This window comes from Dermacentor albipictus, unplaced genomic scaffold, assembly GCF_038994185.2.
Source record: "Dermacentor albipictus isolate Rhodes 1998 colony unplaced genomic scaffold, USDA_Dalb.pri_finalv2 scaffold_22, whole genome shotgun sequence".
Lineage (NCBI taxonomy): Eukaryota > Metazoa > Arthropoda > Arachnida > Ixodida > Ixodidae > Dermacentor > Dermacentor albipictus.
The window spans coordinates 3,573,995-3,646,083 of NW_027225576.1; the positions used below are offsets into that span (position 1 = coordinate 3,573,995).

General features: G+C 48.1%; 1 protein-coding gene across 1 annotated transcript; it reads left to right on the forward strand.

Moving 5' to 3' along the window:
* The first annotated feature begins 6,170 nt into the window (after nt 1-6,170).
* LOC135915771 (uncharacterized) lies at nt 6,171-50,497 on the forward strand. The gene is made up of 6 exons (XM_065448882.1): nt 6,171-6,242; nt 13,518-13,604; nt 18,271-18,357; nt 48,641-48,727; nt 49,083-49,186; nt 50,341-50,497. The coding sequence occupies exons 1-5, from the start codon at nt 6,188-6,190 to the stop codon at nt 49,178-49,180; spliced, it is 414 nt and encodes a 137-aa protein (XP_065304954.1). The 5' UTR covers nt 6,171-6,187; the 3' UTR covers nt 49,181-49,186; nt 50,341-50,497.
* The last annotated feature ends 21,592 nt before the right edge of the window (nt 50,498-72,089 follow it).

Below are 72,089 nucleotides of genomic sequence, written 5' to 3' on the forward strand. Positions count from 1 at the left end.
GCGAGAGTCAGCCTTCAATTACTTTATTTAAGGAAGAGATTAAGTGCCTTAACAGTTATTTCTCACGCAGACCGGCACATGTACCCGACTGACACGTGGTGATAACATTCCCGAGCTTGCGCAGATGAGTTTTGTGTCTTCTTTTTTTTTTTGCCGCCTCAATGCTCCCTTCAGTTGATAGTCGGCATTAGTGTTGTCCTCCTCTCTACTCTTGTGTCCTGTCTGCTCGCCTCACCTATTTTTTGCATAATGAATTCTTACCAACTAGCTCAGCTTTCTGCCGTTCTAGTCACATAAATAGGGACCTTGTTCGTGAAGGCATCGCATCAGTGCAAGAGGTGAAAAAAATACGTGAGTTATTATGTGGACAATTTCCTTTTTGCAGGAAGGCAGCCTCCTAATAGTATTGGTCGTGCATTTCATCCCACACACAGAGGCATAGAAAGCACATTCAGCTTGCGCAGAAAGGTGCAGTGATCCTGATCAGGAAAAGCCATTCATCTGGTTTAATAGCTTCAAAGCAAAATCCAGACGCTCATTTCTTTGTGCGCCCATAAAAAGAAGACTGTAGCTCACCTTGCAGTAAGAGTGAAACTGTTGAAAAATGGTTTTCATAGCAGTGCAAGAGCACATTCCTATTCTGTTTTCAGTCGAAATTTATGAGTGAGCTTTTACAGAAATATAGAAACACTGTAGTGTGTACTGTCGCTGCAAACGAGGCTACTGACCATGCACTGCCACTTTTTTCTTGTAGTGAGGACGCCTATGTCGTTTATGTCAGCCAAAGCATGTGTAGTCTAATTTGAAACAAATGCTTGCATCAGAGAAGCACTTGAAATATTTAAGGCAGGAAATAATATGGCACCCCAGCATTTTATGACAGACTACTGCCAAGCAGATATAGGTGCTATCATGTCACTTTGCCGACGGCAAAATTCAGTTTTGCGATTTTCATCGCGAGCAGCCACGGGAGCGATGGGTGCGTCGCAAGGATCTTGAACGCACAAGATGTCCAGTTAAGATACCAACCTGTGGCCATACATGATCACTACTATGACACTGGTGACACTACCGAAGCTGCCTTGGCTAAGCCTCTTTAGCATTCAGTGGGAATTCAAGCACTGCAAACTGCTGAGTTAGACTACCTTGAATATGATCTTCGCTTTCCAACACAAATTTGTTACAGCAGTGTTCGCATCCTGAAATGTTTATCTGCCAATGTGCCTGCTTGTCCTTAGCAAGAAAAGGCAGTCACTCGCAATAAGGACTATTGCAAACGTACTTTATACAAACTGAGACATTAGTCATGTGAAAGTTGCCCCACTCAGGCAAGTCGAGCCTTTTCTACAGGCTTCGATACTTCTGTGCAGCTTACTGGCATGCTGTTCTTGTGTCTGCTAGAGGAATACAAGGCAAGTTATTTTCGCTTATTTTATAGCGCTCAAATGCTATGAGGCACTGCAACTTTGCTCATTTATTAGCTCTATTAAATGCCCTATTACCACAGATACCCCGTATATGTTGACACAGTGGCGGTAGCGTCCTCAAGGACTAAGTTTTTTTATCCTCTGATACCAAAGATGACCTGATCAAACACGCGAACGCCATAGAACCAAGTGCTGTGATCTGGGCCCTGACTAGCAGAGTTTTGCATAAAAAATCAACGGGCTCTGCAGCAACCGTACTGCTGCCAATCGCCATCGTTTGCAATGGGCGCACGTAGCGAAAGCAAAAAAAAAAGAAGAGAGAATAATGCAAGCAAGTGTCAACGCGGTGCATAACGCCACTGGCTGGTTCTATCATAGCTGCAGCACAAAACAACAGATACACGAATGCGAAATAACAGCTGACGCCAACGCAAGAAAAAGCTGTAAACACAATGACAATAATATGGCTGACGCGCAGAAAGCGTCAGTGGCGTTTCTCTAAAATTCGCCACTGGTGCCATTCATATTGAATCGTGCGGGTAACTCAAAGAAGTCGCTTACTTTAGAAAGTTTGTAGTTATCTTAACGATAATCGTGCTTTTTTTGGAGTCTTGGCGGCTTTAGTGACGTAATTAGTAAGTAAGTTGCCCTGGTAAAATTTTCAGGAGATATTGGCTAAAGTTCCATGCATTGTCTCCATTTTACTCTACGAAAGACATATCCGTCACCATTTGTCAATATTACATAAGAAACTGGCCTCTGTGAACTGTTGTGAACTGTTAGGATTCATCAAACATGCTCATCTAGACACAGCACCATCTGAGATATGATGTCGTTTTAAGCATTGCTGGTTTTCCGTTTCACGTCCTGATCGTTGACTCACTACACCAGGAAGTTATTTGACACTTGAATTTCAAGAAGGATAGTGGTAATCAAGAATAATCGCAGGAACCATTACTTTCCTCTGTCTGCAGGCATAATTATGTTCCCGTTTTGAATGCAGTACTGACGTTTCAACCATAAGTGTACACGCGAATATATTCATGTTAACCCTTCGCTTAGCCACTTTCCACACAGGCTACGGTCTCATTCGCACGTGCCCTATCTTGTTATTCCTGTTTTCAGTTGAGGCCTTGCTCGGCTCAAAACAGCTGCTAGTCAGCCTGGCTCGAAGGTAACAACAGAAAAATAAAACTGAAGTTAATTTTTCGCTCGGTGCACCTCATAACACATAGGCGAGGCCAGAAGCCGTACATAGTTACTGCGGTCGAAAAATAAACGACGCCGAAGCGCTTGACCTTCTGCTAGCATAAACTGATTTTATACCTGTCTCCTATTTTTATTATTCACATTATTATATCCTCACATGCAATTCATTTTGAAGCTCTAATTTCAAAATAGGTTGTCTGTCTTAAACCAGCAATAAGAAACCACGAAGTTTTATTTAACAAGTATTATACCATCAAAGTGTTAATATCAACGTCAAAAGCTGCTTTCAGAATTATTCCCGAGACCCCCATTACGGCGTGCCTTCTAATAATATAGTGGTTTTGGCATGTAAAACACCCAAACTTGTTTTTAATAAATTGCGTTTCATTTAAATCGTCACTCGATGTTTCTAATAAGCATCAAGTCTACTAACATACAGCAGCATCGAGACAACCAAACTCCCATGACCTCACGCAGGCAGTCGTGCCAAACGTGTCACTTCGTGTCGAGATTGAAGATCTAAACCTTGCGATTCCGAGGCTTTTATTGCGATAGCAACTTTACGGACACCCCAGGCACATTTCTGCTGTCGGCTTCGCCGTGAGGTTCCGTATCAAGTCCAACGGCAAAAAATTTGAGGACGCTTAAGCTTCGCCTTCAAGAGTGGAACGCGACAGCATTCCCGTCGACCCGCCAAGGGGTGTAAGACAATGCGCGACGGCGCAGCGATCACTTACGAGGCGCCTCGCACCGGACACGGTGAGCGTCGAGCAACGCAGTGTTCGGCGCGGCAACGAAATGTGCGCCTGAGCAAACGGAACGAACCAAAGAACTCGGTGTCTCGGAGGAGGAAACGATCTACGCCAGCCGAACGTCGTGATCGGCACGGGCAGAGAGATAGATAGATAGTAATCTAAAGAAAGGAACGGCGCTTGAGTCTGCAACCCGTGTGGGAGAACGGCGAAGCGTCGTCAGGGGAGAGGGAGTCGGGGCATGCGACGCGCCTTGCACCGGTCCGCGCACAGCCGTGGCGCGCCACCTGTCGGGGCAGCGCCGTACATTGAGAGGAGGGGGTCTTCTGTGTTTGCCGCAAGATGGCTCTGCGTGTGCGGTAAGCACAGAAGAAATGTTGCGGAAACGTACTGCGCTACTCATGTAAATGCGACTTCTGTAAGTTGCACGCTCATAATTACCGATATACACCGCAGTATAACTTTCTACGGCGCGTTTCTAAGGCAACACCGCATTCACTAGAAGCGCTTTTGTACTTCTTTCACGCATCGAACTCGTGGCTGAGTGGTAGCGTCTCCGTCTCACACTCCGGAGACCCTGGTTCGATTCCCACACAGCCCATCTTCGAAGTTGCTTTTTATTTATGAAGTGCCTGCAGTGATTTATCGCTCACGGTCAACGCCGCGGACGCCGACGACACTGGCTTTTCTGCAACACAAGCTCCTTAACGCTATCGCGTTAATAAAATCGTCGCCGCGCGCCATATGCTGTATGTGCGAGTGAAAGCGTACGAGGGTGAGCCAGCGAACGCAGCTCAATCGCATGCGCCAGCAAGGAAGGCCGGGTGGAAGCGAGCTCTCTCCTGTCGCGTGCGAGGCATGGGGTGAAAGGAGGGAGGGGGCGTTCTGCTCCGGCGGCTGCTGCTTACGGCGCGGATGCGCGGGCGCCGTATCTTGAAAGCGATCTGCGATGTTTCCGTAGTGCGCGTAGTGCCGGTATAGCTTTGTATGCGCTGTGCTTTCGACGTTTCGTTCGCGTTGAAGTGAGATGCACGAAGGCCAATTCGCTCGCTGCTGCTGCCGCGATTCCTCAATCGAGCGTTTTAATTGCGAGTTTCCGCGGTCATAGGGAGAGATGTGTCCATGTTGACTTATGCGCACATGATATCGTGCTTGTTAATTTGGTTAGTGAGCGAATGCTTACAGGTTTATACGGCCGATAAACTTATTATCACCCGCCGTGGTTGCTCAGTGGCTATGGTGTTGGGCTGCTGAGCACGAGGTCGCGGGATCGAATCCCGGCCACGGCGGCCGCATTTCGATGGGGACGAAATGTGAAAACACCCGTGTGCTTAGATTTAGGTGCACGTTAAAGAACCCCAGGTGGTCAAAATTTCCGGAGTCCTCCACTACGGCGTGCCTCATAATCAGAAAGTGGTTTTGGCACGTAAAACCCCAAATATTATTAAACTTATTATCTTTACTTCGCATAGCTATGTACTAATTTGCTATCGCAACCGTGCTTTTTCTTTCGGGCAAAACTGCGACTTTTTTGGCCAAGAGCTCATCATCGCTGGCATGGTCTCGGTTGTGTTGGTACGGAAGACGTTTATCTGTTTGTTGTGCTAAGGTTACACCATCACCTGCACTGCTTAAACGAACGTTGCATACATCGTAAGCGGCCGAACGCAAGTTGCGTTTTTGTGGTTTGTGCCGCGTCAAAATTTGCTATAGCCAGCACGAGGTCGTTACTTCATTTGTCCGGCGCGATGTCTTTTTATTTTTACTGTCTCTATTTTTTAGACATACCAGGAAAGGGTACAGATTTCAGTACATACAAAAGAAATGACACTAGAAAAGAACAAATCAACAGGTGATATGATTAGGCGATTGCTCAACAAACTCTTCAAAGGCCAATGCACAAATCGAACCATCCGAACTGTTCCAGATTTCATTTGTAAGTGGAAAGAAAGAAAATTTAAAGCAGTCGATATCTGGCCTAAGAGGAACGATGTTTAGCGGACGGCATTGTCTGATTGAATGTGCGCTCGAACATACAAAAGAGAAGGATGCCTAAATGCAGTGGATAATCTTATGCAGCAAGATCATACGTTCATGTGTGCTTCTATTTGTGCGTCTATCTAGTAGCTCGGGAGTTGTACTCAACAAGAGGAGACTGGTACGTCTGAAGACAGCTGCGGCTACATTCCGATGGAGGCGGAAGGCTACAACACTACTGAGTCACGCTCTGAGAACAGGTGAAAGAGCCCCCCGACGCCCCCCCCCCTCCCCCCAGTGTTCAAATTCCACCAGAACAACGGCGTCACTCACAGCCACTGTGCAACTCTGGGACCCTAGAATATGCAAGCCATTCAATCATTGACTGAAGTTTTGGTTGTTCATGCCAAGTGACCTGACTGCCCAATACACACACACAGTTAGCGCACTAACATATTTACAGTAGACACCTCTATTGTGAAACACTGGGTACTGCCGCTATATCAGTGTGACTGCGCCTCGTGTTGAGTAAAAACTGCATTGTGGAAGCCACGTGTAGTCAACCATCTGGCGCCAGCTGTTACTCATGGTTCTGCAACGAGTTCCACCAAGCGGCGTTGTTTGTACCGACGGCGTCGCATGCCCAGGGACAAACTGCACTGGCTATATAAAACGCAGGCTTCACGATGCGACACAGTCAGCTTTGCCACTTTGCAGTCGGGCGCGTGCTTGGACAAGTGGCAAAGTTTTCGCCCCCCCCCCCCCCCCCATTCGCAATTTTCTTGCCAGGTGGAATCGAGGGAAAAGTCAGCAAAACTATCAATGGATAGCTTCGTTTTGGTGTTGGTGATCCTTGCCCTAGCGGCGGGTGAAGATGGTGAGCATGGCAATCTCCTATTTTAAGTAGAGTATTCTAAGCATTCTATCGAGTAGCCAAAATATTTCAGCGACTATAATATAACAATGATATGTAAAAATAAAACCCGTGAAGTATGAAAAAGAAAGTCTGAGGACATCTAAGTACTTGGTGTCATAAAAGGGGATGCTGAGGCCTGCTTGGTCTAGCCCAGTGGGTAAGACACTCGGCTTCTGAGTCTTAGGCTCTCAGCTCGGTACCGTATACGTTTTCCGTTTCGAATTTATTTCGTTTAGTTACACATTGACATCCTTATAACGATAACCGAGGCGAAGTTAGCACGCAGGCGACAGCTTGCGCGGACAAGGAACGCGTGGGTTATAGGGCAAACTAAAGTGCACTTTGAGCAAATACACTTCGGCGCACTACTCGACTAAGGAAAGTGTTCTTTCTGATTGATGGCGATCTGGAGTCAGAAGGCACAGCCTATATTAACTTGAAAATGCGTGCACAAAGACAGTTTGTTACTATTAGAAACAAGCGACGGCAGCGACGGCGCCTCGACCAGTACCAGTACTGACGACGCGTTCAGCCAAACAACTGCGAGGCCATTTCCCGGCGTGGCCCTAAACAACCTGAGAGCGAGAGTAGCTTTTGCTGTTTAAGTTTTTTTCTAGTGTGGCACATTTCATTACCTTGTAGCCTTAGCAAATTTAGAAAACAAACAGGTATTAAATGTTACTCCTGACTCTATACATTCAATATTACTGCACTTATATTTTACACATTGCTAACCAGGCTACACATCGCACCGCTGCGAAGTGTGTTCGCCGAACACACTCACAGACGAGTGCGCTCTGCAGTGTCACTAAGCGTTCCCGCGTGGGAGTCTGCGAATGAAGCTAGCGGCAGAGGGCGCTCGCTCAAAGCGCACTGAAGTGCGCCTGTGTGGCAGGGGTATAAAAGAGGGAGAACACGGGGAAGGCGGGACATGGAAATTCAAGACGATGAGCAAAACGAGAACAAGGTGAAGGCAGGAGCCAACGTTTGGACAAGTGGACTGGTCTTCATCAAGGCCGCACAGGCTTTCCTCGCCGCAGTATATATAGGTGGGGTTCTTCTAAAGGGGAGAGGACCTAAGGTGGGTGGGTGCGGCTACAAGCGAAGGTGTAGAATTGAGAATAAAGGATGGCTGTACACAAGGCCAGTGACACGGCCGGCTGTCAAGCACGTGTGGCAGCCGGCGCATCAAGGGCGTGCACAGCACCCCTCTATTTTCTCGCTGGTGGTCGTGGGCTGTCGTGTCTCTGAATGAGATAATAGAAGAAGCGGCAAAAACCGGTTCTCGTGGGGAAAAAAATAAATATATTAAATGAAATACTAGGAAAAAATGAAAAGACGTAAAGAGAAAGAACACTAAGCAACCGAACTAAGTGTTGTTGCCTATAGCTTGAAATTTAGCATAGCGAATAGATTTTAAAGCTCCCCTACTAACGCTTATGCCGATTGGTTGCAATGCCTTGAACTTATGGATAAGGTACGTTCCTCTGTAAATTGTTTGTCGTTCAGAACGGAAATTTGACGGTAAGATGTCAGAGTTTAAGTTCGTCAAACTTGTAACCTTGATGGATGAAATGCTCGGCGACGGCTTTAGGAAGGTTTTCAGTTGTGTCCGCGCTATGTCTGTTTGATGTGGCTTTCATTGATGGTCCGGATCCACAGATATATTGTTTCTTACAAAACACTGAAGCAAATAAATCACATCCAAACTTGTACAAGGGAAGCTAAATTTGAGTTCGTCTGCATAATTATTTGCGGTGCTTTTAATTTTAATGTCACATTGAACGTACTTGCAGGTTTCGCACCCATGGGGACAACATGCTTTTATTACGGGAGAACGATGTTGGCTGACTTTTGCGTGTACTAACACGTCTTTTACTGTTGCGACGATAGCTAACCTTTTGTACGTCCGGGAACGCTTTTCTCAGGCGCTCCTTACTTGATTATATGAAACAGGTATCAATGGGTATACAAATATGCAGATCCCACGCGATGTGGGAATCTATGTAAGCGAAGCTTTCCGCGCTGGATGCTTTGATTGACTTTAATTAGCGGTTATGCCGACGTCAAAAGCTTAAGTTCTTCAAAGTTTAGTCTGACACGAGGGTGGTGATTTGATGTAAAACGTTACCTTGCACGCACCACTGGTGTATGTCTGCGCAGTACCCAGTACACACAGAGAGAGGTGTTTGCTTGAGGCAATGTTGTGCGCCATATTTTATAACATCTGAGAGGGTTGAGCGTTGCCATTTCCTCACAAGCCACATCGCCTTGTGGCAGAAGTAATAAACTTGGATAATGGCGCTTCACATGCCTAAACCACACTCGGATTATGAGGCAAGTCGTAGTGGCAGACTCCGGATTAATTTTGACACCGTGACGCTCTTTAACGTGTCCCAAAATTTAGGTGCACGTGCGTCTACTATTTCGCCCCCATCGAAATGCGGCTGCCGCTATCGGGATCACATCCACGACCGCTAGCAATGCATAGCGGCAAAGCTAACGCGGCGGGCGCAAAGTTGTTCATTTGACGCTCGACCACTTCAGTAGTGTGTCATTGACCCTGCGGTGCACTTTAATTAATGCGGCTCTGCTTCTGCACGCCCTGCGTATTTTGTCTATTTGACATATTTGTATGGCGCTTATTTTTCAGAAATAGCAGCAACGAACTGTACCGTACATTGAACTTTAGCCTATCCTGTTTCCCCGCAACCGCTGTCGTAGAGTAGTGGGGTTTCCTTGCTTTCTGACGCCACGTCCCCACCCTCTGTTACATGGCAACTGCCTCTTCTCCTCCCTCTCCTTCTTTTCCTCTTCTCCTCCATACAGTTCTACGGGCGTCCCCTCTGCCCTCGCACATTAGTAGAAAGGGAAGCGTTGCAATTACCAATTACGAGCAGTAAAACAGCGCTGAACAACAGGACGAGAAGACGGACAAATTCACCAGAGCTGACTATCAACCAAGTGTCAGCATATATATACTCCGCCGCTATCTCAAAGCACAGAATCAACAGAATTCAGGATGCGCAGGGGAGAAAAAATGCAATTAACGCGATAGGAAGGCAATCTCCTTAGGAAGGAGAGAAATAGAAGGAAGGCTTACACATTCTTGGCTGCTAACATGAATGTGGAAATCCTCAGAAACAGACAGATGCACCAGAGAAGCTGTTGACTTCCTTCCCCAGCAGGTTAAAAAAGGCAACACAGTTCGGCTCGGCACAGCAGTGACCGTCCTTCGAGATGCGGGGCTCAAGCTGCTCCTATCCGACAAAGAAGGAGGTTTTGTCGTGATGCCTGGTGGCCTGTACAAGAGCAAAGCAGATTCGGCCATTCTCGGCAACGTCAAGGAAGCGCATGGAGTGGCTCCTGCGAAGGTGAAAACAGGGGCTGTTCAATTTTGCGAAAGAGCTGGACTCTCCAAGCTGGCCTCCTCCATAAAGGTCTGCAGAGGAACCAGTCTTTCTGTGTTTTTCAGAGCCAAGACGCACAAGGAAATGTGCCCGTTTCGGGCCATGGTTGCTGAGCGCGGAACCTGGCAACGACAAGTGGGATTGTTCATGCAAAGGTTTTTGTGCCTCCTCGACATCGATGACCCTTTCCTCATAAAGACGCGAGGTACTGTCTCCACCTTTCTCTGTGAGGAATGTCCAAAGGCTGTCCGAGCTTTTTCCGTGGACATCAAGGACTTATATTACTCTTTGCCTCAAGAAGATGTATGCATTGAAGTCGGCCATTGCGCTGACAAATATGGTGTTCTTAGGCTTCAGAATGAATTTGGTATCAATGTCGACAAGTTCTTAGAGCTCTTAAGGTTTTAAATGCTTTCTATTTTCATTTCCTTGGTGGATAAGCTTTTCATAGAAAAGAAAGGTGTGTGCACCGGCTCATGTATAGCCCCTGTTTTTAGCGACATTTTATTAGCCAGCTATGACCGCAATCTTGCAACTAAGCTCAGCCAGACGAGCACTGTAAAAGTTATGTGATACGTCGATGACTTATTTATTTTTTTACAATACTAACACTACTGACGCGCAGCCTGCTTTTGCTATATTTGACGCCTTCCACATAGTTTTAGATTCCTTTAATTTGACCACGGAGCATCCGTCAGACAACAAGCTCAGGTTCTTACTTGGAGCTGTTGTTCTCAAGCAATCATGTATGTTGGGGATACGTTCCTCGGTCTCATAAGAGCCTTCTTCCCTTTCTCTCCGCGCACTCAAAGGTAGTAAAGCGCGGTATTGCAAGGTCTTGCATGAAGGCGGCCCTCATCAGGGCTTGTGACCACTAAGTGGAAGCAAGCTTCGACAAGGAAGCAGCCAGGCTGAAGCTCATCGGTTTCCCGGTACCGCTTTTAACCAGCATCGCGCAAAGCCTCGCAACAAGCGTTAAAAGAAACCAATCGGCAGATACTCAACCTGAGAATCGCTCACGGCAAATGGTTGCGGTCATCCCATATGTGCACCAGCTTGCGCATTCTCTCAAAAATGCTGTCAGCAGAGCAAGCGTTAGATTGCCCCCCTGTTCACTGCCAGAAATAAGTTACGTAGCCTGTGCCATCAAGTCAATCGGGTGATCGAGAACAACAAAAAAAGTTGAAAAAAGCAGCACAGACACATTTTTGTTGGTCACTGTTGTGACTGTGTGGCTTATAAGATTCCTCTTTCATGCAAGCGTTCTTATATCGGTCAAACGGGGCAGTGCATCAATGACCGCATGCGCGAACACTCAAGCAAAGTTCAAAAACGAGCTAGAGATAGTAAGCTATCACTGCGTTGCAATGAATGTGACCTGCCTGTGAAAATATTGCGATGACCGCGCACGTCTTATTTCCGAAACTTTCCACATTCACGTTAGCGGCGAAGCATGTGTAAGCCTTCCCTCTATTTCTCTCCTTCCGAAGGGGATTTCTTTCCTATCGCATTAATTGCATTTTTCTCCCCTGCGCATGCTGAATTTTGTTGATTCTGTGCTTTGAGATTGCGGTGGAGTATATACATGCTGACTGAAAAAATAAAGATACTTGGTTGTTAGTCAGCGCTGTTGCCTTTGTCCCTCTCCTCGTCCTGCTGTTTAGCTCTGTTTCACTGCTCGTAATCATAAACCAACCAGCCCAAATGCGTACTCTTCTGAAGCGCTGCAGTTTCTGCAATGCTTCTGAGGAGAGTCACGGATAACTGCAGCTGTCAAGCTGTAATTATAAGCTAAAGGTGGCGACGGCCAGGGAGCTCCAGATGGCATTGTGCCATTCGACGCGGTTGGGTGAAAACGAGTCCCTCCCGTCCCCTTTCCTCTCTTAGTCGCGCCTGTGATGTATATGCTCGCTCTGAACAACCCCTCGACGCGCTGTGTGCGACAGTAGCCCACAGCAGCAGCAGCAGCAGCAGCAGCAGTGGGAATTTCAAAGGAAGTGGCAAAGAAAGCTTCGATTTTAAAGTATCCTTGCGAGAGCGAGGGTGACATGGGGTCGCTGCGATGGCCGCTCTCCTCACGTAACACCTGGCGCGCCAGCCTGGCAGCAGGCGTCCCCCTTCCGCCCACTCGGCTCCGTCGAGTTGCGCCCCTTGCGTGGCGTCAGAGCGCGTGGAAGGTTAGGTGGCATTTCTCTGCTACAGACGCCGGCTTTTTCGCTCAATCGTCCACTTGATGCTTTCGAATAAAAAAAAAAAAGCTACGGTACTCGGGAGATAGAAAAATGTTGCCAGACACTTTAGCATACGCTAAAGAGGATGAAGGCGAAAGCCTGCGCGCCCACGAGACTTTAATTAATTACTTTGACATTGTCATTCCAATGCGTCCTTGATACTTATGGTTTGTTTTCTCTTTACTTGTTCCTTATTCTTTTCTCACATACACCGCCACTGCTTAAGTTACATTATTGGGTTTTACGTATAATAACACGATCTAATTATAAGGCACCCGGTAGTGAGGGGCTCCAAACTAATTTTGATCAGCTGGAGCTCTTTAACGTGGACCAGCGTTTTCGCATTTCGCCCACATCGAAATGCGACGCTGTGGCCGGGATTTGTTCCCACGACCTCATGCTTAGCAGCCCAACACCAAAGCCACTAAGGAACCACGGCAGATAGCGCTACTGGTTGTGCGTGGCTTATGACACTTTTGAACGGTCGTGGAAATTCTACGAAGACCATTAGGGCACATGCGCAGGTTCACTCAATTCCACTTTTATTTTCACAATTTCATCCATGACGGTGGCGACATACGATTGTATATATAGTGCCTTCTACTTGTAACGCAGGCAGAACGAGAGAGACACGCAAAGGTAAATTAGACAAACACACAGCGCTAACCTTCAACAACATGTTAATAATAACATGTCCAAAGCAGCAATATACAAAACTTCGGAGCGGGCAGGGTCTCTAAGCCAGCCCTTGCTCGCCTCTTGGCCCATCCTTTTGATCATGCTGTAGCATTAGTCTGGACTCCCGCGCATGCGGGCCTTGCCGGAAACCAGGCGGCTCATGCCAGTGCCCGAGGATTTACAGTCCAGGCTCAGGCATCACATGTGTCGGACCTCGACACGGAGGAGACGACGCTTACAACGTGGGATCGGCTTATTACCTACCACGACATCTGCACATATTACTGACTAGTCCGTGTAACCTTTCCGCCAGTCATGGGCAAATCCCCGCGCAGGTGTGAAGCTCCCTGGCGATAGCTGCAAACTCGCACCTTTCCCTCCGCTTACCTCCTCCACCGCATTCATCCCTCCATTTACCTTTCTCCGCCTTGCAAATTCTGCATCTCTCTCAAACCAGACCTAAAACACATCATGTGGGGGTGCCCTAAGCACCCCCTTTTCCATTTCCTCAAGCAATTACTAACTAGTGAGGAGCAGTGGGAGGCTGCCTTGCGCCGCTCCAGGCCCGACCTTCAGGAGGCCATCCTGGAGTGGGCTGAGAGAATAGGGGAGGCCTACTTCAAGTAATTCCTCCTCCACCCTCTATTCCGTTGCCCCCTTCCCTCTTATGAGGGATAAATAAAGTTTTTTCATCATCATCAACAACATGTTCATTTCCACTTCACGCAGGCGTATCTATATTCCTCAGAACATTATAATACCTGTGTAAGATTGCTTGGCAAGGAACAAAACCACCAAAACCACACGCAGGCCATGATTTTGTTTCCGTTCAGATGGGCACTCATACGGAGTCTAGTCGAGAAGTATGCAAGCAACAATTCACCGGAGTTTTTATATAACCTTTTTTCATCTTCCAGACCCATGCGCCACTGTACGCTGTGGTGAATGCAAAAATGGAACAGTGCTCAGCCCTACACCAGACGAGTGCTGTCGGTGCGTGAACGGTACGTACGGAACCTTGGAGCTCTTAGAACCTGTGCTCTTGGAACTCACGGCGCCGCCAGCTAATGTCAGCTTTCAATTAGGTATTCTTGCGCGCGAGACTGTCGTGATCCCGCCAAGAGTGAGGCGGACAAGACAGGGACGCTGCAGATGAAAGGAAAACTTTGAGTTTCAGCATAGCCACCTGCCGATAGCAGCACGTGAAAGACCTCGTAGAGAATTGTTCCCCGCGAGAGCACAAACACATCATCATCAGCCTGGTTACGCCCACTGCAGCGCAAAGGCCTCTCCCATACTTCTGCAACTGCCCCAGTCATGTACTAATTCTGGCCATGTTGTCATTGCAAACTCCTTAATCTCATCCACCCACCTAACTTTCTGCCGCCCCCTGCTACGCTTCCTTTACCTTGGAATCCAGTACGTAACCCTTAATGACCATCGGTTATCTTCCCTCCTGATTGCACGTCCTGCCCATGCCCATTTCTTTTTCTTGATTTCAACTAAGATGTCATTCACCCGCGTTTGTTCCCTCACCCAATCTGCTCTTTTCTTATCTCTTAACGTTACACCCTTCATTCTTCTCTCCATAGCTCATTGCGTCGTCCTCAATTTAAGCAGAACCCTTTTCGTAAGCCTCCAGGTTTCCGCCCCGTACGTGAGTACCGGTAAGACACAGCAGTTATACACTTTTCTCTTGAGGGATAGTGGCAACATGCTGTTCATGATTTGAGAATGCCTGCCCAACGCAATCCTGCCCATTCCCATTCTTCTGATTATTTCAGTCTCATCATCCGGATCCGTGGTCACTACCTGCCCTAAGTAGTATATTCCCTTACCACTTCCAGTGCCTCGCTACTTATCGTCAACTGCTGTCCTCTTCTGAGACTGTTAAACATTACTTTAGTTTTCTGCAGAATAATTTTCAGACCCACCCTTCTGCTTTGCCTCTGCACGTCAGTGAGAATGCATTGCAATGGTCTCCTGAGTTACTAAGCAAGGCACTATCATCAGCGAATCGCAAGTTGCTAAGGTATTCTCCATCAATTTTCTTCCCCAATTCTTGCCACTCCAGGTCTCTGAATACCACCTGTAAACACTCTGTGAATAGGATTGGAGAGATCGCATCTCCCTGTCTGACGCCTTTCTATATTGGGACTTTTTTTTTTATGGAGGACTACCGTGGCTCTGGAGCTGCTATGGATATCTTTCAGTATTTTTACATATGGCTCATCTACACCCTGATTCCGTAATTCCTCCATGACTGCTGAGGTTTCGACTGAATCAAACGTTTTTTCGTAATAAATGAAAGCTATATATAAAGGTTGGTTATATTCCGCACATTTCTCTATCACCTGATTGAGAGCGTGAATATGGTATATTGTTAAGTAGCCTTTACGGAATCCTGCCTGGTCCTTTGGGTGACAGAAGTCTAAGGTGTTCCTGATTCTATTTGCGATTACCTTAGTAAATACTTTGTAGGCAACGGACAGCAAGCTGATCGGTCTATAATTTTTCAAGTCTTTGGCGTCTCCTTTCTTATGGATTGGGTTTATGTTAGCGTTCTTCCAAGATTCCGCTACGCACGAGGTCATGAGGCATTGTGACTTCTGCAACATGGAACACTTCTGCAAAATGATTGTGGGCACAACTCAACCAGCCTCAATACAATTCGAAGTTTTTGCGCCACTTTACTCAAGTGACCACTACGACTTGCCCTTTACGATGCTCGAATTAGAGGCTGCTCTTGCGTCGTGTCGGCATTCATCTGCTCCGTGCCCTGACGGGATCTCGTACTCGTCTGTCTCTCACCTTGCCAGGGGTGGTCGCAGTGCGCTGCTCAAGTATTAATACGACGACACATGGGTCTCCGGTATTGTTCCGCAGCAGCGAAAGATCAGCCGCCTGTTTGCTCTTTTGAAGCCTGGAAAGACTCCTTATGAGCTTACCTCATACCGGCCAGTTGCATTAGTCAGCTGTGTTGGAAAAGTTATGGAACGAATGGGGTCCTGGCGAGGCTCGAATGGTTTCTGGAGAGAAATGATGTTTATCCGAACATGATGACCGATTTTCGGCGGGGTCGTTCTTCGATTGACAGCGTCATTGAGCTCGCTACGACAATGGAACATGAAAAACGTAGACGCCGACTCGTTGCCGCTGTTTTCTTAGACATCAAAGGGGCCTACAACATCCTTCATGAAGCCATTCTCGATGCCCTAGATGACTTGTGTATTGGCGGCCGGCTCTACCTATGGACTGTGAGCTACCTCAGCGGCCGTGTCATTCACATGTCCACGCTTGAGGGAGAGACTAATCATCATGAGGTATGCCATGGAGTTCCTCAGGGAGGAGTTCTAAGCCCAACATTATTTAATGTGGCTCTGATTGGCCTGGTGAGCGAACTTCCAGCTCACATCCACATCAGTGCATATGCAGATGAAATCTGCATCTGGGCTTCTGGTACCATACGCCCACAACTATGTGCGAAATTACAACGGGCTGTGTCATCTACTTCACGGTACATATGGCGTCAGGGTCTGCTCTTAGCTGCTGAAAAATGTGCTGTGGTTGCATTCACGTGCAAATCCCTCAGCAGCTACCCGATCTCCATTAATGGTGTTATAATACCTTATGTCTCCCACCACATATTCTTGGGCATTATCATTCACCGCGGTTTGTCATGGTCGAGGCATGTTAATAATATTAAGCAAAAACTTAATCTGTTTTGCCATTTTCTTTGCTTCACAGCAGGCATGAAATGGGGCCCCACGGAAGGCTCATTACTACGACTTTCTCAGTCTATATTCGTGGGCTACATTCTATACAGCCTCTCTATAACCTAACACTTGAGCATTTTCTGCTTACGGACATTAGAGAGCGTTCAAGCGCAGGCACTTAAAATATGCCTTGGCTTGCCACGGCGTGCCTCTAACAAAGGCACAATTGAGAAAGCCCGCATATACCCATTATCAGTATACCTGTCCCACGAACCACTTCGTGTATATTTACGCTTACTGACATCACACCATTGCCATCCATTGACGTCTGTTCTACATGAGCGGCCGGACAGCAGTTTCACAAGTGCACTCCGCTGCCATCTACCCCACATAACATCAGGCTATGCCCTTCCATATCACCCCGTCAAACCAACGTGGGTGATTGTTCAACCTTCCGTATGCGTACATGTCCCCGGCATACTAAATAAATCATTGGTTCCCGCCAGTGGACTACAACAACTTGCTCGCGCATACAGCTGGTCAGAATACCAGACATATGTTCATGTTTAACAGACGGCTCCGTGTCACCAAAGGCATCGACAGCAGCTGTGGTGATACCAGCCCAACAAAAAACTCTAGGTTTCATACTAGATGATAATTCTACATCAACCGCTGCAGAGCTTGTGGCTATTCGGGAAGCGATTCGCCACATCTGCGGGGAAATACCTCAAGAGTTGTGCATTTTCAGGGACTCAAAACTCGCGCTGCAAATTTTCGGATGCTTCCTGCGCCACACCGCATATCAGGTTCTGGCACTACAGATCACCGAGCTACTTTCATGCGCTCAAGAAAATCACCACCGCATAGTGTTCCAATGGATTTCGGGACACTGTGGTCTCAACGGTAATGAGATGGCCGATGCTGCAGCGAGGCGCGCCCTCAGCAATGGCCTGCGAACTGTAGTGTTATTCTCCAGACCGGACATCACATGCCTCCTGTCGGAATTAATGAGGAGATCGACGAGAAGATACTGGGCCCACCAGGCACTCGTCACGTCCGCCTTAAAGGCTGGATCCCGATATGAAATTTCCTATTCTGCGTGGAATTCCTCGCCCTCATACATGCCTGATACACAGACTGCGATTAGGCGTCGCCTTCACCGGCAAATATTTACACATTATTGGACGGACACACTCCCCGGACTGTTCAGTGTGTGGCGCTGTAGAGACTATACACCATGTGCTCGTGGTGTGCCCTGAGTATGCGCGCGAAATACTGACAATGGCAGATACCTTGAGACATTTACACAATGGACCACTGTCGGAGGACCTCTTGCTAGGCGTATGGCCACAGAGTTGGCAGAGGACAGAGACAATGCGTGCTCTTTCACGTTTCCTAGGTGACACGGGCCTGGCCTGAAACCAGTTGTGTAATGTGTTATTCACCTCATTCCTCCCACAATCATCCCCCATTGTGACCCTTTTTCATCCCCTCTTCCCCTTCCCTTACGTAGCGTAGCAGGCCAGATGCCCCATTATCCGGCCGTCCTCTCTACATTTTCCAGTCATTAAAAAAATATTTCTTGCTGTTACCTGATCCTCCCCAGCTGCGCCTTCCCCCTTTGCATAGCTCGCAACGTGTTCTTTACTTCTTCCGGCGTTACTTGTGGGATTTCAAATTCCTCTAGACTATTCTCTCTCACATTATCGTCGTGGGTGCTACTGGTGCAGCATAAATCTCTATAGAACTCCTCAGCTACTTGAACTATCTCATCCATATTAGTAATGATATTGCCGGCTTTGTCTCTTAACGCATACATCTGATTCTTGCCTATTCCTAGTTTCTTCTTCACTGCTTTTAGGCTTCCTCCGTTCCTGAGAGCATATTCGATTCTATACATATTAGTATTACTTACTGTAAATAAAAAGTGGCTTTCTGCATTTGGTTCTTTCAGAGCTGTTTGCTACTGTGCTCTGTGCGACCTGCAAAAGAGGAACAGTGTTCAGCCCTCTTCCCGATGACTGCTGCCGATGCATAAAAGGTAACTCAGAGTCACTTTGGATTAACCTTTCTCGTTCTCTCTCTCTCTCTCTCTTTCGTGTGTGTCTGTTTGGAGGGTGGGGGAGGGCAGCTGAGTTGATGCAATTTGTCTGAATGTTGCCGTGATCCGACAAAAAAAAAATAAAGCACTGGGGATAGTATACCAATAATTAAAAACATCGATTTGTCCGAAATCGAGTCATAATTTATATATTTCCGTACTTACCGCTCCTGTCAATTCCAGCGATACGCCTTTCAAAACTGGGAGAAGGGGCAGAAATAAAAGAAAACGTTGATTTAATGAACGGATACAAGTCTGTACACATAAACATGCTAATGGAAAGTGGGAACATAACCCACTCTACGCAGTTAAATGCATCAAGAGCAATGGCGGTGTTATTATGAGCCGAATAAGAAAAGAATACTTTGGCTTGACGAGCCGAAAGAGACATCTGATTATCAGGCACGCTGTAGTAGCGGAGATCTTGATCGATTTTGACCACCTGGGGTTTTTCAAACTCCACCTAAATCTAAGTACACGAACGTTTTTCTCATTTCACCCCCACCCAAGTACCACCGCTAGGGCCGTGATCGTACCCTCGACCTCCAGCTTGGCACCACAACGCCATATATCCACGAATCCACCACATGGTGCAATTTTTACCGGGCCGTGAAAACAAAGCTAGTGCAATATCGGTCGTACAATCAGCGGCATTTGGCCGTGAGATCTCTTGCGTCACTGTGATAATTTTTATATGCCTTTTACATGTCTAATTAGAGAAGTGCAAATGAATACGTTTCTCATTTCTTTAAAGTGAGGGTTTAACTTGCGATGGAATATTCGTTATCGAAGCCTAAAACAGCCCATTCAGCCAGTAACAGCAAAGCCTTTCTGCGTAATATTTTTTTCCGTGCTTTACTGGCACCGCGCGAAATGCCAAAACTTCCACGTAAATCTGCAAACGCGTGCAGCGACACCGCCGTGTCAAAACTAATTTGTAGGAACTCGCTTAGCCTGAGTCGGCAATAGCCTAATCAATGCATGCAAACTCGCGATCAGTGGAAGCCCCACCACCAACACTGGCACCATGCCAATTCCAGACAGCTGCCGAGTCGGGCCATATAAGTGGAGTTAGTTCCTTCGGATCACTCTCGGGACTGCTAGGTGTCGCTGCGCGCGGTCGCATCAAGGTCGATCGAAATAGGTGGTGGAGAGAGAGAGAGAGAGAGAAACATTTATTGAAGCATAAAATAGAATTCTCGCGGATCGAGGTCATCTCTTCGTCCCGCTGTCTTCTCGTCGAAGGGAAGCCTCTTCAGCACGGGTGGTCCCTCAGTCCAGGGCTCCACTGAGTTTGGCCGCGTCCCTAGCGTGCTCCACCATCCTTCTTTGGACGGCGAGCTCGCAGCTGACGAGCCGGCTCTCCCAATGCTCCGCACTCGGGGGTTTATGATCGCGGAATGCGTCGTTTCGTTCACACTCCCAAGTTATGTGAAAAAGTGTGGGCGTAGCCCCGCACCAGGGGCAGGTGTCCCTATACTGCGTTGGGAACATCTTGTTTAATATGAAAAGGTTGGGGAAGGTGTTTGTCTGGAGCCTACGCCAGCCCGTTGCTTCCTCCTTCGTCAGTGCTTTATGGGGCGGTGGGTACTTGAATCTAGTCCCCCTGTAGTGTTGCAGTAATTCCGAATAACTGTCACTGAGGATCCCGGCGTAACTAGCGCGGTACTCCTGCTGCTGCCCAGCTCGGAATCTATTAGCTCGAGCTAGATCGTCCGCCGCCTCGTTACCCCTTATGCCCTCGTGCCCAGGTATCCAGATCAGATTGTGTTTGATTTCCGCCTCCTCCGACGGGTTACTCCCTCTGAGGATCCTAAGGGCAGTTTTGCATATTCTGCCCCTCATATAGTTGCGACAGGTCTCTTTCGAGTCTGTGAGAATATTTAGAGATTTATTCCCCCTATAGCCTTGCATCGCCGCCAGCGCCACGGCGATTTCCTCAGCTTCAGCTACGCTCCATATCTCGGCCGAGACGCACGAGACAAGCTTTTCCTCCTTGTTCATTACTACCGCGATGGCCTTTGCCTCGCTTCCTATTACAGTTATACTCGCGTCCGTGAAGAGAGTGTTCTCTTCTCTAGCCACTGTCTTTTCTATGTATTCGGCCCTAGCTTTCCTTCTGCCTTCGTGGAGCCTGGGATCCATGTTCTTCGGTATAGGCTTTACGTTAAAGGTCTTCCTAATTCCCGCCGGCACGTCCTCGTACCGGTCGACGTCTCCTATTTCGAAGCCCAGCCTACCGATCAGGTTTCGCCCCGTGTAGGTCCCCGTTAGTCTTTTCATTTGCACCTTCCGCTGTGCTTCCGCCATTTCGACGAAGGTGTTGCTCACCCCTAGTTGCATCAGCTTTTCGTTGGAGGTGTTTCTCGGCAGGTGCAGCGCCGTCTTGTAGGCTTTCCTCAGGACGACTTCGATCTCTTCGTTGGTCGTTTTAGTCCTCACTTGGTAGGGTAGCGAGTACATGACTCTGCTGACGATCAGGGTGTTGACGAGCTTGAGAGTGTCGTCTTCTCTCATGCCGTGCCTCTTCTGGGAGACCCTGTTTATCATTCTACTCACGTTCTCGGTCGACTTTTTGAGGAGGCCGATGGTGTGGTTGCACTTTCTGCTGCCTTGCAGCCCCATGCCGAGGACGCGTATCATGTTGCGTTCGGGTATAAGTTGTCCTTCGAGGCTGACCTCCAGTTTCGCCTTGGTGGGATGTCTGCCGACTCTTAGCAGTTCGGACTTTTCGGTGAAGCACCTGAGGTCCCTCTCCTTCATGTAGTCTTCAACGCACTTGGCGCACTAGGTGGTGGAGATTCGGGCGAAAGGCGGTGCGGTACATATTGTCACCGACATTTGGAAGGGCGGTTATGGGAGCAGCGATTGAAGCGCGACTATGTTTGGAGGGAACAAACTCTGGGAAAGAAAAAAAAACATTTTTTAATTGAAGCGAGACGCCGATTCATTCAGCGAAAATAAAATTTCTAATCAATTCTATATATGCGTGACGAGTAAAGAAAAATACAAGAATATTTTATTTTATCATTACCAAAAAAAAAAATCGTCCTTCCAGCGTCCAACGTAAGCTAGAGCGTTGACGGCACGGTCACTTGCAATGCAGTGCAGCTCTTCAAGCGGGCAGAACGGCGCGCTCGTAAAGTACACCTGTTACAATATGACCTCGTCACACGTTTTGTGTATTTTGCTTGTGGATGGACTTGTGACTGAACTGGATGGCACGAATAGTAATATCGTTTGTAAACCTGTTTAGTGAAATGTTGTGAGTTACGTAACTCTGGCGGCCGTACGACCACCAGATAATTGTTTTACTTAGCTGTTTTCGTGCAACTGGGCTGGCCGACGGGCTCGGCCCGCGACGATGGGACCAGCACACTACACCCAAAGTTTTCGTCTGCCTCCAAAGAAAGTATGTTCTATGCAGGTGGGCGATTTACACACCCTTACGGCTGACCTTTTCCTGAAGTACATGTAGCTGGGCAAGTCTGTTCATATTGCTTAGTAGATAATAAATATGATCGCCTTGGTGCAAACAAGAAATGGCGGAAGGGCAACAAGGGGAGCGCCAACTTCCGACTGTTTATTCTCTGTTGTGTCACATGCAGTATCTAGGCGAATACGCAACATACAAAACAGCTCGAACGACGCAACAGCCTAATCACTGCCGGCTATCAAAAAAAGCTGCTTTCTGCATGCACAAATAAAACTCAGGTGTCGCTAAAACAAGAACAACCTCGTTCGTTAATATGAAACGCCTCTCAAATTCACGTGGCATGGTCTCCCTGCTGCTTCCAAGAATACGTATCCTCTCCAGTCGTGGCTCACACTTATGTGAATTGCAGTGCTTAGGCAAATGTGCTCCGTCTTTACATTTCAGTGACAGCTCACGTTCCCGCGCACGCTCATTTACGGATCGCCTAGTCTGGCCGACATATGTCTTACCGCAAGACAGCGGAAACTTATATACGACTCCACGGTAACACATTATGTGTACGGCTTGGCATGTACATTAATGTAGCGACGTTTCTTGCTCCCATCAGAATGAATGCGAGGACACAGCTGGGCGAGCTTGGGTGGTGCAGGCAATACGACTGGCACCCCATGTTTGTCTGCAACCTTCTTTAAGTTGTGGGTTATACGGTGTATCGGTTACACGGTTACACAGGGCTCAGCACTTCTAGAAGGACTGAGCAAGCACAGAGAACGGTGAGGCCGCCGGTCTTACCTTGAAAGTGTTCAGCGTTCAAACTGTTCGCCGTTCAAAATCAAAGTCTTCGGCGTTCAAAAAAAGGGAAGCTTAAAGGAGGGTTTGTCTTTATTTGTGATACAGAGGGAACAAATACGGCTACTTCGAAAAAAATTGATTTATGAGTTTTGACGTGCCAAAACCACCTTCTGATTATGAGGCACGCCGTAGTCGAGGACTCCAAATATTTCGACCACCCGGAGTGCTTTAACATGCACCTAAATCCAAGTACAGGGATGTTTGAGCATTTCGCCTCCGTCGAAATGCGGCCGCCGTGGACGGGATTCGACCCCGCGACCTCCAGCTCAGCAGCCCAACACCATAGCCACAGAGCAACGGCGGCGGGCGTTGGCTACTTCCTTTGCTTCTTTCAAGAATACGGGGTGACAGCAAGGACGAGGACACACACACACACACACACACAGATAAAAAACAAAATGCGAATCCAATGCAAACTTAGAAGCGAAAAAAAAAACGACAGTCGCTTGGGTATCCTTACGTCATTTCAATGCGACAGCATTGAAATCCAGCTCAATCCAAAGAGATACAATTTGTACCTACTATAATCCACCTTTATCCGCTTTATTCTGCCCTAATTCACTTTAAGTCACCTTCATTCACGTTACTCCATCTCAAGCAACCTTATGGAACCTTGTTTTAACTTCACTTTAACTCACTGTAATACAAGTTAAGTCACTTGAATTCACATTATTACCAATAATTACTGCTAATTAACGCTGTTGTACCATCAAATGTTTTCTGTATCGCTCCTTAAGAAACGCAAGGCGCCGATGACGTCACCTCCTCCCAATTGGCTGTGCCATCGCGTGCTCAGCCGGGTGGCTGCTACGTGGCGCGTGCAATGACGCGCGCACTGTGCTCACCATTAGTCAGCCAGAACCGGGGAGTCGCCGTGGCGTCGGCGAAGCGTGCTCGTCTCGTGCAAGAGAGGCCCGGGTCTGATTCCCCACCCAAGCTGAATCTTGCCGAAGTTTGTTTTCGAAGGCATTAATTTGCTCTATTTTTAAGAACCTCACTGAGAAAAGTGACGTCTATCCGATACATCTTTGACAAGTTTCTGCTTTTTGCGCAGTCGGCCGTTTTTGGTACCGTCGCTTCATCACGCCGGATTTGCCGCCTCATGGGACATACAATGCGTTCGAAATAATAACGCGAGCCTTGTTTGAGTCAGCGAGGTAGCAGAGCTATAAAGGATGACGCGAGCACAGCCTCATCTCTTGTAGCTGGCTGCGTCACCAGGACAAAGGCGATCCTTGTCAAGGGAAGATTGTTGATGGGAGGTGCAGGCACAGTGAGGTACAACCCACTACTACATATATTAAGGGCGTTATACTACTTATTAGTAACAACAATAATAATACTTTGTTGCGCCAAGTATTAAAGAAAATGTACAAAATCCGGCCTGCGAAAGCCTCATTGGGCTTGAGTGGCAGAGCCCGACAAGCAGCGGAACAGCGCAGATATACACACAGGCATGAACGCACATTGAAAATTACGGAACATCAAATTAGTACAGTGGCAAAATAAAAATGGACACAAAACCTAAGGTACATATAGAAAAAAAATCTCATCAGAATAAATAGCGAGGAAGGAAAACCAAAATAGCATGACAATACTCAGATATGTGGAAAAAATACTGCAGTAACCAGTGAAATCACAGGATTTACTTGACGAGTGGTGGGGCATATGTGTAAAACGTCGTAAACCCACTAATTATTGTATCGCAGCATGTTTTATATTTTGTATTTAGTTTTTGACCGGCGAACACTTGGAGGTAATCTGTTAAAGTAAAAGGGAACGAAAAAAATCTCTTATTCGCTGTCCATATCTTCTGAACCGTCGGTGAATACAAAGAGCTTCCTTCAGTCGAAGAGACCGTGTGGGAACATACGGAATCTAAGGGCCGGATTCTGAAATCCTCGTAACCTTAGACCGTTTCCTTACCTTCCGCAAGGAGCCCTCCATGCTACCTAAACGTTAGGCGCCCTCGGAAGGCCACCGCGAATTCTAAAAGCTTCCTTTCGCCTTCCCTGCGGAAGGAGCGCCTCGCCAAAGGAAGTGTAACGTTAGAGGCTTCTGGTTTCGAGATTACCCACAAAAAATGCGAAATATTTGTAATGAGTTGCCGAGACAAAGTGTCGTGACTGTTAAAATTGCATTTCTACTTTTATACTGGGGCATAAATTACATTTCTTTGGTTAATAACGTAAAAATGATTCGAAAATGATGCGCGTGGCAAGAAAGCAATCTCAGTCTAGCAGCTATGGCAGCATCTGAGTTCGTTTGGTCAGGCGTCGTTTTTTTCTTTCTTTGCGTGCGTTTTCTTTCGTGTGTGTGTGTATGTGTATTTGCCATGCCGGGCAAAGCATATTTTATGGAGGAAGAAAAAGACTTGTTCACGGAACTTCTACAAAAGTACAGCAATGTGATTGAAAGCAAGAAAACTTCGTCGTAGTATTCCAGTGGATTCTGCCTGTCAGTCAGGCGCCGGGCTGGAGTCAAAGGTGGAGGCTTGTACACAGTCCCGTAAAGAAGTTCATTTGCTCGTCGAAGAAACCGTGCATAGCTTTCGAAGCTATCGTCTTCGGATAAACATTGCAAGGCCGTCATTCTCGCCGCTCGCTTTCCACAAGATCACAGTGAAAAAAAGATATGGCACAAAACGCGGTCCGCGTAACCAAACTGGGCGTCAGTACACCATAGTACACGGCGGCTGGCTACCGCGGCCTTGGCTGCGCACGGCACCTACCCTAGCCGAGCGTACCGCGTGCAAAGTCATGCGGAGAAGCATACGTTCAGGTAGAGGAGCACGGTTAGGACGCATGAAGGTAGCATGCCGGCTCCCTAAGCGCGGGGAAGCACCAAGGAGGCCCTAACTTAGTGCTCCTTAGTAAGGTACGTTCCAGAATTGACGCCAGGTCGCCTCACAGCGTGTGAGGCATCCTTAGTTAGGAAAGGAGCGTTTCAGAATCCGGGCCTAAGGCCCAAACAATGAAACGTTGCTTTCCTTGGAGCGCTTCCTAACCTTAACTGAGCATGTGTTGGTGGGCTAGTTGGTTAAGCATAGTGTGTTGTTTTATTCGGCGCCGTGTTTGTAATCCTAACCTTAGGTGAGGCCTCCTTGCAGCGAAAGACCGATGGAGGAAGCAAGCGTACTCTGAAAGCTCCCTTCGCCCGTCCTCACGTAAGGAGCGGTTGCCGCATGCCTGGGTTCGAGATTATCGCTTAAAAGCTTTACGCGAGCACTATTATTAAAGTTAAAAAATGTTGTATCGTCGCACAATTTTTTAATTGAAGAGCTAATATATAGATGCGTGGACGCTTTCTTCTAGTTTTGTTCACTAAACGCGAAAAAGTACCACATCACCGTGCAAAACTTGATGTGCTCCAGCAACGCTAGCACGCCGGCGTCGTGCAACGCCTAGCAACGCGTAGCAGCGCTATCATACAACACGTGTAACTGAAACGAAGATGCCTGGCAAGACGTACCGTGCTCGCGCTTCTCCGCAGGTGGGCGACAGCGCCCATGCGCAAGTAAGCGTCACGTAGCTAAGCAGTGAGTTGAAGCACTCGTTCAGGGCCAGGATCGGCGTGAGGACGCATGAAGGCAGCTTTGGAGCAACCTTACGCTGAGGAAGCACCAAGGAAGCCTTCACCGAGGGCCCCTCAGTAAGGAAGCTTTCAGAGTGACACAAGGTGGCCTCACCGCAATGAAGGCTTCCTTACTGAGGTAAGGAACATTTCATTGTTTGGCCCTTATACTGACTAAACCAAAAATGTTTCAGGACAGTCATTTCCATCAAAAGGTGATCAAAATCAGGTAGCGAAAATACTTTATAAACATCAGAATTGGAGTGCAGGCCTAAATCATAGCCAATATTTTTAAGAAAGAATTGATCCTGTTCTTCCAACGAACAGCACACTGACCATAAATCGTTATGCCATAACGTAGTTCGCTATAGCCGAGAGCGTTTACAATAACATTGCGTATTGAAAGCGGCATGTAGTACCTAATCTTCTAAAGCACACAGGAGACGGTTCGGAGCTTTTTACAAACGTGGCATAAGTAATCATTCCAAGAAAGAGCACTGTCAAAGTATACTCCTAGGTATACAGTGTCACAGTGGCACGTCCATTCTGCGGGAAGGGCCAAGACTGGGCACATACGTGACGGGTGTCTAAGTTGTGTACTAGGCAAAACAGCCAGCGCATACACAGTGTCTAAAGTTGTCTATTTTATACAGGAATATATCTGGCAAGGAAACCACGAAGAACGCCAAACCTCGGAGCAGAGGCAAAGAAAGCTTCGCGTTAAGACGGAAAAAGAGATCGCACAGGCAGGCGTTGCCAATCGGGGGGGGGTGTTGTATCTCCTGTCAGTGGGTGACCAGGCAAGGGATCAACAGGAAAACGGTGTTTATTGCCCGCAGCTTACAGGCTCCTGGTTACATCTAGAATCAACGGTTCACACACATAGCAAGACATTATAAGTACTTGTGCGCACATGCGCACCAACAGCAGTCTGCTTATCAGGCGCGCTATCGCCGACACAACACTTCCTCCGCTTTTATTATGAAACTATCAAAGTTCACGTTCCTGCTTGGAACCTATCAGGCGGTCGACGATTTCAAATTGCGTAGCGTCGATCATCGTCACCCCGTGCAGTGTCAGCCTGCGACGTCGGTGGTGAGAGAGAAACACTATCTGGTGGTACTGAAAAGGCTTCACCCGATGCGGGGTCGCTCTGTGGCCCCACAGCGAACCCATCGCCTTCAACGGAGTTTTCCGCCGCTGATCCCGATCCGAGGTCGCTGTGTGGCCCCACGGAGAACTCGTCGTCTTGAACGACGTTTTCCGTAGGCACGGTCGTGCTTTGAAGCAACTGGTTCTTGTGACGCCGCCACTCCAAGCATCCTGAAGGGGTTGATACACGAACCTTGAAAGACACTGGTCCAGTCTGGGCCATTACTACTGCTGGCATCCATTTTGGCTGTCCCCTGTAATTGCGTGCGAGAACATAATCGCCAAGAGTGACTTCGCGCACGGTCGGTTTACCGTCTGTTTGAACTGTTCGTAAGCCACCCTCTCCCCCACCACAGGTTTGAGCACGTCAAGGCGCGTACGCAAACGTCGACCCAACAAGTTGGCCGGCGCCTCGTGCGTTGTAGCGTGAGGAGTGTTCCGATAGGCGAGCAGAAACTTGTTTAACTTTACCTTCCGTGGTTGGCGCGTGTCATCCTTTCGCAGCGCATTCTTCAGAGTTTGCACGAAACGTTCCGCGAGCCCATTTGCGCTAGGATTGTAGGGTGCTGTTTGCACGTGTCGACAGCCCATCTCTCGGACGAACTGTTTGAAGTCCTGTGACGTGAATTGTGGCCCGTTATCCGACACAATTGTCTCCGGGAAACCGAAACGTGCAAAAACATCTCTTAAACACTGAATTGTGGCCTCTGTAGTAGTCGACGGCATCACAAAAACTTCCGGCCACTTGGAGTGGGCATCGACCACTAAGAGAAACATAGATTGTTGAAAGGGTCCTGCAAAATCAATGTGTATGCGTTGCCACGGCGCTGTGGGCCAGGACCACGGGTGCAGTGGTGCTTTGCCAGGGGCGCTGCGTTGTTCTTGGCACTTTGCACATGCTTGAACCATACGCTCAAGATCCGCTTCGACACACGGCCACCAGACATAACTTCGCGCGAGCGCCCTGCTGCGAACTATACCTGGGTGACCCTCGTGTAACTCTTCCAAAACTGCACTCTGTAGTTTTGCGGGGATGACTACTCGTGTTCCGAGCAATATGCATCCTTGATGCAAGGTTAATTCATTGCGCCTGGTGACGTAATGTTTCAGCCTGTCTTCACCGACGGATCTTGGCCAACCTGTACTTATGAATTCTTTTACTTGTACCAGCTCGTTGTCGCGTTGCGTGGCACGCGCGATTTCTTTACTCGACACTGGCAGGGAGGCCAGTCGCAATGTATAAAAAGTTTCTTCGCTTTCTTGCGTCTCGTCCTTGACATAGGGAAGCGGCAACCGGGAGCAAAAATCAGCTTCGGCGTTATCGGCCGACTTCTTAAAGAGAAGGTTGTAGCTGTACGCCGCTAACGTCACTGCCCAACGCTGTAATCGCGCAGCTGCAATAGGCGGGATCCCAGTTGTTGGTCCCAAAATTTGCTGTAACGGCTTATGGTCCGTAATTAGAGTGAATGATCGACCATAAATGTAGTAGTGAAACTTCTTTATGCCAAAAATTATGGCCAATGCCTCTTTTTCAAGCTGGCTGTATTTCTTCTCCGACTCGGACAACGTGCGCGATGCGAAAGCAACCGGTCGAGACCTACCGTCCTCGAAAACGTGGGAAAGTACGGCACCTACTCCGTACTGCGATGCGTCACAGGCCAGCTTCAACGGTCTATCCGGGTCGTAATGGGTCAGCACCTGTGGTGATGATAACATTGTTTTGATTTGCTCGAACGCTGCGTGGCAGCGGTCGTCCCAGCACCACGAAGTGTCCTTCTGCAAAAGCCAGTACAAGGGGTTAGCAACAGTTGACAAATTAGGTACGAACTTCCCGTAATAGTTGACGACACCTAGGAAGGACTGCAGTTGCTGCTTTGTTGTCGGTGCAGCAGCCTTAATAACTGCCTCAATTTTGTCCGGTGACGCAGCGATTCCTTCCGCACTTATTTTGTGCCCCAGGTAGCAGAGCTCGTTTTGAAAAAACGCACATCTTTCTTTCTTCACCCTGACACCTCGCTCTGACAGACGTTTCAGGAGAGCTTCTAGGTTTATCAAATGTTCTTCAGCGGTTTTTCCCTTGAGTATAGTGTCATCGAGATAACAACACACTCCGCTCAGGCCCTTCAGCATCGTGTCCATTATTTTCTGAAAAATACCTGGCGCTGACGCAATTCCGAAAGGTAGCCTGTTAACTGTAAACAGACCTTTCTGCGTGTTTAATGTCAAGTACTTCTTTGACTCTTCCGCCATGAATACCTGCTGGTATGCCCTGTTCAGATCGATCTTCGTAAAATGTAGCCCCCCGGCCAGCGCTGCCAGTAGATCATCTATCTTAGGCAGCGGGTAGTGTGTGATGTCAAGTGAGGGGTTTATCGTTGTCTTATAATCCCCACATAGGCGTATGCTGCCATCTTTCTTTATCACGGGCACTGCGGGCGTGGCATACTCCGCTGTATTCACTGGCGTGAGAATTCCTAGTTCAACCAATTTTGCTATCTCGGCTTCTACAGCTGACTGCAATGCGAACGGCACATTCCTTGCTTTTAGGAACTTCGGGCGGTGGTCTGGTTTGAAAAACAGCTCGGCCCGTTCGTCTGTGATAGCACCTAACTCATCCTTGAACAGAGTTTCGTACTTGGCTAGCAAGGAATCGAGCCTTTCCTTCGTTCGAGAAGACGAGTCAAACACTGACCTTGACGTGTAGTTCAGACCCCAAATACTGTCCCAGTCCAGACGTAGTGTGTGTAGCCATTCTCGTCCTAGCAGTGGTGGTCCTGCTTGGTCAACGAGGTAGAGCGGCAGCTGCGCCGTCCGTCCGCTATGCTGCACGTTGACAACCGCGACGCCACAAGGTCGGACGAGTGCTTAGTGACCACTAAGAGAAACAATCTATGTTTCTCTTAGTGGTCGATGCCCACTCCAAGTGGCCGGAAGTTTTTGTGATGCCGTCGACTACTACAGAGGCCACAATTCAGTGTTTAAGAGATGTTTTTGCACGTTTCGGTTTCCCGGAGACAATTGTGTCGGTACGTAGGGTGACGTCAGTTGATCGGCAGCTGGTAGAAGGAAGCCGCTTCTTGAACTGCTTGAAAGGCATGATTAACACTGCAGCTCCCGTGTCGAGTTCCATTTCTACCGGTGCATCATTTATATTTAATTTAACAAAAATGGGAGCGCGGCTGGCACCCCCTTGTTTGGAAATGCTGATAGTCGGCTCCTGTGTCACAACTTTTAGCATTTTCAGGCTCCCTTTTTTCTTATACCCGTCATGAGATTGCCTGTTGCTGCTCCGACAGGCTCTTTGAATGTGTCCTTTCTTCGAACACTTAAAACAGGTATCGTTAATGTGAGGGCATACTGCATGAGTGTGGCTCGGGGAACCGCAGCGGTAACAAACTAGTAGCGGCTTACCAGCTCTCGCTTGCACCTAGTACAGATCAGCATGTGCCTCTCTACTATCGTCTTCAACTTCGTGCAGCTATGTGGCCAATGATTCCACGACTCGAGTCTCGGCGACATTCTTCCGGGCTGCTTCCATGGCCAGAGCGCGGTCCACTGCTCTCGAGAACGTCAATGTGTCGCCCTCGGTAAAAAGTACTCGCTGCACGTCCTCACGGAGCAGTCCGCACACGAAACGATCCCGCAGCGCTTCGTCTAAACTGGCTCCAAACTGGCAGGTCTGAGACAACTTGCGAAGTTCGGCAACATATTCCGGCAGGGGCTCACCTTCATGCTGTGTTCTGCGGTAAAACTTGGCTCGTTCGCCGATTATGGACGGCACTGGGGCCAGGTGGGCGTCCAAGATGCTCTTCAGCTGTTCGAAACTTTTAGCCGACGGCAGGTCAGGCGCCGTCAACGACTTTAGCAGCCCATACGTTCGCGGGCCGATGATGCTGAGGAATGCGTGCACCTTGTCGCTGTCAGGAACCTTGTTGACAATCAGAAAAGATGTCAACCTCTCCTTGTATGCCGTCCAGTCACTTGCGGTAACATCAAATGACTCCATCTGGCCAAGCTGTCCAGTCGACTGCATTGTCGCTTCTTTGTTATCCATGCACAGACAGCCGCAAAATCAGCATTCTTCAAAGTCCAACTTGGAACAGAGGCTGACTTTGAAAAGACTTGCCTTCTTCACCAAACTGACAGCGGCCTTCGGATCCCATCCTCGTCGCCAGTGTTGTATCTCCTGTCAGTGGGTGACTAGCAAGGGATCAACAGGAAAACGGTGTTTATTGCCCGAAGCTTACAGGCTCCTGGTTACATCTAGAATCAACGGTTCACGCACATAGCAAGACATTATAAGTACTTGTGCGCACATGCGCACCAACAGCAGTCTGCTTATCAGGCGCGCTATCGCCGACACAACACGGGGGACTCCTTTTCCTACAATAGGGTTCGTAAGAAGATGTCTACGGTTCAGACAGGCTTCACTCCTAGCCAAAAGTTTGCTTCATTAATGACTCATGAAAGTACGCTATACAGTATAATTGCTGAATACGCAGCAGATCGCAATTGTTTGCACAATTAATAGGTCAATGTTTCTTTTTTATAGAAAATGCCTGCTGTATCAGTGAAGTATTAAAGGCAAGGCGCAGAAGACCAGGACTCAAGAAGAAGAACATAAACGACAGGACCGGCGCCACTCACAACTGTTTATTTTCGCAACAAGCCGGCCTTATGTTGACTTAGACGCCTTTTTCATGTTTTTTCCTTGTCATTCATTGGTCATTATTCCCATGGTCGTGCGGGCTTTGTCACTGACTGGGCCTCAGGCGTTTGAAGTGTGTTATGTTGTGGATAGTTTGGTAGTGAAGCGTAGACGGTAGTTTTTATGTCTGGTTTTTGTCCCCGTTGGCTTGGAAAAAGTCTATACTAGATCAATTGCCTCCCGTGCTGATCCATGTGTGGTTGTTGTTTGCTCATTCGATATTATGTGCCAGATATGATTCCTGAGTGGTCGATAGATTGCTGTTTTTTACTTCTAAAGTTTTGTGCGCGACTCGGCGTGAATAACCTACATAGGGCAGGCTTGTTGCGAAAATAAACTTAGTTGTGAGTGGCGCCGGTCCTGTCGTTTGTGTTCTTCTTTTGAGTCCTGGTCTTCTGCGCCTTGCCTTTACTACTTCGAACATGAACCAACTAGCCCAAGCAAGAGTTTTACTTGTATCAGTGAACACTGAAGCACTGACCAGGCTTTTGCTTGATACGAAAGTTTCCGTTCGTCTATTAATAACTATTTCGCATTTCGTAGCATAAAACGTTGTTCTCCACATTCGTCGGCTGTGACATGATGTATAAGCAACCTATGATAATTGCGATGTTCGAAATACGCCAAAAAATAGCAGGCAACGCTACGAAGGCCACAGAAGCTTACCTCTTCACTGTTCGCATCCACGACCAAAGAGTAGTGCGGCACGTATGAAAGGAAAATGTTAGCTACGCGTCACCTAATTTGACGTGACATGAGGTCTCCAACTTCTAAGTCTCAAAACATGGCGTATTTATGGCATGAAACACGTCGGACATCTAAATCTGTTTTCCACCGTACGAGCGGAGTAACAAGTTTCTGCGACCAGCAGCTACATAACTTGCGCTGCGACCAAAGTATAGCAAATCGCCTGCTAGAACCACATGTATGCGTAAGCAGTGTTTGACTGGACGCAAAACTAGGTCCATGAGTAGCACTTGTAATGTACCAAGTAGTTATTTCATAAAGAAGTTACATTTTCGCTAGAAAGGCGAAACATTGATTGTGATAGGAAATTAGTAGACAGCTATACGAAGTAACGATAGTAGTTTTATCGTCCGTCATATTCGCTTACTTAATAGATTAACAAGCATGTGACAACGCGCACACAGGTTTCCGCCCTCACAGAGTGAGGGCGGAAACTCGCTGTCAAAACGCTGGCGCGAGGAACAGTGGCAGCAGCCGCGGGCGAATTGACATTCATGCTGTCTTTTGCTTCAACGCTAACTAAGCCGCGAAAACACTGTTCACAGGAAGCTATGAGCACTCGGCCCACCTAGACTCTGTACTCATCGCAGATCGCTTCCAAGATAGGGTCCGCGTGGCCGCGCTCTGCAGCGTCATACACAGCCACCCCTGGAGTAGAACACCCTCCTTGCTCTTTCACCGGTGTCTTGCGCTCGCTGGAAGACAGCGCGCTTCCTCCCCGCCTTCCTCCGTAGCGTGCGCGAAATCAACTATTCACGTTCGCACGCTTTCACGCGCACCTACAGCATACGGCGCGCGCCCACGGTGTTATCGCACATGGACTTTATACGTATCACTGGGTTGTGCTTTATACGAAACCTGGATTGTCGATGTAATTGCTATCGCTATAACACGCCAAAGATAAAAATCAACTGCACTTCGAAACGCGCGGAGTGAAACCTCTATGGACGTAAAATTTACGCTATTCTAACGCGCACTTTTTTTCTCTCTCGAGAAAATGGAACCGTAAATTCCCTGCTGGACTGAATCGGCTACGAAACCAAAACAGCCTTCATGACGTGGGCTCACTTTGCCGCACAGTACATTTGTACAGCACCAAAGTGAAGTTGAAATAAATGCAGCGGAGCTGATTTGAGGAAACCGGCCGCAATTGCGCACCGCCTATATTTCTTGCTAAAAAATTGGGTGCGCGGTAGATTTCTGCTGGGTTCAGGAGATTTAATGTAACTTATAAACCCTACCTTCGACACATAAAGAGTGGGCGCGCGTTGTGCTCAGGGGCATGTGCAGTATATGGCAAATATTGCCAAATAAATCGGTATTGTGTTATATTTTAGTCATGTTGTTTAATTCAACGCGCCGGATAACTTTATCAATTTTATCCATCCCGTTAGGGTCGAATTGACGGAAGTCGACTGCATGTATTATAGGTGGGCGAGTGTCAACTTTTTCGAATACGAATATTAAGTATCGAATGAAATAGTCAAAAGTAGGGGAATATATTTACAGCAGCTACTACAGGCGTCATACATGACATTGATGCGGCCATCTCAGGCGAGAATTAACTGTTTTTGATAAATCCTGCCAATCATGGGACGCAAATACTAGGTGGCCCGTCTCGGAAATCCATATGCGTAATAATTGTCTTTAAAGGTGACTGCCTTCCGACTGCCTTCCGTCAGTAGGCCCTGTGTTCTCCAGCTGCTTCAGTGCAGTAAATGCCAGAAATTCTGCCACGCGAGCGCCGTCTGTGGAAGTTCTACGATATGTTCCCGCTGTGCAGCACAATACTCTGCAGACAACTGCAAAGGTAAAACTTATAAGTGTCCGAACGGTCAATGGCTCCACGACGCCTCATCAAAGGAATGGTCAATAGTGAAAAGAGAACTTTACGTCTTGAAGAAAATGGTGAGGGACCGGTCGACCCATCGTGAAGCAGCTGCTGACGTCAGGGAACTTTGTTCTCGCCGCAGACGCTCATCAAGGGATTCTGCTCTCTGCGCACATAATACGCGGGCCACAAAGCCTCTTGCTGTTGAATATGCTCCAACTCCAGTGAAGTATGTGTCCAAACCGTGTATTGATAATGGAGCAGCTGAAAAGAATGCCGTGGATGAAGCATGGCCACCACTGCCAAGGGTAAGCCCTGTGGAAAAACCCAACAAGGAGTGGCACCACAACGCTCCACCCCTAACCCAGATGAACTGACAGAGCATGACCGCCGAATTGTAACAATGCTCAAGTCTTTAGTAAATGCGATTCCCATGCTTGTGGGCTACTCGAATACGCCAACAGCTCGAAGCGCAGTGCAAGTGTTGGATGCCCTGAGCCCAGTGCTTGCAAATCTTGCGTAAGCACAATGGCTCTTCCACTGCCTTCACTCCGTGATGAAGTGCGTAGTGCGATGATTTTCCAGTGGAATGCCAGTGGACTTAAATCATGGATTTTATGTTTCTGCCAATACGTTTTTACGAATCGATTTCCTGTAGTGGTAATATGTGAACCGAACGTGTCAAAAGCGCTAAGACTCTCTGGGTACGAAGCCTTTATGGCGTCGACGTGCGGGCAATCCAGCAAAGTAATTGTTTACATCCATACAGAACTAACTTACATTCACCACTCGGTGCAGCCTCATGATGGAAACCAATACGTGTGTCTCCGCATTACAAAGAGTAAAGTGGCCTTCGCCCTTATTGGCGTCTACATCTCGCCATCTAGTCGGTTCGACGGCGACCGACTGTGAGAGCTCCTGAGGGCGACTTCTGGACCCTGGATTATCACGGGTGACTTAATGCTCATCACTTGGTTTGGGGAAGCTCCGAATAGATTCCACGGGCCTGAAACTTGTGGAATTTGCTTCCGACCACTAACTCAGCATTATGAATGATGGTAGTCCAACGTACTTGGGTGGTTCGACCTATAGCAGTTGCTTAGGTTTGACTTTGGTGTCACGGCATCTTGGTCACGATGTTCGATGGTTCTCTGACATCGAGACACATGGCAGTGACCATATTCCAACCTACTTAAGAACCACTGGATTTGGAAGCTTCTCCTTTTCTACTTCTCAGCAAGTAAGGTGGTCAACGTATAAGACAAAGGTGGAAAAGGCATGCAAAGAGGGATATACCTGCACCATTGAAAACCTTATTACAAGTGTACTGGAATCGTCTAAGTACACCTTTACATCCGCTAGAAAACGTACGGATTTCGACATGGAACTTGAGCGACTTCGAACGATTCGCAGAGGAGGAGGAGGAAAAACTTTATTACTTGCTCTAATGGTGTAGAAATTTGCGGTGGCAGATGTGGTCGGCCGTCTTCACGGTCTTCTTCCCCATCTGCGCAGGGTCGACGCCCCTATTCCAGGGCACCACTGAGGGTGGCTACTCGGCGAGCGTGCCTTACTAGTCCATGCTGGACTTTCGGGTCGCTGCTGGAGAGCACCCTCTCCCACTGCTCCGCACTCGGGTCTTTTATTTGAAGGAATTGCTGATTCTGAACGCATTCCCATGTAACGTGATATAAGGTGGGCTTGGCGCCGCACCAAGGGCAAATGTCTCTATATTGGGTGGGAAACATCTTGCTTAGTGTGTTTAGGTTTGGATATGTTCCTGTTTGCAGCCTCCTCCAAGAGGTTGCTTCATGCTGATTTAGGCTGTTGTGGGGTGGAGGGTATTTGATTCGGACCCCCTTATAGTAATTCAATATGAATTAGAAGGGCTGAGAGGCGATACAGGCGCACCAAGTTAATTCATGACCTCAGAGCTGCTCGACGTATACAGAAAAATATCCAACGTCGTATGGAAAGGCTGGAGGAACAATGGTGCAAGATGCTCTGCGAATCACTTGACCCCCGCAAGCCACTGTCTATCATATGGAGGACGGTGCGCGGCCTTGGCTCATCTCCACAGCAACAACATCCATTCTGCGCCCTAGCCCTGCATCAAGGATGCTCGCAGGTTGATATAGCCGAAGATTTCTGTGTGGAGATTGCTAGGAATAGGGTCACCATCAATAGTGAAATTCTGGGTGAGGTTCTTGCGACACGCTTCCAGGAAATGAATGTGTCCCCCTCACTTGAGAAATTGGACGCTGCTGTAGCCACATGCAGGCGCTCATCGTCGCCAGAGCCAGACGACAGCACCAACACTGCTTTATGCCACCTAGGTGAAGATGGCCGAGGTAGACTTCTGGAATGTTACAACCAGTCGTAGAATGATGCCGTGGTTCCTGATCGGTGGAAGTCCAGCCGCTTGATACCACTCCTGAAGCCTGGAAAGTCGCCATCTGACCTAGCGTCCTACCGACCCATTGCGCTGTCCAGCTGTGTTGGGAAGGTCATGGAAAAAATGATTCTCACACGCCTAGAGTGGCATCTTGAACGCCCCAACTCACACCCCGAGGCCATGGCTGGGTTTAGAAAAGGCCGTTCCTCTGTTGACAGCGTCATTGACCTCGTGACGTCTGTATCACAACAAAAGAAAACAGCGCAAGCGTATATCGGTTGCACTTTTCTTCGATGTGAAAAGCGCCTATGATAATGTAACGCGTGAAGCCATCCTTGATGCCCTGGAGAATAATAGAATGGGTGGACGCATGTTTCGGTAGATTGGGAGCTATCTATTCAAACGATCCTTCTTGAAGTACAGTGCAGATGGCCGAACCGCTGACCATTACACTTGCCGTGACGACCCGCAGGGTGGGGTTCTCAACCCCGCTTTATTCAACCTTGCAATCCTTGGACTTGTCGACGTTCTGCCACATACCGTAAACCTTTCCATATATGCTGACGACATATGCGTATGGGCCTCGATAATTACACGTCTCCAGCTGCATGCACGGCTCCAAAAAGCAGTGACCCTAACATCATCGTACCTGCATGCTCAAGGCCGCAGCATTTCGACCGAGAAGTGCGCCTTAGTCGCTTTTACCCACAAGCCCATGACTTGGTACACCATTTTTATTGACCACCAAACAATTTCATACGCAAAATCTCACTGATTCCTAGGCGTTATTGTCGACAGAGACCTTTCATGGAGCCCCCACATCGCATAATTGAAGAAGAGGCTTACTTCTATCGCCCATATATTAAGGTTTCTTGCCGGTAAAATGTGGGGCACATCCGTGGCATCTATGCTTCAACTATACAAGACACTCTTCCTAGGACACTTGCGATATAGCACACCAGTGCTGTCCAATGCTAACAACACTAACATTCATGTTCTACAGAGCATTCAAGGCCAAGCCCTTCGAACATGTATGGGGCTACCTGGAAGTGCTTCAACCATAGCAACGATTGTCACCGTGAGAGACCACCCAATAATGGCCTATATAGCTATCAACCCACTCCGGGCTCATGTTCGCCATATATCTAGAGTCCCTGACCACCATCTCGCTCGCTTGCCCGAGAAAAGATCCCAGGCAGCATTCTCCAGATCAGTTGCGGCTAACCGGCACTCTTTGTCATTGAGGCACTCAACCGCAACAAGAACGCCATCCCCTTTGTGGTGCTTGAAAAAGCCTCTTGTGTACCTTGCTCTTCCAGGAATAGTGAAGAAAGCTAGCCTGACCACGGCGGCTCTCAAGCAGATCACAATGGAACTTTTGCATTGTTCATACGCTAACCGAACCCGTGTTTACACGGACGATTCCGTCTCGGAAAATTTGACGGGCGCCATTGTTATACTATTTCAATCGGTCGTCAAGTTTAAGGCTTCACACGTAACGACATGTACAGGTTTCGAACTGGCCGCTCTTCACGCTGCTGTCGAATACATTGAAAAAGAACCGCCTAACAAATGGGCAATATTTTGTGACTCGAAAGCAGCCTTCCAGAGCTTGCGAGGTTTAAGACGTGGCAATTATTAACAGCTGGTGTCTAAAATCAACGAAGCTTGCCATTAGTTTCTGAACGAGGACATGATATCTTTCAGTGGTTGCCGGGACATTGTGTCATCGTTGTGGACATTGGACATTGTTAGCTCGCCGATGACGCTGCCCGACGTGCCTAGGCCGGCGCACCGACACTCATTATACCTTTATCGAGAGTAAACGCTGCAAGAAAGCTTCGCAGTCTCGCTCGTGCCATCACGTTAAGTTAATGGCATACACCACAGAACTCTAAGTGTCGTTTATACAGCCTCGACCCATAACTGAAACTTAAATTACCAGCAAAACTTTCACGACGTTACGCAACACTGCTATGTCGGCTGTGGGCAGGAGTAGCATTCACCAACTCCTACAGCTATCGTATTGCAATGGCGGACTCACCAATGTGCGCTAAGTGCAAGTGTGAAGAGACCATCAGTCATCTTCTGAGCCACTGTTCTCGCCTCGACAACCAACTTCAGACTGTCCAGTGTGCCTTGAATAGACTGGATGACAGGTCATTTACAGAAACAAAGGTCTTGGGAGCCTGGCCTCAGAGTTCATTAGCCCAGAAAGCAGTTCCAGCGTTTCTTCACTACCTGAAGGCAACAGCCTTGAGTGCCCGACTATAGACACCCTACAGCTAACTTAGTGCATGTGAAAGTGCGGTATGGACTCATGTTATCTCTCTCTCTCTTTCACTCCCCATTCCCCTCCCCACGTGTAGGGTAGCAAACTGGACTCAGTCTGGTTAACCTCCCTGCCTTTCCTTCTTCCATTCTCTCTCTATTTTGGTAAAATTAGGTACCCCGCCTGTACTGACTAGTGCAAAGGGTCAATTTGAAACACCATATCGATAACAGTTATTAAAAATCCGCATATATATCCTCTCAACACCTTTACAGCCTTATTGGAAACAAGTTTCAGAAGACTGACGGTCTAGAGTATGGAATAGAGGCTCTCGAAAGCGTTAAATAAGTGGTTATTGAAAAAAAAAAGCTGTTCGGTGACTTGTGCGCTGTAAAATAATGTCAAATGGTCCGTTGCAAGGAAAACATTACTGGTCCTAGTTTAAGAGATAGAAATGTTACATGACTGGACTGCCAAAAATGCTAAATTTTAAGACACAAGCAAAACTCGCAGCGAAAGAAGAAAAAAGCTTGCGTTATCAATTGTGTTTCTGCGTTGCTTTTAAAACATTGGTCGCTGCTTTGCTTCTGATAATTTGCGATGCTTTGTTTAGCAGAACAGTAATAATAGTTCAACAGTGAGTTGTTGCGAAGTATTTAGTTAGTTTCAGTTATTGTAATATAATAGATACTTCGTTTTCAAATTTGATTATGAGATTTTCACTATTCTTCACCGTTCTACCAAAAATTAACTGTGCAAGTTCACAATGTATAACGTGGCGCTGCCTTCTTTGGTATTTGCGCTGTGGCCACGTTTATGCGCATAATGGTAACCCTCATTCTACGAATACTGGTGACATGATCTGTAGCAGCGAATCATCGCGATACCAAATCAAAGGTCAACAGATGTATCCACCACATCCCTGCTACTCTGACGAAGGCAGGACCACCTGCCAAAACTCTAGCAGTTGTGTTTCGCAAAACACACACACACACACACACACACACACACACACATATATATATATATATATATATATATATATATATATATATATATATATATATATATATAATTTCGTTAAATATGTGAACAACAGTGAATGTTTCCACCATGTCTGACGGCACTTCTCTTAAAACTGGTGCTATTTTCGAAATTCGTTGTCATATGCCTCGTTAAATCACTGGCAAGTATACGTGTATACCATTATGGGCGCTTTACGCAATTAGTTCAAAAGTTATAGTTAGTTTTTCAATATTCAATTATGTATATTGTAATGGGTGCACTGAACAGTTCCGAGGGTAACGTCTCTTCGTAACCGAGGAGGCAAGTGACGCAGAGCAGGAACAGCTGGTTGCCCGAACAGCTCACACTCGTGCCAAGCACTGGCGATCCGGCTGGCCCACTGGTTGCACAGCAGGCATGGCAGAGACGATTTGGCTGACCTTGTTCTTGTGCTCTTCTTCTTCATTACAATTACCCCCGGTGCAAAAGCGGAGCCATCCTGGCGACATACGACGGGGAGACGAGCGGGTCATAGAATTGTTTCAGGCGGCGCACGTGAACAACATCCCGTCCACGGCGGCGCTTGTCGGATATCGATGTAAGCGGCTCTATGACATAGTTGACCGGAGAGGTGCGTTCGACGATGCGGTATGGTCCATCATACTGCGAGAGAAGTTTTGTTGAAAGTCCAGGCGCGGTAGAAGGCACGGACAACAAAACAAGGGTGCCGGGGGCGAAGTTCGGATTCGTAGCGTCGCCATCACGATTGGCTTTTTGTCGTTGTTGGTCAGCGGAGGTGAACTTTCGGGCTGATTGACGGCATTTCTCGGCGTATCTGGCGACGGCTGAAACGGGAGCACATTCTGACGCGTCTGGTGTATAAGGCAAAACCGTATCGATGGCATGGGAAGGATCGCGACCGTAGAGAATAAAGTATGGAGAAAATCCTGTGGTACTTTGTGTAGCCGTATTATATGCGTACGTGACAAATGGGAGGATGATATCCCAGTTTGTACGCTCCGATGAAACGTACATGGCGAGCATATCACCAAGGGTAAGATTGAAACGCTCTGTAAGTCTGTTAGCTTGAGGATGGCACGCCGCGGTGGTCCGGTGAACTATGCGGCTTTGAGCAAGCAGAGCTTCAAGCACCTGCGATAGAAAGGCACGGCCTCTATTACTCAGCAGCTCCCGAGGTGGGCCATGACGAAGAATGAAACCATGGAGTAGAAAGGATGCAACGTCACTGGCGGTCGTTGCAGGTAGAGCAGCGGTTTCGGCATAGCGTGTAAGGTGATCAACTGCTACAATAATCCATCGTTTCCCAGCGGGTGTTAGTGGTAGCGGCCCGTACAGGTCAATTCCCACACGGTCGAAGGCACGAGCAGGACACGGAAGCGGCTGTAATAAACCGTGGGCCGGATGAGGCGGAGATTTGCGGCGTTGGCATTGCGGGCACGAGCGGACAAACCTTTGGACAAAAGTAAACATTCCTCGCCAGTAGTAACGTTGCCGCAGGCGCTCATACGTCTTCAAAACGCCTGCGTGTGCACATTGTGGGTCGGTATGGAAAGACGCGCACATGTCGGAACGCAAAGTCCTAGAGATAACCAGGAGCCACTTGCGACCATCGGGCTGGTAGTTGCGTCGATACAAGAGGTTATCCCGAACAGCAAAATGGACAGCCTGGCGACGCAGGGAGCGGGAGATGGGAGATGCAGGCGAGCCAGAAAGGAGATCCAGAAGAGAGGCCACCCAAGGATGTTTGCGCTGTTCTGATGCGCAGGTGTCGATGTCAACCGAGGATACGGCCTCAATGGTGGAGAGGGAGGCCGTGTCGGCTGGCAGCGAAGAGCGCGACAGAGCGTCGGCGTCAGTGCGCTTGCGACCTGAGCGGTAGATGACGCGTATATCGTATTCTTGAATGCGCAGAGGCCAGCGGGCAAGGCGTCCAGACGGGTCTTTTAAAGAGGATAACCAACAGAGGGCGTGATGGCCAGTAAAGACATGGAAAGGCCTGCCGTATAAATAAGGGCGAAACTTCCCGAGTGCCCAAACGATGGCCAGGCATTCTTTTTCTGTGACGCTGTAATTGCGTTCCGCTTTGGTAAGCGCACGACTGGCGTAAGCAACAACGTACTCGGAGTAGCCAGACTTGCGCTGCGCAAGGACAGCGCCAAGGCCAATACCACTGGCATCGGTATGCACTTCAGTTGGGGCGGTGGGGTCGTAGTGTCGCAGTATAGGCGGAGACGTCAGGAGACGGCGTAGGGTCACGAACGCGGTGTCGCATGCAGGAGACCAGGAGGATAGGTCGTTGGCGCCACTTAATAGTTGTGTCAGAGGTGATATTATCGAGGCAAAATTACGAACAAAGCGTCTGAAGTAAGAACAGAGGCCGATGAAGGCGCGGAGTTCTTTGAGTGTCTTAGGTTTCGGAAATTCTGCCACGGCGCGAAGTTTGGATGGGTCGGGGCAAATGCCGTCTTGTGATACGACCTGACCCAGAATCATGAGCTTGCGCGCGGCGAACTGGAACTTTTTCAGGTTCAGTTGCAGGCCTGCGTTGGTCAAGGACGTCAACACTTGCCTCAGGCGAAGAAGATGCGTGCTGAAATCAGGGACGAACACAACGATCTCGTCGAGATAGCACAAACACGTGCTCCATTTTAGGCCGCGCAAGATATGGTCCATCATTCGTTCAAAGGTAGCAGGCGCATTGCATAGGCCAAATGGCATCACATTGAATTCGTATAAACCATCCGGCGTAATGAATGCAGTTTTAGGACGATCAACTGCTGACATCGGGACCTGCCAGTAGCCCGAGCGTAAATCCAATGAAGAGAAGAATTGAGCGCCTTGCAAGCTGTCCAGAGCGTCGTCAATGCGTGGTAGAGGGTAGACGTCTTTTCGCGTTATCTTATTAAGACGGCGATAATCGACGCAGAACCGAATAGAACCATCTTTTTTGTGACGAGAACCACCGGTGATGCCCACGGGCTATTAGAAGGTCGAATGACGCCGCGCTGAAGCATGTTGTCCACGTGCTCACTGATCACCTGAAGTTCCTTGGCGGATACGCGGTACGGGCGCTGCCGCAATGGCGCGTTGGAGCCAGTGTCGATGTGGTGGCTGACGGTTGACGTGCGACCCAGAGTAGGCTGAGCGACATCAAAAGAAGAACGGAACTGGGCAAGCAGGTGAAGAAGCTGGGAGCGCTGCTCGGAGGTAAGGTCATCGGCAATGAAAGGTGTGAATAAGTCAGGTGATGGCAGAGCAAAAGTGGAAAGTGAACAGAAGTCAGTGAGCTCTATATACGAAGCATCCGGCACGTCGGTTATAAACATGTCATCAAGAGGCTGAACATGGCCAAGTGCTTCACCGCAAAGAGCAGTCAGGGCTGTAGGAAGCGGATTGCAGACAACGATGGCGCTGAGACCGGCTGAAATGTCAAGGGTGGCGAAAGGGAGGGGGACATCTTTGCGGGTTATGAAGAGTTCCGAAGGAGTGAAGAGGACAGTGCCTTCAGAGACAGCGCCACAGAAGACGGGAACAACGGCAGACGAGTACGGCGGTATGGCGATGTTTTCCCGAAGGACTAGCTTAGCGGGAAGAGATGTGGCGCCGACGAGGGGTACGTCACGCAGAGGCGTTAATTCGACTTCAGTACGTGCACAATTGATGACGGCGTTATTTCGCGAAAGAAAGTCCCACCCAAGTATCACGTCGTGAGAGCAGGATTGAAGAACCACAAGCTCCACAATATAGAGAACGCCCTGAATAACAACTCTAGCTGTGCATGCTGCTGAAGGCTGCACTGACTGGGCGCTTTCTGTGCGAAGAGAAAACCCAGAAAGTGGCGTCGCAAATTTTCGTAAGGCGCGAGAGAGGCGTTCGTTTAGGACAGACACGGCTGCTCTAGTATCAATTAGCGCAACGGTGGGGAGGCCATCCACAGTAAGGTCGACAACGTTCGAAGGCGACAATGGAGGACTTGTACAGATCGATGGTGACGCAGTTCTTGCCTCCTGAACTGCGGCGCTTAGTTTTCCTCTTGCGTGGGTGAAGGGCGCCGACGCAAGGGGGATAACGAGCGGCGACGCGGGGAAGGCGAACGACGTGTAAGGACCGGACGCTCGGTTGGTGGCCTGTTCGACTGCCGACTAAAATAAGTGTCTTGAAAAGGTTGCACGTCAGCGTAGGGAGGCGACTGTACTAACCCATCAGAGTGCAGCATGCGGCGGCGGCAGAGTCGTGCAACATGGCCGGGAATACCGCAGGCATAACATATGGGCCTGTTGTCTTGTGTGCGCCAAGGATTAGGAAACGCACGAGAAGGTTGATGAACGGGATGACGAACGGGTGGTAGCGGCCGTGGATGTAGCGCAACGAGTGGTTGACGAGGAGGCTGCGTGGCGACGGATGCGTAAGTAGGTGGCGCGGCGCCAGGGTACAGCTGATGCTGCATTGGTAGAGCCTCAGCAACTTGAGGCTGCGCGGCGACGGATGCGTAAGTGGCGCGGCGACAGGGTACTGCTGATGCTGCATAGGTAGAGCCTCAGCAACTTGCTTTTCAATAACCCGCCGGAGCGTTGGGGTGAGCTTAGTAGGAGGCTGTGACGGCAGCGGCTGCTGTAGCTCAGCGAAGGGCATTAGAGAGAGCTGACGTGCTATTTCCTCCCGCACGAAAGCTTGGATTTGTGTGAGCAGGGGGGAGCGATCAGGGAGGACGGTCATGGAAGAGAGGGTCTCCTCAGCCACTGAGGGGCGCCTGGTCAAATCGCGCTGCCTTCTCAAATCGTCGTAGCTTTGGCACAAGTTTATGAGCTCTGCTACGGTGCGCGGAGTCTTGGCGATCAACATTTGAAAAATGTCATCGGCGATGCCCTTCAAAATGTGCTTCAATTTCTCATTTTCGGGCATAGAAGCATCCACACGTTTGCACAGGTCGAGAACCTCTTCCATGTAACAGGTGAATGTTTCACCGGGTTGTTGCGCTTGCTCTCGTAACCGCTGCTCGGCGCGCAACTTGTGGACAACGGGGCGACCGAAAACTTCAGCGAAACTGGCCTTGAACGCGGACCAGGACTGAAAGTCGACTTCGTGATTTTTAAACCACAGGTGAGCCACTCCCGCAAGGTAGAATATGACGGCATTTAACTTGATGGTATCGTCCCATCGATTGTGCAAGCTCACCCGTTCGTACGTAGCCAACCATTCATTGACGTCCTGTTCATCCGTACGGCTGAAAGCCGCTGGATGGCGTTGCGGGACAGCGCCAGAGCAGGCAACTAGGGGTGGCGGCGACGTCGGCTGGGGAGAGTCAGGCATGACGGGAGGCAGAGTCCGAGACCGGAGTTCCAGGGTGTAGATGTTCTTGAGTACCCCGCACCTTCCACCAATTGTAATGGGTGCACTGAACATTTCCGAGGGTAACGTCTCTTCGTAACCGAGGAGGCAGGTGACGCAGAGCAGGAACAGCTGGTTGCCCGAACGGCTCACACTCGTGTCAAGCACTGGCGATCCGGCTGGCCCACTGGTTGCACAGCAGGCATGGCAGAGACCATCTGGCTGGCCTTGTTCTTGTGCTCTTCTTCTTCATTGCAGCAGCAGCAGGAGCAGTAAACGACTTTATTGGGGTCCTGAGGAGCTAAGCGGGGGCCTGCAGGTCCCTACCCAGCCACTGGCTAGTCCCATGTCGGAACAGAGAGGCCATGCCTCTCCGCTCGTTAACGGGCCCTCTGGACATCCAGGAGCTGGACGTCCTGTCTCGGGTCTGTGATGGCCTTCGTCCAGTCTTCTTCTGTATTAAAATCCTGTAACACAGGGCACTGCCAGAGCATGTGATTTAATGAGCTAAATTCAGTACCGCAATCTAGGCAGAGTGGATCGATGTCCGGGTGGAGCTTGTTCAAAAAGCCCCTAGAGGGGTAGGACCCCGTCTGGAGCATGCGAAGCTTGCTAGCTTGTGGCCTGTTGAGCTTATGATGGGGGAAAGGAAAACTCTGCCTATTCCCTCTGTAATGAGAGGTGATTTCATGAAAGGTAACCAGTGGATCACTGTGGACGAGCTCTCCTGAACTCACCCGAGACACCATCGCCTTCGCGCACAGTCGTGAGCTATCTCATTTGGGTTCAGGTGACCCGGTAATACGTCTGGTCCCATGTGAGCTGGGAACCAGACTATGTGGTGAACAATGTCACAGGGGTGTTTGCCATTTAGAATCCTGGCTGCTTGTTTGGCTATCAATCCCGATGCGAATGCTCTAACGGCTGCTCGGGAGTCCGTGTACACCGTAGTGCGTTTTGAGTCCAGTAATCCGAGAGCTATAGCAGCCTGTTCCGCCACATCGACCGAGGAGGTTTTCAGCGAGGCGGCCGAGAGGAGTTCTCCCCTGTCATTGACTATGGCTACGGAGAACTTGTAGGCACTGGCGTGTCGCGCCGCGTCAACAAAGGTCTCCGTTCCGGATATGTTCTATAAGAAAGTTCTAGCCCTCGCTGACCTTCGACCTTTATTGTGTTGGGGGTGGACATTTCTTGGAAAAGGGTCTACAATAAAGGAGTTCCTTGTCTGAATATCAAGTTGCGTGATATTTTCCTGATTGAAGCTAGGACGGAGGCCTGCCGCATCCAGGAGTCTTCTGCCTGCTTTAGAGTTTGATAATCTAATAATTTGCGCTGATCTTTGTGCTTCTATTAATTCCGAAGTTGTGTTGTGTACTCCCAATGTCATGAGTTTCTCTGTGCTAGCCGTGATTGGCACGCCGATCACCCTTTTGATACTTTTGCGCATAAGCGTGTCTAATTTATCCATTTATGTTTTCGTCCAATTGAGGGCTGCGACTATGTAAATGACATGGCTGATGAGGAAAGCATGGTGAGCCCTTTGGAGTATATTCTCGCCTATGCCACCTTTCTTGTTGGACACTCTCATAATTAATCTAATAATGCTTTGAGTTTTCGTGGTTAGTTGGGCTATAGTCTTGGCGTTGCATCCCTTTGAGTTTATTGAAAGCTCTAGTATTTGGATAGAGTCTACTCTTGGGATGGTGTGCCCATCTCTGGTACGAAAGCTAATTGGCACCTGATCGAGTGGGGTGAGTCCCCTAGCACCTCGTCTAGCCTTTCTGTACAGCAGGAGTTCCGACTTTCCAGGCGAGAGTGCCAGTCGCGTACCTTTCAAGAAAGACTCTGTAACATCCAGAGCCTCCAGTAGAGCTTGTTCGACCGTAGCCTCCGATCCTCCAGGTTACCAGATTGTAATATCGTCAGCATATAATGCATGACCTACGTAAGGAATTGCTGCAAGGCTTTCCGACAACTTGCGCATTGCTATATTAAACAAAAGGGGTGAGATAACTGCCCCTTGGGGAGTACCCCTGTTTCCGAGTGTGAAGTATTCCGAGACTGATTGCCTCAACTTTATGGCCGCCGTCCTGCTCTCGAGGAAGGATGCAACGAAGGAGAAGAATTTAACTCCTAAGTTCAAGGCCGATATCTCGTGAAGGATATAGTCATGTGCAATTGTATCGAATGCCTTGGATAGATCCAGTGCGAGGACGCCTTTTACATCTTTGCTTTGAGAGTCGATTATCTGTGTTTTGAGCAGGAGCATGACAGCCTGCGTTGAAAGTAAGGGCCTGAAACCAACCATATTGTACGGGAATAGTTCCTTGCGCTCAATATGTCTCGATATCCTGTTATGCACTGCATGTTCCGCTACTTTGCTAATGCAAGAAGGGAGATAGGACGGAGGTTCTCCAAGCTGGGTGATTTATCTGGCTTGGGGATTAAGACCACTGTGGCCTTCTTCCAACTCTCCGGTACAACGCCTTCCTCCCATACCTCATTTATCTCCTTCACTAAAGCTTGAATTGCTTTGGCGTCCAACCTGGTAACGTAAAATAACACAACCGTTACATATATTTACGTATGTTTGTGTGTGTTTAATGAATAAACTAGCAGTTAGAAGATAGTGTTGGTGGTTGTATTTTCCTGTCTTTGTACTCGCCCGTTTTAAGCACCGTTTTTACTAGTTGGAATGTTCACCATCTAGACCAGGTTTACAAGGTACCGCATGTAGCAAAACTAAGCAATCAAGTTTGCTACAGCTGACTATACGTCGTCGGTCTGATAATGCCTTGATTTTGTTTCCGTTCAGATGGACACTCATACGGAGTCTAGTCGCGAAGTATGCAAGCAACAGCTCACCGGAGTTTTTATACAACTTTTTTTTTTTCATCTTCCAGACCCATGCGCCACTGTACGCTGTGGTGGATGCAAAAATGGAACAGTGCTCAGCCCTACACCAGACGAGTGCTGTCGGTGCGTGAACGGTACGTACGGAACCTTGGAGCTCTTAGAGCCTGTGCTCTTGGAACTCACGACGCCGCCAGCTAATGTCAGCGCTCAACTAGGTATTAAATGTGCGCCAGTGCATCGCGATCCGGGCAAGAGTGAGGCGGATAAGAGTGGGACGCTGTAGATTAAAACAAAAGCTTAATGTTTGAGCATAGCCAGCTGCCGATAGCAGCGCATGAAAGACGTAAGTGCTTTCATCACCTCCCTGGGAGTCCGAAGATTGAGATATGTCTCTTAGACCTGAGCCGCGTTTTCTGCAACAGTGACAGCCTATCGTCTGTGTCTTCCATCATAGAAACGCCTTGACATTTTTTGTTTCGCATCTTATAGATCCATGCGCCACTGTGCGCTGTAGTGGCTGCAAGGAAGGAACAGTGCTTAGCCCAGTTCTTGACAACTGCTGCAAATGCGTGCCAGCCGAATCATAGTTTCAGGTAAGCGGCAACACCATGAACAAGGCACTGTGCTTTTTTTTCGTTTTTCTTTGTCATCAACGTATATGTTCCCAACGCAAAATAGTCACAGTAGGTTTTTTCGACATCGATAATCATCAAGCACGTACGTTAATTTAATTTTTCGGACAAATGTGCTAACTGCCACTTCCAGTAATCATGCTGAGAGAAGTTCGTAAATAATATATCAGTCCACTTGCTTGAGCGGCGGCTTCCAGTGCGACCTGCCATGCCCTCAGCGTCAATTCCCATGGCTGACGCAAGTCCTCTGTTTGGTGGTTGAATTCTGCGTATGCCAACATCTGAAGGCGAGCGCCTTTAGCTGTTGCCACACGCAGATCGGTTTGTGATTCCTTTTGGATTAAACACTGCTTTAGATACCCTTGTTCTATTGAGCCTGCGATTTTGAACCGATTTTGATGAACAGGATCAGGAAGACTATACTAGCGCCCGTGCACCCACATATCAACGGTCCACTGAATGATAGAACGACACCTTTTGGCCAGAAAACAATTTGATAACTCTCGCGCAGCAATAGGAACTCTTCACAGTGCTCCTACTATTCATGTTCGAAAAAGTTAGACGTACATGGGGATACGAGCCCAAGAAGAACAGTACGGACAACAAAAACGCCGACTTTTTGTGCCGTTTCTGCACGCTCAACTTATTGAAACATGAATCCTTACAACTAGCTGAAGTTTCTGTCCTTCTGAGCTCATACTATATTCGAATTCCACCTTCTGGCAGTAACAGGGGCAGACACACTCAATGCTAGAGAGCAAATACCTGCGCCTAAAGTCTCACAAAAAGAAGACAGGGACAGCCAAGGCCGTAGCCCTGTCAGGGCACCATAGATCACTCGTAAAGGGGCACGTAATGTACACGTTCACCTTCTTTCGGTGGTGTGTGATATTTTGGTCGTTCTTTCGCAATATCTGCAATATCAGAAACAACGCATAATTAACAGCTTTATATGACGAAGAAAGCGTATATTTCTTACTTTTGTGTTTGATTGCAAGTCTAGCCCTATCGGGCTTTTAATTTTATAGAATCAAGCAGATTCCAGAAAAAGCTAGGAAGGGCCGGCAAACTGGTTCCTGGAAATGTATTTTTTAAATTTTCTCCCTTTCTTGCAGGCTGCAATCCTGGCTTATGCACGAAGCGGGGAGTCGTACAACTGCGTTGCAGCCATCTCCTAGCGCCCATTGTCGATGCACTTAAGCAGTGTTGACGAAGCACCGTCACATCTATGTGGCTGACCACTACTCTACTCAATAAACTAAAAAATAGCGAGCTTCTTGAAGGTACTCAAAGTGAGCCCATATTGAAGCTTGTTATATGTACCGTTAAAAACAATCTTCGTTCCCCTTGTATGTGCAGCAATAAACCTGCTCAAATTGGTTGCAGTACTTTGTTAGCGCAAGTACTATGTAAGTGTTGGACTTGATGTATGTATGTATGTATGTATGTATGTATGTATGTATGTATGTATGTATGTATGTATGTATGTATGTATGTATGTATGTATGTATGTATGTAAGAACTACCCGAAGCAAAAGTGTACAGACCAAGAATTCCGCGATAAAGTATATTTTCTTATCTGCCTATGAGTAAAACTTGAAATTAAGGAGTCCAGCCCCAACTTGGTGTTTCGAACTTTCCGTTCAACTTGTTCATTTCAGTCACGCATTTCAGTCATATTGCAACTTATTTCCGTTTTCCAGGTGAGTTTGTGGTCCACATATTTTTGCTGCTCTATACAGGTCAGTGACGAAAAAAAATTACACTTAAATCACTATAACTCAGAAATCCCGGCAAATTGCCCAGACTGCCCAGAACTTTATTGCTCACTCTCGCACATGCTATGGCAATGTACCGCGTTACCAAAGGGCCGTCTCTCCGTGAGCCCGAATGGGAAGAAGCCCTGAAAAGCCGGACCTCAAACTCCAACTCAAGGCCGTCCAGAGGGCCCAAGAAAAGGCGGAGCGTCACCACGTTCCCGTCGTCCCGACTTGGGCTTCGCCTGGAGGAGTTCCCCGCGTGGGATCTCCAACGGCTTGAAACTCCTCAGCACTTCAATAAAGTTCTTGGCCGGCTGGCCAGCTGGCTGGCTGGCTGGCTGGCTGGCTGGCTGGCTAGCTAGCTGGCTGGCTGGCTGGCTGGCTGGCTGGCTGGCTGGCTGGGAATCAATGCTGTGCGAAGTGTTTTGGAAGCAGCTAGCCAACCAGCAAAGGCTGGAGTATCTGCGGAGCGTTATCAGATGAACCAATTTTCTCTGCACGTGAGCAATTGTGCATGTGTGTCTGAGGGTATTTGACTGTGCGTATGCATCACGAGCAGAAAGAAGACGGCGACGACGGTAGTAGGAGGTTGCGTAGAAACGTTACAATTTCTTTCTTTGGGACTTTGGACGATACCGAAGGTGGCGCCTTTAAGGTTTATAAGCCTTGCGCTTTTATAAGTCGTTCGTTGTTAGGTGACGTGGTGCACCTGAAAGACAGTGGTAATACTGACAGCAACTGCAGCTTTTTATTACCGTTTCTGAAGCCGAATGGCAACTAGTGCGTGCACAGCTGTTCTCGCCCGCGCTACGCTACGTGCTGCCACCGCCTGTTGCGGCTTGAGGCGGCGTTTGGGCCAGAAATCCACCATTCCTATTGACGAGTACGTCCGGTAAAAGAAATGAGGGAAAGAGGGCTTATTTTACATTAGTTACACGGTCCCAGATACCGGAGCCCACTACACGCAGGAGCACATAAAACATCTGAGTTCACATCAGGACACGTCACCGTCGCCGCCCAAAAGGTCTCCACTTTGAATACCGCATTATTGCCTAGACGACTCGACTAGGGAATCTGATCAATCTATCGCAGTCAATCAAAATCGTTGAATCAGTCGGAATGACTGGCCGATGATATCGAATCGCTCCGCAGCACTCCCACCTCCGATGGTTTGGAATAGGTGACCATATAGTAACATGGGAATCCGAGGTCTAAGCCGTTCCCACAGTAGCATTCGACGTTGGCCCTTTTCATCATTAGTTCACGCTGTCAGGTACTGGTAGCGGGGCCTTTTGGGGACCCGTCAGCATTCTGTATCAACGCTGCCTTGAATTCTGAGTAGGCGCTGATGGATGGGTGGGTTTGCCTCTTGGCAAACGTCAGAATAATGTCCTTGGCCGTGTTGAGACGTAACAGACACCTCCACCGCCAAGAGATTCGACCTGAGGGTCACCAGCTGCCAGGTTGCCCGAAGCGTCGGATGTTCGCTCGCGACATCGCGGATGGTTCTAGAAGTGATGGATGATGTCTCACTGCAGCACGAACGCCAAACCCTCGCTTCGTTGTGTCCTTCTCCCTGGGAATACACAAGCACACACACACACACATCCACACTGGTCGGCGCGCCCGAGTGACATGCCTACGGGACATTATGATCCCCGCATCGCGTTTCAAAGGTCTGCCCCTCTCTCTGTCGCTCCCTCTCTTTTTGTCGTGGTTAGCTCTCGGCAAGACAGAAATAAGTTGCCTATCTCAATAAGTTCGCGAGCGATACGTACCAAACAAGTTAAAAAAAGGTGTCCCGAGTTCGTTGCTTAATATCCTCAGCTCAAACAGTCTACAAGTCTTATTCTGGATCCCTTTACTATACTTGACCCGAAATTGTATTCCTGCAAAATGAGACTCCATCTCAGCGGTCCTCCGTTTTTTGTCAACATTTGCTTCAGCCATGCAAGAGGGCAATGGTCACTCTCTATCGTGAACTCCGTGCTTTGAATATAACATCCTAGCTATTCAATAGCCCATACTATGCACAAACAGCCTTTCTCCGAGGTTCTGAACGCTTCTTCTTGCGGTGTCAGTTTTCGACTGAAGTATAGCACGGTGTACCCTTCACCCCTTTGGTTAAGTTCGGCAATGACGACCCTTAGACCACGGTTCCTGGAGTCACACCAGAGAATGCATTCTCTGCAAAAGTCTGGCGAGACAAGCACAGGCCGTGAAGTCAAGCCTTTCCTCTCACCGCAATTCACCTAGTCCGAATAAGGTTCCGCAAATTTTCTACTCTCGTTTCACTCGCACACCAACATTTTCTTTCTCTTGTCCACAAAGGACCCGCACTAAAGAAACAGCTCAAGAGTCGCTGCGCAAATTACGCGCTTCACATTACACGAAGATTCGAGCTTATTTCTAAATACGTTCACGCACGCTATAAGGCTATGAGTACACGTGCGAATACGTGCCTTATGAATACACGTGCGAGACACGCACCAACGCGTTGCGTCTTTGTACAACAGTACAAACACTTTCCAAATTGTGCGGCTAAACTACGCCTCCGCTGACTAACGCGCCTTTCTTCCAAAGAAAATAATCTTGCGACCATTTCCGAAAAGTGAACTGATACTCAAGCGCGCCACTACGTGTTTCTAACAAATAGCCTAGACTTGGCGGTGCAAACGCATATTAAAAATAAATGAAGCCTCTCTGCTTCAAAAAAGAACGACATATTGGAAAAAACTAAGTTTCAAAAATTTATGAGCGCGGAAACCATGATATTGCTACACGCGTGTGGTATTTGATTGTTAGATTGCGGTATTTGATATTTGAGTGTCCCGCTTTCAGTGCGCAGTGCATGTCGCTAGTGAGAAACTATCATCTCCTTGGCCTGCGGTGTGCGACACTCGAGGAATGTTTATACCCGAGTGGTTGTGCATCTAAACGTGATCAGGCCCACCGCACCCTACTAACCTTTCTAGAGTTAACTAACTTAGGTTCACGTTTGTAGCGTGAATATTCAACATTCTGTAGTAGCGTGACCTTCGGGTACCGGCCCTACTGTGTGTGATCTGTACTGTGTTATAACGCTTCTTCCTTTGAAGATGGGAGGTGGTGGGTTCAAACACCTTGTAGTGTATATTGTGAACCGACTACCGGTGAAACCGTGATTGTGTGCAGCTGTACTTGGGGTCTCATCGTGGAGCGCAGAATTAGCCGCATAGAGAACTAGCCATGGATGTGATTGATAATTGTGGAGGCTGTTCGACCCGGCGTCACTTTAATTCCAGCTGCAGAGTCGAAACTGGGCAGAACAACGTGCGTAGTGTACTTTGTTCTTCTTTAGTCTTTAGATTTGTCCTGTTGCTCTTACTTTCCTCTCTCCTCCCCTCCATCCTACCTTCCATTTCTGTGTTGCTGTCACCTCCCTTCAGAAGAGCAGGCAGGCGTTGTGCCCCTTCCGATGGCAGTTGCCAGCCTGCTCGTAGATTTCCTTTTTCTGTAAACTGTGAATATGGTTATTGTGTTCAAAACAAATAATAATAATAACGAGGAGTGTGGGCGCCATCACTCGAGAAAAAAGGAGGAAGATCGGACTGGTCTCGGCGCTGTGAATCTAACCCGTGAGCGCTGCAACCGCTGTTGTAAACCTGTAAATAGTTGCTCGTCTTACTGACTCATCCTTCGCGTAACATTGTGTTGGATATGGAGCGTTCGCCGCCCTCGCCACGGAGCTCCGAAGCGGTCGCACCATCGTCTTCTCAGCCATGGCTTCCGATGGAACCACCCCGTCGCCAGCTACACCTCCGGCGCCAACCACAACGTACGTTACGATTCCTAGTCTCCGTCATCCTGGGACATTCTCCGCCTAAAATGACGTTGACGTCGACGACTGGCTCAGCATGTATGATAGTGTTAGCCAAAGCCACCACTGGGACCCTACCATCATGCTTGCCAATGTGATCTTTTATCTGGACGGGACACCACGTGTCTGGTGTCGCACCCAAGAGATCGAGCTCTCCAGCTGGGACATTTTCAAAGAGCGGCTTCGCGACCTATTTGGCAACCCGTTGGGAACATAAGTAAACTTCAAGAACAAACTATCCAAACAAAACCTAAAACTTGCTTATTAAAGCGATCTCTAGTCTGGGAGATGTCAAAACGCTTAACCAAACTGTATGCAAAAAAGAAAAAAACTGGTTTCCACAAAACCTGCATTGCCGTTATTCATTCTGATTAGCCTACGGCTGCGTCATCTCTTTAAGCCGTACTCGAGGCCGTCGCTCTCTGAAAGCTCGCGTCAAACTTGTCAAGCAGGGAATACAAAGAGCATGCAGGCCATTGCGCACGCTGCAGACCCCCGATACCTTGCGTCCTGTCAAACAACTCTTTTGGCATTGCACTCGGAATGCACTGCCTGGTATGATCCCTTCGCGTCGCCTGACCACCGCGTTCTCCTGTGTTATACAGGTTATTTATTTATTTATTTATTTATTTATTTATTTATTTATTTATTTATTTATTTATTTATTTATTTATTTATTTATAACATGCCGCCAGCCTGGATGTCAGGCTTCAGGCAGGAATGGCGGTACATAACAATACACTATATAATAATACATTTGGCAGAGAAAGTACAGCATTGGAAGAACCTACATAAGACTACACCTCGAAGAGAACTCACGAGGGGGTACACATTCTTCCCTAGCTTTGGTCCTCTTCCGCGCCGAACGTCGCTTTCTTTTCAACCTTTCCTGTCAACTCGGACGCGCTCTGACTTCAAACACTGCAAACGACAAACGCACCTTTCAGAATATTTCGTTAGGCTCCTCACAGGGCTTAGTGGCTTTCAATTTATTCGGCCTCATTGCTTTCTCTGACGCATTTATTAATTTGCGACGCCTCTCTCTTAGCACTGTTTCTAGTGCTCGTTTCCGAATGCCTTTCTTTTCTTCCCGTTGACAGCTCCTCAGCCTGACCAACTTCCGGAATTTCTTTCAGGGAGATCAGAAATATTTGGTCCCTGATTCCCAGACCGGCTACAGGACTTTGGCAGAAGCAATGGTGACACCCTACACACACCGCATCCTTACATCATTACACCACGCAGCGTCACACAGGGTGTGTATCGTCCGGACACCTGAGCACGCCTGTCTCCATGGTAATGAAAGTGCTAACGCGGTAGCCCGAGAGCTCGCTAACCGGGCGCCAGTGGAAGAGCTGTCCAACCCAGAAGACGCACCGACATAACCGCTGAACTACACCGAAATGCGCAACATTACAGAGGTAGCAGGAGACACTACACCCCCCCCCCCCCCACACGCACATAATTCCCTCAACCAAGAAGGTTCCGTCACGTGTCGACAGCTTCAAACTAATTCATTCCCCTGTATCCTTTATTTCCACCTCTTCAACCCCACACAATATCCCTCATAATGGCAGTACTGTGGAGCAAAGCACACAGCATTTTGACACGTGTACTTGTTGATCTTTATCGGGAGACCCCGTTTTATCGCCTAACAAACGTTATCGCGCAGCGAAGGACGCGCCTGCATGTATCGGAAGTTTCGGGAATGTTATCGATGATTCCATCCGTTATCTGTCACCGAACCTTGTGTAATCTGATTGCATGTATCCGCGACGCGAATAGTGTAGAACTTTGTGGAAAACACGTGGGTCCCAGCGATTACTCTGGAACATTCCACGACTGATGTATAAAAGCCGACACGCTTGACCTGCTGATCAGATTTCCGACGCTCGCCGACTGTGTTCACCGCTATCGTTGCGCTTAAAGTGGAAGTTGCCTTGGAAGGCACAAGTTCGCCCAATAAAGATTTAGTTTCGCCATTTATAGTTTTGCTGCTGTGTTCGTCACAGTCACTACCACGTGCCATCTTATGGAGGTGCTAGTGCCATAGAGAAAGGATTTAGGAAGAGCGGAGACTCCCAAATAGCCCAGCGGCCGACTAAATACGGCCGACTTGACTGCAGCGCCCCAAGCCGCCGGCGTTATTACCTGAACCACACTTCTGGTTTCGGTTTGAGCGGTTGAGCGGAGGTGAAGCAGGCGTTACGCACTCTCGGTAAAGGGGCCAATGCCGAAGATAGTGCAATGCCTTGCCGACCCACGGTGGAGGTGAAGCAAGCGTTAAGCACTGCCGCTACGAGGGCCGATCCCGAAGGTTGTGCATTGCCTTGCCGACCCACAGCGGAGGTGAAGCAGGCGTTACGCACTCTCGGTAAGGGGGCCAATGCCGAAGATCGTGCAATGCCTTGCCGACCCACGGTGGAGGTGAAGCAAAAAAAATTAAATTATGGGGTTTTACGTGCCAAAACCACTTTCTGAATATGAGGCATGCCGTAGCGGAGGGGTCCGGATATTTTGACCACCTGGGGTGCTTTAACGTGCACCAAAATTTAAGTACACGGGTGTTTTCGCATGCGGCCGACGTGGCCGGGATTCGATACCGCGACCTCGTACTCAGCAGCCGAACACCATAGCCACTCAGCAACCACGGCGGGTGGAGGTAAAGCAGGCATTAAGCACTCCAATCCGAGGGCCGATCCCGAAGATAGTGCAATGCCTTGCCTACCCATGGCGGAGGTGAAGCAGGCGTTAAGCACTCTCTACATGTGAGCCGATCCCGATAGTGTAATGCCGGGGCCACCCGCGGCGTAGGTGAAGCAGGCGTTAAGCACTCCCGATACGTGGGCCGATCCCGAAGTTAATGCAATGCCTTGCCGACCCACGGCGGAGGTGAAGCAGGCGTTAAGCACTCTCGGTACGGTAGCCGATCCCGAAGATAGTGCAATGCCGGGCCGACCCACGGCGGAGGTAAAGCAGGTGTTAAGCACTCTCGGGTACGGGGGCCAATCCCGAAGATACTGTAAAGCCCGAAATACATGGAGCGTTTTTGAGGCTATTTCTGCCTCACGGCGCCGATTTGACGCTCGGCGTCGAGAAAAATGCCCGCCGCCGCCGATCAGGACCGGCTAGATTTTGACGCGGCGCGCACGCGTCTGACGCTACCGGAAGTGCCTGTCGGAGTCACTTCCGTCTGTTTTCGGCGGGAGCGGCCAGCCGTCTCACCGTTCCTTGCCGTCTCTTGAACACCTCGCGCGCGTGCGCTGGTCAGCACCATGGCTACGTCGGCGAAAGCATCACGCGTGGAGTTTAACGACAAACTTATAGGCGCGATACAGAAACGTCCCATATTGTGGGACAGCACAAGGAAGGAAGGAAAGAAGGAAGGAGAGGAGGAGAGGAGAGCAGAGGAAGAGGATGGCGGCGTGGGCCGAAGTGGCCACCGAAGTTGGATGTGACCCGGAAGGAATGGTTGCATTGCTACTGGTATTTCTAGCAAGACACAGTGCAAAAACTTTCTGTTTTAGAACCAATGTTTTACAACCAGGTCAGATAAAAAGGGACGCGCGGTATATCCGCACCGACTTGCATGAATAACCAACCACGTCAATGGAAGCCAAGATAAAATACTGGCATGCTTCTGCGATGAACAGTTGTCATTGATATTACAAAAGTATTATATTTAACTCTTTTATTTGATGGTAATGCGTGGTAGTAAACCGAGGTTAATCTGTGCAATTCTACTTGCAGACAATAATCCTTCGTGATACATTCACGAAGAAGCACCGCGCGTGGAAGACTGGTGCACCAAGTGGCTCGGGAGCTGCTGATGCATTGCACGTGAAGTGGCCGTATGGGCAGGTTGCAAGTGCATAGGCGGCGCCCTGTCTTTCCGACCCCTAGCGCCATCTGACGAATAGTTGCGCGAATGTGGTAGGATAACTCACGGCGTCAGCAGCCCGCGCTGCGTGTTTGGCGTCCTGCCAAACGGTAGCGATGGCGCTAAACAGCGTGCCGATATTAATTTTAACCGGGTTTCGGGAATTACAAGATCTTCATAGCTTTTTTCGTGAAAATAATTTAGAGAAAGGAAGTCGTCTATTTGAAGTGGGGCACGTCTACGACGTGAGGGAAGTGTTGAACTCGCACTAATCGGAAGTGACTGCTAGGTTTATTCCGCAAACGAAAAATAATGCACCAGTGAGATGCGTGAAGCTCAGCGTAAGTTACTTCGTTATCTACGGTGTGGACGCATGAAATTATAGGCGACATTGATTCTTGAAGATCGGCGACAGCAGACAAATCCTAGCGGGGTGCTGCGATTGCCGTGCTGGCATCGCAGGGAAGTGCAAGGACGCCGCGGTAGTTTCCCTGTACATACAGGACGGCAAATACGAATCCAAAACATCTCATCCAGGAACGTGGAGCGGACGATTGAGTCGTAAGACCTACCAGAGGTATTCTAACGTTGCTCTCCCCAAACACAGAAAAAAGGGGATGAACTTACCAGTTGTGTTAGACTACGCTGGGAAAATATTTTCGCCCAAGTTACTGGAAGTGCGATACTCTTATGTTGCGATTTTTTCAGTGCGTGCAAAGGAGGTTCCAATAAACCACGTTGTCAAAAATTTTGGTTATCTCAACTGCCCCTTCGTTGATAATATGCTGGGCGCAGAAGGGCGTATGCCAGCTCAGCCAGCTGCAACCCCTCCTCAAATCTCTCAGCAAGCCCTAGCGCTGTTTGAATGGGAGAGGATTGGGAAAGAGTTCCACAGCTTTACTGCAGTACAGTGTGGGAACAAACTACTTTGTTTGCTGCATATCCTGGTACGCACTGCACGCAGTGGCGTAGCAACGGGGGGGGGGGGGGAGGGACGTGGGCCCCGGTTCCAAGGGGCCTGTGTGGGGGTGTCATATACGTCTGGAGACACACGGAAATTGTTGATAACCTCACCTTCCTCGAATAAACCCGGGGGAGGGGGGGAGGGGACAGAAGACCTATGGGCCCCGGGTGCCAGACGACCTAGCTACGCCACTGACTGCAGGTGTCCCGTTGCTGCCATCATTGCTGTAAAAGCAAAGAATTCAGCGTTATAACGCACTTGACATAACGCCGGAACATAAAACAGCTTATGCCGTCTGACGAGCGCTATCCAGTGTTGACGCCGTTCTGCTTCATACGGTCGGCTTGGAAACCTGTAAAACTTTGTTCCTCGTGAGTTGGTGTACGTGCTGTTGCAGCCCACTACTCAACAGCTCGGGTTGCACTTCGGCATTGCTCAGAAAAGGCAACAGCTACGCGCGAAACAGTCCACATACAGGCTTTCCGAACGCAAGCGGGCCGGTCGTATCCTGCCGGTTCCGCGCTCGCCGCCGCGAGGGGCGCCCTAGTAGGCGCGGGAACTACGTTCGCAACCTGCCTATTTCCACATGATGATGTTTCTAAAAGATCAGGTGGATATTGGCAGGTATGTCCACAATGCTTCATGGGTTACTTTTCGAAATAACTTACTTGCAAAAGGAGCTGAAGAAAGTCTTATGTAGCAACATAAGGATGCTGGGCAGTAAAAGCATATTCTCAGTAAGACCAAATGGCATAGAAACAGTTGTACAGTAGATGTTGAAGTTTCTGTCTTGTTATGCACACACATTTGTTGGGCCCACCACTAGACCAATCAACTGCATTTCAATACGAGGCCTGTGCTTCCAAACAAGGAAATCAATGAAACATTCGAGCAACGAAATCGCGAAATGTAAACTGTGTAGATTTCCGTGTCATTTGACGCCTAATTTTTCTTTCAGCACCTTCTCAAACAGCCATGTGCAGGACGGTGAAACTGCAGAGTCGGTCCTGGAATCGATCTACAGTGAAACAGAAGGTGCAAATTTACATTCCAATTATGCTGCTATGCACCTTCAAACACTGTCGACACGAGTACCCACACTTGCAATATAATGAGCCAGCAGTGAAGTCTCTCAGATATGAAAATAATTTATTTACTTCTGATGCTGAAACACTGCAAGGTGGTTTAGTTAGGAGCAAGAAGCTATCATTGTATGCACTGCATTCAACTTATGCTGAACACCATCTTGTCCTGTGTGAACTCGGTCCTACGTGTGGGCTCTGTTCTGAAATACATACTTTCATGTATGAAGCAGCAGCATGGGAAGTTTACAAATAATTTTTTTTTACTTTTCCACCATTAAAACGATCCAAAAACCTTTTTGAATGCTTAAGGTTTGCAATTCTTTTCTTTATTCAAGACGGAGCGGAACCTCCTGAAGATGGTGCTTTCCCTCCACTTGTGCCCTCAAGAAGTACCACCCCAGAGCCACACACACCAAACGGCAGCTCACAAGCCAGCACCGCTGCAAAAACCCTGGCAGCCCCTCGGTCTGGCTCAGGAAATAAAAGGCAAGAGAGGTCTCGGTGGCCGGACGACATTGATAAAGTTGACGCCCTGATAACTGAGGACAAGGACCAAGCGTCAGTCTATGGGCAGCTCGTTGCCCACAAGCTGCGGGCATGCCCGAAGCATGCGAAACGGGACATGAAAATGTATTTGCTGCAATTCACAGCGATGTATACATTTCATGACAACCCTGAATAAATGCACATCAGATAGTTTCCTAACAGACCTCGTATAGCGACAATGGGTGCTTTAAATCCAATATGGATTCTGCGGCACTGCAAGTCCAGTGTGAGCCCACTGCCACGCAATGGCACCTTCATTAAAAAAGTACTGGGCGAAAAGATTCCTTGTGTCAGCAGCACTTGCTCTGTAGTTTCTAGACTGCGTTGTTTCAAGGTCAAGCAGGCTACTTTACACAGCATCACTTCTCCACTGGCCTGGGACGATATAATCATCCTCGGAATCCACATAGCCTGGTGGACAGTAGGTTGTTTCCCGGGCAGAAGAGATGAAGTTATGGAGGGCGCAGCAAGCCAGGACAGCAAAGGTTGCATTTTAACGCGATAGCGTTAAGGAGCTCGTGTCGCAGAAAAGCCGGTGTCGGCGTCGGCCTTTTGCGGCGTTGACCGTGAGCGATAAATCACGGCAGGCACTCCATAAATAAAAAGCAACTTCCAAGATGGGCTGGGTGGGAATCGAACCAGGGTCTCCGGAGTGTGAGACGGAGACGCTACCACTCAGCCACGATTTCGATGCTTCCAAAAGGTACAAACGCGCCTCTAGTGAATGCGGTGTTGCCTTCGAAACGAGCCGTGGAAAGTTATACTGTGGTGTATATCGGTAATTATGAACATGTAACTTACAGAAGTCGCAATTACACGAGTAGCGAAGTGCGTTTCGCTGCATTTCTTCTGCGCTTTCCGCACACGGAGAGCCATCTTGCGGCAAACACAGAAGACCCCCTCCTCTCCATGTACGGCGCTGCCCCGACAGATGGCGCGCCACGCGCGCATTGGAGCTCTCCCCTGACAACGCTTCGCCTTGCTCCCTCTGTAGAATCAAGCGTCCTTCCTTTCTTTAGATCACTATCTCTCTATCTCTCTGCCCGTGCCGATCACGGCGTTTGGCTGGCGTGCATCATTTCCCCCTCCGGGATACCGAGTTCTTTGGTTCGCTCCGCTTCCTCAGGCGCACGTTTCGTTGCTGCGCCGAACGCCGCGTTGCTCGACCATATGGCTCGACGCTCACCGCGTCTGATGCGGGGCGCCTCGTAAGTGATGACTGCCCTGTAGCCCATTGTCTTACACCCATTGGCGGGTCGACGGGAATGCTATCGCGTTCCACTCTTGAAGGCGAAGCTTAAGCGTCCTCCAATTTTTTTGGCTAGAAGGTTCATGGGCCCAAGCAAGATTCTCCAACCAGCTGTCAAAATGCCAAAGGCATTTTCCACGATGCGCCTGCACCACATTTTGTAAAAACATGATTACTTGCAGCTGTGCTATAGCATTACACAACTTATTTTACTACAAAGAAGTTTATTCGAGTGCACTTCGTCTATCAGTAATTGAAAGAATATCACATGAGAGAACATTTGCTAAATCTTGTTTCCTAGGTGCATACACACCAAACTTTAGTGCTGCATTCACTGCTTCATAGCCCCAATTCACCATAACACTAAATAATGCTGCCTCAAAAGAAAGTGTCACAATGAATGAAAAAAACAGGGACCATATTGCAGTTTTCTTGTGCCTCATGCGACCTGTGTATAACTGTAGTATCGAAGCCACCATTTGGCTTTTTATGCCGGAACAACGTGACCAAAGGAATTCATTTTTAAACTATGCATTGGTCGTAGACAAGTACGATGTGGTGATTTATGCTTATAATGCCTCATGAATCATTACAAAGAAGAAAACACACTATCAAGAAAAGGTGTTTAAAACTTAGTTTTTCACAGGCCGGAACGAGAAGTATGTACTGCAGAAAACAATTTTCTCTCGCTTCCTTGTCACTCAATCACAGCATAAGATACTATGTTGAGCCATCGCTGGGCATGAAAAGCAGTGCGAGAACACTTGAGCTCGTCCTTTTTTACCAACAACACAAATAAAACAATGCCATATTTTTACAATGGCATTCAATACCTTGCTCTGCTCAGCCGGTAGTTGAATACCCTATGGATTGGCAGCAGGCCTTTGCCCGGGAATGGACGCAAAAAATCTGTCCTCAATTGGAATGCTTCGTCCCCGACAAAAACATGCGGCGCAACCTTCTGGCTTTTTGGAAGGCGTGCTACTGCTGGTAGGACCACGACGCCATCGTTGAACTTTTTTCCAAATGTGCACGATTTGAAGACTCCGCCGTCACTGTGTCGGCCTGGTGCACCGACATCTACCATCATGAACTTCTACTTTGCATCCACGATGGCCATCAAAACAATGGAGAATGTCCCCTAATAAAATGAGAACATTAGACATGCATGAGCACCGCTTGTATATGTATGACATCTGGTTCAGCTTATGGAGTGAACAGTACCTTATAGTTGAAAAAGCTGCTTCCAAAATTTGGTGGTGCAGTAATCTGGATGTGCTTTCCGTCTACTGCTCCTACACAATGAGGAAAGTTCCAACGCCTGCTGAATTCTTGTGCGGATTCCTCCCATTGCACAGGCCCTGGCTCCTAAATGGAAAAAAAGAGCAAACCTGAATATTTGGGCGAATGGTTTGGAAGTGACAGATGCTAAAAATGGTCTTGCGTTCTGAATTAGTTCATTTAAGCCACTACAATGCTCTTCACTTTTGCCCTTTTGGCTCTTTCATGCAAATTTAAGTTTGCTACATCGGCTATTAAAGTTCCACAACCAGAGTCAGGAACAGAATTAGGCAAGAAATACATACAGGCAGGTAGAGCGACTCCAAGTGCTTCCAGATCACTCTGCAGGCATTGTGAATCACAAGCCGACATGTTGCTGGCGCGACTCGAAATGTGAGTGCTATCTGCTTGATTGCCATTCCCGAGGATAGGTACCTGTGTACAATAAGAAAGTAGTTGAGAAAAGTTGTGTGAGAGCGTCACTGCAGTAACAAGTGCTACAGTACCTGAGGGTTATAGCAAGTCTCTCTTCAGAGCAAAGAGGCTCCCGGCAAACAAAATTCCTCCTCAAGTCACTGCGGACAATGCTGTGCAGTTCGTCAAATTGCTTCGGACTCATCCGATAGTATCGGAAGAACATGTCTTCATCTGTCTTCATGACTTGAAACTGCAATGACAACAGCGAAACAAAAATTACCAACTGACACCAAATATTTACCCCTCCCTTCATCATTACACAAATGGTAGGTGACGTACTATCAGCGTCAAATGAAAGTTGAACGGCGGAGCGCGTGGCCCAAGCATAAGTGAAGATATAGTGCGTGCCGTTCAGTTATCACCGTTGACAGGCGCGCACATCCGCTTTGGCCGCACTACATGCGCGATCCCCCTCTAGTGAAATAATTTCGCTTCTGTTCTGGTTCGTACATTTGAAAGGAAGAAAATGAAAAATAAAAATAAACCTAAGATATTGCAGTTTACGGCGAGTCTTGTCGCACAGACCGCCAAAACCACAAGTGCTGCCCGCGCGAACAGCGGTGCGCGTGGTGCAGTTTGCACCGTCATCGCAAGGTAGATTCACCCGTGCGGACCTTGCAGGCGAATCTACCTTGCGATGACGGTGCAAACTGCACCACACGCACCGCTATTCGCGCCGACAGCACTTGACAAGACTCGCCGTAAGCTGCAATACTTTAGCTTCATTTTTATTTTTCATTTTTTCCCTTTCAAATGTAAGAACCAGAACAGAAGTGAAATTATCTCACTAGAGGGGGATCGCGCAGTGCGGCCCAACCGGATGTGCGCGCCTGTCAATGGTGATGACTGGACGGCGCGCACCATACCTTCACTTAGGCTTGGGCCACGCGCTCCGCTGTTCAACTTTCATTTGACCCTGATAGTACAGAGATGTGGAGCTTGTTTTGTGATTATTATTATTGGAGTGGGCATTTTTCTAGCGACGCGGACCTCAGTTTACATCGCCCCGTTTTATAAAGCCACACCGCCAGTCTCTCTTCCAAGTACTGTTTCTTAACAGCGTGTGTTGACATTAACGCAAAATAGGGAGTTGTACACACCAAGCGTAACAAAGTGTCTTCCGAGTGCATTCTGAGCCCTCGGATGCGAATCTTAATCAATGCGAAAACGCCGCAGGCGCTGAAGCAAAACTGGTCAAGGGTACGTTGGCCTATGCTGCCGACGCGGCAACCAGTTTCTCAGGCATATGCGGAAAAGCAACGCTAGAGAATGCAACCGCTTACAATGACACACCATGGAGTTCCTGGATTCATCGCAACTAATACAGCTCGTATGAAGCCATTCGTGCATTTATAAGAGTGATAAATACATAACGTGGGTGGCATTCAGCTGGCATCTTAAGCGTGAAAAAAAAGGACAATATGCTAGTGATGAACTACGACCTCCTACTGGCACAAACTTTGATTATGGCAAGCACAACCCGCAAAACATTCAGCCGGGCGAGTTGGTACAGATACATTATGTAAAACATAGCAAAAAAACTACAAACACAAGAAAAAGGAAGGAAGCAGGTAAGATGAAACGAAGAGTTGGGGTAGTTAAAGTTCCCGACAGCACAACAGGAGATCGATCGCTACACACCGACAAGTTACTTACCGCGGTGTGGTATTCACCCTCCTCCTTTCTGACTTGCCAGATGGCGTGCACCCAGAATTTCCTCTTTGTTTTCTTCTAGGTCCCTCATCTTCATCAGCAATAATCTTTTCTTTAAAAACGCAAGACGCCGATGTACCCCCATGGACACAGGGTTTGGTCACAAGAATAGAAGCGGCGCGTTCTCCCTCGCAGTAACGCTTCCTGCTTGCCGTCCGCGCGAAGTAAATGAAAACTCTTTTTAAAATTAGTTTTCAGCAACGAGAGCCACAAGCAATGTACAGAACGGAGCTCAGATAGAAACTCTGCGCAATCCGCACACCCATTTCAGTCGCACAAGGTCGCCAGACGAAACATTTCCGGCCAACTCTCTCCGCTCAACATTCACAAAAATATCGATACAATACTGAACATACCTGGTAATGTGTATAGACATATTAGTGGGGTATTTATTGCATAATTTATTACTTATAACACAAGCAAACAACGTATAATAATTGCTCGTTCATTTAGTGGTAGCCAAAACATTTTTGCCTTGTCTGGCCACACTGCGGCGGCGTTCGCCGCTCGTACGCCTCATGTAGCCTGGCCGGCGACCCACCAGAGCGTTTTTTTTTTATGGCGCGCGATAATCGCGGGAGAAAAACGCCCCATGTAGCCCCCGCTTAATGCCTTGCCGACCCACGGCGAAGGTGAAGCAGGTGTTAAGCACTCTCGGTAACGGGGCCAATCCCGAAGATAGTGCAATGCCGTGCCGACCCACGGCGGAGGTGAAGCAGGCGTTAAGTACTGCCGCTGTGAGGGCCGATTCCGAAGATAGTGGGTACGATGGAAGCACCGAGACCATGCGTCTCACGAATCCCTTCTTGTTTATGTGCAGGCCGTCCTTTTCACTCTTTCACCTCTACCGGCCGAGGAACTGAACACCGACGATCTACCTAATGATACTACGACTGCGCATCAAGTTGCCGGGTTTGACATATCGTTTCACGGTGCCGACGATTGTCTATGGAACCTATGCGGTTGGAGAGCCACGCCAGACGTTCACGTGATACCAACGTCATGTACGTCTCCTACATGGGTGTACTTAAGGGACTGCACTGCACGGATCACGGCCAGTGGGCACGGCGGAAGCACCGAGACCATGCGTCTCACGAATCCCTTCTTGTTTATTGTGCAGGTGAGGCAAGACCATTTGGTTCATTCTTGCCGTAGCAACAACGTATGCCTCTTGCTTCTGCCGTGCCTACGGTCCATTTTTGATCTTAAATTGATGATGTATCACTGTTTTGTTAATTTGTTACCGTGTTGTGGAGACATTGAATGTAATCCGGGTCCTTCTACTGAAGACATTCTTAAAATCATACGCGACTACATACGAGACCTCAAGCAAACAACGAACAGTAAACTTAAAGAGTCTACCGACAAACTGAACGCCATTGAGAGGAAATTAGATAACATAGCTTCAACGGTCACCAAATATACGAGTAAAGTTGATGCCTTGCAAGAGACAGTTGACAGCTTACTTTTGAAGATTGACGACATCGAGAACCGAAGCAGACGTAGTAACCTCATTATTTTTGGAGTAAAGGAAGCAAAAGGGGAGCATATTGCCTCTCTTGAGCGGACAGTATCGAAAGATATCCTTGACGACCTGTTGAAGCTGCCCAACGTGGGCATTGAACGAATCCACAGAATGGGTAAGCCAACGGAGAATAAGTGTCGTCCAGTTATTCTCAAACGTGTTGATGGGAGAGACAAATTTAGGATTTTGAAAAACTGGTAAATTGCGAGATACGGAATTCAGTATTTCGGAGGACTTTTCGCCTAGGTACAGTCTATCCGCAAGAAGCTTTGGGCAAGTACCAAAGTAAACAGGTCCAATGGGGATAAAGTCATCCTTGTTTTCGACAAGGTTAGAATCAATAGGACCCTTTACTTTTGAAATGAGGCGCGGAACGAACTTGTTCAGTCTACTAGGCAATGACCACGCTCTTGGGATGACTGTACCCAACAGTGCAAGCCAAACAACCCCGCACCTCAGCCGATAATTCCTCACAACCGAAGAGCTTTATCTTTAATGAATGTCAACGCTAGAAGCATCGTAAATAAAAGCGACGATCTGGAAGGTTTACTCATTGCTTACGATCCTGACATCACCGTGGTAACAGAGACTTGGCTTCACGATAGCATAGATGATGCAGATGTTGTACCTGTAACGCATGAAATTATCTGTCATGATCCCTGTTCAAGAGGGGGAGGTGTGGCACTTCTGATGAAGAAAGGCATTCAGTATACGCTGGTCCCACACAATAAGCAGATTGAAATGGTGTGGATAGCTGCCAAACTTTCCGGCCAAAACGCACATATCGAAGCTGTCTATAGGCCACCCAATGCTGACATTTCTATGCTCGAGGCACTACACGACTTTCTGTACGACAACAAAAAGTGCTACAGTTGCGTTATAATGAGTGGCGACTTCAACATGCCTAATATAGACTGGGACTTGATGTGTGCTACTTCAACGTGCCAACACGCGGATCTGTTGCTAGACATAGCATATGCCTTCGATCTACACCAGGCAGTGCATACCCCAACGCGCCAGTCTGCCGTATCAAGTTAGATTCTCGACCTCGTCTTCATATCCGAAAACGTCAGTCAACTAGGTTATACTGTCGATATCTTGCCCGGTATATCGGACCATTTCTCTGTCCTTTTTAAAAGCCAACTGTGGTGTAAAGCTGAGCGCAGCAAGCCAAGGCCCTACTATGATTATACTAATGCGGACGGTGTCAGCACATTAGATTTCTTAGAACAAGACTATGATTTCTTTTTACAGCGTCACAGAAACTTTACAACTATTAATAATTTGTGGCTGCACTTCAAATGTGCGGTGCGTCATTTCATGAATAAATATATCCCGAAAAGCCATAAGAGCAAACGTCGAAGCCCCTGGATAACGCGCGAAATCATTCATATAAAGCGGCGCGTAAAACGACTATCGTCTAAAAACCAGACAGATAGCGGCACCGTGGCTGAGCTGCGATCGGACTTGCGTGCGAAAATAAAATCGTCCAGATTCACTTTTTTTTAACGTCAAAATGCACAACTTCCTTTCCAGCGATCCGAGGAAGTTTTGGCTTTACTTGACGCAAAAGAAGGAACCAGTTAATAAATTGAAAATGCACGATAAGGACGTCACTGGCCCAACTTGTATAGCAACGGCATGCGACTATTTTTCGTCCCTTTTTCTGCGCAGTGCCGATAACGATATAGATTTCAGCCATGCAACTATGTATGAACTTCCAGAGCTAATAATCACAGAAGAAGGTATTTTTTCAGCATTGCTTAGCTTAGACAGTAGGAAATCTTCGGGACCCGACGAAATCCCAAATGCATTTTTGTTCAGATACGCGGAGTGGTGTGCCAACTATCTTTATATTATTTTTAGCAAAAGTTTGGAGAAAGAAGAAGTTCCTTCTGACTGCAAAAGATGCAAAATTATACCAATACACAAGACTGGCGATAAGCTCACAGTAACTAACTATCGCCCGGTTTCGTTGTGCACAGCTAGCAAGGTATTAGAACATTTTCTTTTCAAACATTTAAGCAGCTTCCTAGAAGGCAACAATTTTTTCATGAACAGTCAGCACGGATTCAGGCGTGGCCTTTACACAGTGACACAGTTACTCCACATTACTAATGATTTGTTTGCAGTTCTTGATAATTATTATTTATTATTATTATTATTATTATTATTATTATTTACATATACTGCCATCTTGCATAGCAAGATATTGCAGGAGTGAGTACATGCATATGTCAATCAATTGAAGAATACATTTGACTGGCAAAAAGAAAACAAACAATAGAAAAATATCAGGAATAGCTAGTTGATTAATGAACATGATTAGGTAATAGGTTGGCAAATACATCACTTGGTAACTCGCGCAAGGACCCCTCAAGGCCATTCCAAATCACAATTGTATGCGGAATAAAGGAAAACCTAAAACAATCAATCGTTGCATTCAAAGGAACAATGTTAAGATGACTTTTCCTGGTGGGCCGAGAAGAAGCGTTAGTGAAAACAATAGGTGCATTGACATAAGTTTTCCCATGAGCAATCTTATGTAGCAGAACAACACGGTCACAAGTACGTCTATGGGCCAGTGGCTTCAGTAGTAGCTTGCTCGCATGTGATGTCGGTGAGAAATGGCGGTCATAACGATTATATATAAACCTTATGGCCTTTTTCTGAATAGACTCAAGCATGTCTATGTCTTTGGAATAATAGTAGCAAGGTCGACATAATCTTTCTAGACTTTGAAAAAGCCTTTCACCGCGTTTCGCATTCCAAAATGATATTAAAACTAAACCATCTCTTTAGAAATGAGCGTATTCTGAGGTGGCTTGACTCTTACCTAACGCAACACCAACAATATGTTCAAATAGGTGACTCTAAATCATCAATGCTTCCAGTCCTTTCAGGCGTACCTCAAGGGTCCGTCCTTGGACCATTACTTTTTCTTGTTTATCTGAATGATCTCTCACTTGACACTGCTGTACAATGCTGATTTTTCGCGGATGGCTGCGTTGTTTATCATGCCATTCAAACTAAAGATGATCAATTACTCTTAAGTAATTCTCTAACATCAATTTCTAACTGGTGCCAGACCTGGAAAATAAGCCTAAATACCCGTAAGTGCTCCCAAATGACCGTAACAAAAAAGGAGAGTCCACTATCGCATGCATACAAAATTAACGACGTTGGCGTTACTCTTGCCGATACGTTTAAATATCTGGGGATTGAATTATCTCGCGATTTAAGATGGAGTGCGCACATTAAAAAGATAGTTTCGTCAGCCTCAAAAAGACTATGGTTACTTCGGCAACGTCTGAAGCACTGTACAAGCAAGACAAAACTAGTTAGTTATACTTCACTGGTGCGTCCTCTACTTGAATATGGTGATGTCGTTTGGGACCCGCACACTAAGACTGATACAGATAAGCTGGAAAAAGTACAAAAAAGAGCACTCAGGTTTATTTTTAATGCCTACGGAAGACAAGTGTCACTATCTGATCTCCGTTCAAGGTCTGGTCTTCCAACACTGGAGGAACGCCGTAAGCTACACCATCTGAAGATGCTTTACACGATAGTGAACGGCCAAACTAAACCGAATTTTGACAAATACTTACAGTTTAACACGTGTAGAAGTACCCGCGGAAAGCACGAACTTACCCTTATTGTAGCCAAGGCTAGAACTATCGCTTATCGATTTTCATTTTTCCCAAGAACGATAAGAGAATGGAACAGGCTTCCCCAAGAGGTAACGAACAAGCGTACTGTCGAGTCTTTCTTATCGGCTGTTTCTCAGTTGTGAGCGAAGCACGCAATTCCTTTCGTACCGAATTTTTATTCAACTCGTGTCATTAGTTTCAGAGATATTGTTCTGCGCAGTAGCGTACAAGTATGATCTGTATTACACTGTGTGTGAGCTTGCTGTGTTCGAATTTTATTTTGACATTTTCTTTGCATGTACAGTATCCCTTTTTGTTTTTCATGTAGCACTCCTGCTTTGGCTGCCAAAAAGCAACTGGCAGTATTTTCAAATAAAAAAATTAATAAAATTGCAATGCCTTGCCGACCCACGCCAGAGCTGAAGCAGGCGTTAAGCACTCTCGATAGGGGGCCAATCCTGCAGATAGTGCAATGCCTTGCCGACCCAAGGCGGAGGTGAAGCAGGTATTAAGCACTCTCGGTACGGGGGCCGATCCCGAAGATAGTGCATTGCCTTGCCAACCCACGGCGGAGGTGAAGCAGGCATTAAGCACTCTCGGTACGGGGGCCGATGCCGAAGATAGTGATATCCCGGGCCGACCCACGGCGGAGGTAAAGCAGGCGTTAAGCACTCTCGGTACGGGGGAAGATCCCGAAGATAGTGCAATGCCGTGCCGACCCGCGGCGGAGGTGAAGCAGGCGTTAAGCACTCTCCCCACAAGGGTAATAATACTCCCGCAGACCGAGTGCTTCTACTCCTCCAAACCGATACTTCTACTCCTTCAACCCGAGTGTTTCTACTTCACCAGAGTGCTAGTACTCTTCCCAATAG

What these genes read in the sequence shown, in the direction of transcription:
- LOC135915771 (XM_065448882.1), top strand. Translation starts at nt 6,188, where the DNA reads ATGGATAGCTTCGTTTTGGTGTTGGTGATCCTTGCCCTAGCGGCGGGT. An exon ending in CCTAGCGGCGGGTGAAGATG is followed by an intron (nt 6,243 to 13,517) that starts GTGAGCATGGCA and finishes TTCATCTTCCAG; the next exon opens with ACCCATGCGCCACTGTACGC. An exon ending in GTGCTGTCGGTGCGTGAACG is followed by an intron (nt 13,605 to 18,270) that starts GTACGTACGGAA and finishes TGGTTCTTTCAG; the next exon opens with AGCTGTTTGCTACTGTGCTC.